Below are 72,089 nucleotides of genomic sequence, written 5' to 3' on the forward strand. Positions count from 1 at the left end.
TTCCCTCTTCTCACCTTTCTATCCATATTAAGAAATTGAGAAACAGCTGGGGGAGACATCAAAACATTTATGTTAAAAGCACTTATGAATTATTCTTTTAAAAACAACACTATGTGGCATTTATCTGTATGCCCCGATGTAACCCTTTTGACAAGCAGACCAATTAGATTCAAGTTGTCTTGATGGCAGATATGAATCTACTTCTCACATCCTTTTACTAAGACCAGCTCTAAATCCTATGGATCTGTACAAACAACCAGGGCCCAATTTCCCTGACTGCCAGAGGACATACTTAAAATAATGACAAACTTCAAAGCCAAGATGTGGCCTCAGAATATATTCTTAATGAAATTTATTTTACACCTCAAAACAAAAAAACAAACAAAACAAAAGATGGGGATTTGGGGACTTGGTACATTGGGAATGTATTCACAACTGTAGTTTACATTTTTGGTGTAAGCTCAGAGAAAAATGTTAATACAGTCATAATAATTGCACTTCATAAATCTAGACCGATGCCAGTATTTCCCGACAACAAAGCTCCGACTCCCTCTCTCCCTCTCCAGTTAATAAATTCAATTTACCATTGAAATTTGACTGACAAAAGAAATGCTAATTTAAGACCAGAGGACTGCAGCACTGATCCAATTTTTCTCTTTCACTCGAGTCCCACAAGGCATTAAACATCTCAGTAATTTAAGTGCAGTACATTCAAGGGAACCTCACAGTCATAATAAATATTTCACTGCTGTGAATCATCAAATTAATGACTGGCCTGGGCTAAATGCATCTCAACCATGGGCTGAAATGGACAAGGAAAGCAGTGAACCTCATCTCATCTCATCTGACATGAGAGGACAGGGCATGATTGTTTTCATTTTGTTATTGTTTGGGGGTTTGGGGGCATATAGGGTGCCAGAAACATTCCCATTTTGTTCCCACTTCTTGCTCTCATTGTGATAGCACAGTATAAGGAGATATGGGGCTGTAACCACACACGTAAAGAGACAAGAGAGAACTCATTCTCAATACAGGAGAATATCTACTGTATAGCCTCCAACAAACACAAAAACATTTAGTCAACTTTGTAGATTTGTTGAAAGGATTTCCTATATTTTTTGCCAGATATGCCGATTTCTTTGGGGGACTGGTGGGTACATTTGTCAGTCCTGGTGGTAGAAATTTTGTGATGACAGAAAAAAAAAAAAAAAGTCTGGGGATTTTGAAAAATACAAAGCAAACACACGCATGCGTGTGCACACATACGCATACAGATAAGGTTATGTGAATAACCTCCCAATCATGACATTCATCATTGTAACATTTTGTTTCCTCTTTTGTATCTTTATTTCTTTTTTTGCAACATTTTCTTTTAAATAAGTGTTTCAAGATTTACTGTAGATTCCAGTGTTGGTTAGGAAAGAGAGCTCTCTCACTAGGTTCTTACAGAACCAAAGCAGCGACTATGTCTTACAAGAGGACATAAGAACTGCACATCAGCTTGAGGAGAAAAAATTAAATTAAAACCACAAATGAAAAAAAATAAAGAAAAAGAAAAAGCATTTGAGAGACCTTTCCCCATAGCAGCCAATGCATATAATATACCTACAAATATATAAAACAACAAAAAAATAGGTTCAAGTTTTTCAAGTTTCTTAAATATATCGTATCCATCCAAACTACCCAATTCCAAACTTCAAAGTTAACAAGATTTCAAGCAGTGCAATTTATGTATCAATTATAACAGCAATAATAACTAATATTTTACTACCATTTTAATTCAACATTATGATTCTTGTACATAACGCCCATAATGTTCTTCTACTCTTGTGTCAGCGTGTGTGTGTGTGTGTGTGTGTGTGTGTGTGTGTGTGTGTGTGTGTGTGCGCGCGCGCGTGCATGCGTGTGTGTATGTGTGTGTGTGTGTGTGTGTGTGTGTGTGTGTGTGTGTGTGTGTGTGTGTGTGTGTGCGTGCGTGCGTGCGTATAAATCCATGTAGACAGGTATTTGTGACACACTGTTACCGAGTTTTGGAACAGCCCTAGACTTTGGCCCTTGAGACCTTCTCAGTGATGGCCAGAACAGTGGCATTATCCTCAGCATTTGGAATACAGGTGGCGTATGCACTTCATGTCAAGCTATGATTCTCATCACAAAGTTCAGGCAAGTAAAACAACAACAAAATAGAAAAAAAAAATAATAATAATCAATCCAAAATTCCTATTGGCAAACCACACAATGGAACATCTGGAGAATCTTGAAATCCCTTTTCTCCCCCACTGGTAATTCACTCCCACCTTCAAGCTCTGGGATTCCCTCCGCCTGCCTCAAAGGCCGCCAAACCCAGGACTCTCTCACACACACACACACACACACACACACACACACACACACACACACACACACACACACACACACACACACACACACACACACACACACACACACACACACACACACACACACACACACACACACACACACACACACACACACACACACACACAGAGCACAGTTGATGCTCTCCTCTCAACAACCACGCTAGTTAAAGCAGTGACAATCTCAACAGATCTGTACCCGAAAACAAAGAAAAAAAAACTAAAACAAAAATCCCCTCTTTCACTCTGTCCTTTTCACTCTGATTTCGCTCACAACTTGATGTCAATGTTTTATTTATTTATTCATTTTCCCTCTCCTCTCCGGATTTGTTCCCCTCTTATCTGTAAACGGGGAGGCGAATGTGTGCGTGCTGGTGGTCCAAAAGACGTGGCACAGACACAGTCTCATAGCCTTTCCCCAGCATCTGCTCCTTGATGCAAGGCGGGTGGATGTCGTTGATCAGGTACTCCAGAGACTGCAGGCTGCTGCTCAGCACAGCGGTGTTGCACATACTCTTGCTAGGCAGGCTGCAGCACAGGCCTCCTCCGCTGTCTATAGCCGGGTGGTGGTGATGGTGGTAATGGTGATGGTGATGGGGGTAACCCATCTCCCTGTGCCCCGTGGCTGGCCCTCCCGCGGAGGTCCCCAACAGCTCTTGGGGATTGTAGCAGTCACTGTCAGGGGTCACCAGGACACTGTTCCAAGGCGGGGCAAAGTACTGACCCACTGAGAAGTTGCCGTGCATTCCCACACAGTTCAAAGGGGAGGAGCTGACCTTGTCCAGGCCGCCTCCTCCTCCACTGGCACTCGCTGTTAAGTGATAAGGTCTGGAGGACGAGGAGGAGACTTGCCCTGCTATAATCCCCCCCGCTGGAACACAGGTTTCAGGCGACTTACTGATTGCCCCGCCCCCTCCGCTGCCTCCGCTGTACATACGGAGCACGGCCTGCTGCTGCTGCTGTTGATGATGATGGTGATGATGATTATGTTGTTGATGTTGTTGATGTTGTTGTTGTTGTTGTTGTTGATGCTGCTGCTGCTGCTTCTGCCAAAGGATGTAGTCCATGCTATCTGGGTAAACCCCAGCTTTCATCGCCTCTGCACTCGGAGCTGGCAGCCCTGCCCCTGTATACACCAGGTTCGCCTGGGGAACCATGCCTGTCACATAGGCCCCGCCTGAGGAGTTTGAGGAGACCCCCATGACAGCTGTGCCCTGCTTAGAGGGGCTAGAGTTGGGGGGCACAGTGGCAGCCCCCTGGCACACCTGCTGCAGAGCCTGGGCTTGGCAGTGCTGGTTGATCTGGTAGATGATGCTCTGGATGGAGGGGAGGTTGGATTGCGGCGGCAAGGCCAGACCTCGCCCCCCCGTGACAGGAATCACCGAGCCAGCTACAGTGACGTTAGGGGGGACTGAGAGCCCAGAGCCTTCTGGGGGCTTCGAGGGCCCAGTGTGGTATACAATTTGCCCGTGGCCATTGGCTAAAGTGCTACTACTAGGGGGCGGGTACGGGGCTACAGCTATGTGGGCTGGGGAGAGCTTAGTCCGTCTGCCTTCTGAGTTCTTGAGAACACCCTTTGAGGGGCCGAAGGTGGAAGTTGTTGACGACGCTGAGGATTTGAGAATGGCGAGCAAGCCCTGGTTGTAGCCCCCTGTGTGGATGTGTGGGTAGGGGCTATAACGCTGGCCTGTGGTGTCATATCCATTCACAGTCCGGTTAAGGTGCTTGTGCTGCGGGACCCTGATGTTAGTGGGGAAGATCTTGATGGACAAAGGGTTGTTGGCGGTCTTCTGGGCGTAGGCGTCAAGCTCTGCCACAGTAGGATAGCGGGGGGAATGCATGGGGGTCACCAAGTCACCTGCAATATAAGAAAGGGGGAAAAATCATGAGTCAGGCAAAGGATTCAATAACTCATAGATTGTTAGGTGTGAAGAGAAAGCTATAGCATACACTGTAGGTAATGCAGGGCTTTTATCAGCTAAAGAGTTAAATCAATCACTCATAATAACCACTCAAACTGCATGAGCACCTCTAAAGCAGAATGTAATATTTAAAGGGGCTCCAGAATTGAAAACACAGCATACGCTGCCATGTGAATAAAACAACATGTAAACAGCACATTGCAGAATGTCAAGCGCCAACCAGAGGGTCAGATTATAAATCAGGACTGACATTCACTCATGTTCCACCGCTCCCCTCCTCCATTTCAGAGCTCTCTTTTCACCTCATTTTCACACCCTCCCGTGGAAGTTCATCCCTAGACAAATGGATCTTTTTAAAAACTCATTCTGCAGAAGCCTGGCACCTAAGGCACTGTTAAATCAGTGCTTTGTGAAATTAATTCGGACTCTCTTTAGCATCGAATTGGGTTAGCCTTGGATACCAGGCAAGGAGAGAGGAAGGGGAGGGGGATAAAAGCTTGTTTAATTGCAGTGGCACATTTGAGACTTATAAGTAGTATCACTTACTGGGTCTTACCCTTGGCCACACAATTTCCACATTTATTCAACCCAGGAGTACATGCAGTAGAGACCCTCACAAAAACCCAATTAACCAACTATAGGGAATTACTAGCCTGGTTTAAAGCTGAACTACATAGAATAGAGCCTAGTCAAGTGTGTTAAGAGTATTATAAGTAGAATTGGTCAAATATGATTGAAAATTGAGAAGGGCTTGATTTATCCAGCATGACATTTAAAACATAATTTGTTTCAAGATATGGTAAATCAAGTCCTTCACCTCTCACTCTGTTTTCCCAAATGTTCAACTACCCAACTTTTGTCTTGGTCCTGCAGTAACAGAGAATATTTATAAGAGTATATGTCGGCTTAATTTATTTTTAACTACACAGAAGTGTTAACTCAACAGAAAAGACTCCTGTGTAGTCAATAAGAGCTTTTCAACACCCAACCAAAATATGACCTGATGGTGAACACTAAGGGCAAGTACCATCCTTATCTCAAGCTGGAAGAACCATATCCGAGACTGTGTTTCAATATAAATTATCATACTGCAGGGAGGGATATAAAACTATATCAGAGCCTAAAATTAATTTCAAAAGCATACAAGGAAGGTCAAACTAGCAATGGCTTTTACTCAAGCCACGGCACAGCTATGGTGAATAAAGGTGGCACACAAGAAAATGGCAATTTCTAAAAAGCCCACCATGTGTCAGTGTTTGGGGGGCAGGGCATGGAGGTGAGGGGCCGTGCCGAGATTGGATTTAAACGACATTATTCAGGCAATTTCATGGCTACTTAGTTCAGTGCAACAAAAAAGTGGGGGTTGGGGAAAGAACTCAATTTACAAGCAATATATCAACTGCCACAAATGACTTGCAACCCATTCAAAAATGACATTTTTATGCAAAAGCTAACAAAACATGCAAAAAATTAACTGCCATAGCAGTGCAGTCAGCAAATGTCCTGGCGACCTGAGGAGTCTGCAGGGTACAGGCTGAGAGTAGGACTCACTCCATTTCCTTCCCGATCACAAAGTCATTTTAAAGACACTCCACAGCCAAGCAGTCATTACAGATAGCATGGGGAGTTCCTTTCTACAATCCAATGAGCCTCCAACTGTGAAAATGATGAAATCTACAAGATCCATATCATAAAAGAAATAAATTGCAAGTTTAAAGCAGAACAGGGAACCATCATATTTGTGACTTTGAATTTCCCAAAGCAGAATTTAAAGGAAGACCATTTTATAGCAGTCTATTTGGTCCATCCTACATATTGTGTGAATAAAGGGAAAGCAGTTGGAGGTCCAAAACAGAAATACAATATTTCACTTCATTTTAAATGAAAACCGATCCCTTTCATGTAAAAATCAGACTTAGCTTTAATGACTTATTTTTAATGAGAGTGAATGGACCTGGTACCATCCAAAAGGGATAGACTGAAATGGCCAGGCTGGCCTATCTCAGATCTAACCAAGTGCACTGAGGCGAAGCACTGCTTATCAACAGCAGTGCCATTTGCTTTGATGTTGTGACTGGCAGTGGGGAAACTGACAGAAGACTTATTTCATTTGCTCTGAAGAGAAAAACATGCTCATTTCAAAGCACACTGCTGGTCCACATGCAAATGGAACGCCAGCATTTTTTCTGATCTCTTTTACATGAGGGCAAAAAAACATCTTTGATCATCACATGGTCTAAATGAGGAGATACTCGGCTTTGGCATATCAAGGGCCTACACCCTGCCACCCCTACCCCCCCAGCTGCAATATGCCCATCATTCCACCTAATTACTGCCACATGAGGGGAAAAAAACTATAAAAACAGCCAGGAAATTCATTAAAGGGTGGCTAATTCTATTCCTTCTCACTGACTGAGTCCATATTTTCCACGCCTGAGCCTGCATTTCTTCTGTATAGCGGCGAGAGCCCTCTTGCTACCGTCTTTCCCAGCTTGGCCCTTGTTTGTCAATAGGCAGAGCCTTTGGCACACCAACCTGGCATCAAAGGGTTTCACACTTCACAGGCCACAGGGATTAGAGGCCTTTCAGGCCCACAAAACCCATCTCAGCTCCACAAAGGCTTCCGGTTATTAGAACCCACAGGCATAAAGGAAGCAGAGGTGGAGGAGGAGGCAAATGAGCATCTGGATGCTTCTGATTCCAGCTTCCTCTTCTTTTTTTTAAGTTCCACGGTATACATTTTATGGCAAAGTTGATTACGGTAATATACTGGCAAGTATGACCACAAACTAGGGCAGTCCGTCGTTCACTCTCAAGCACATCTAGTGATCTAGTCGCACAAACACACACTCACTCACACACACAGTGGCGTCACAAGGGGCGGAAAGTGGGACTGAGTTACTAGGGCCCAAGGTGGAGGGGCCTGGAATTCTTTTATACTACAGATATACTGTACAAGCTCACAGCATGGCACCGAGTGCCGTGCCCGCAAGCTTGTAGATCTGCTATTTTTGAAAAGTCGTGAAAATGTGTGCAAATCTTTGAATATATGTATTTTTTTAAGTGAAAATTTATAACTCAAACTTTGCTTCTGGGGGGGTCCTTGGAACTAAATATTTTGAGATGGGGTCCGTGGCCAAATACATATCATTTTGGGGGTCCTTCACATGAACAAATTTGAGCACCACTGACATAGAAACACAGGGTTTTCAAAAAACCTTAGAGGGATTTGAAATATTCAAAGACTTGTACATTACACATTTTCGCGATTTAAAAAAATAGTTAAAAAGTACCCAGGGCCCAGAATTTGCTGCGACACGACACCCCTGCTCACACACTCACACAACTGTGCGCTTGACGTGCGTGGCCTTCTCACTGCGGGATCAGTGAGGACAGGGGAGGTTAAAGGAGAGGTGCTCTTCTTAGGCTGCTGGTGTTGTGTGACTGATTGGCGCAGGCTGCACTAGATCACAGTCATGAGAAGCAGTGTACAGATGGTGCTCGCTGATAAACATCCTGCGAGGCACTCGGCTCTGCCTCCTCCTCCTCCATGTGATCCCTCACCTCTTTACAGGGCTGTGGGCTTCCGGCACATATACAGTACACATCGCTGTTGTCAAGGTGGAAACCTTGTATGTCCAAAACCTTCCTTTTTTTTTGTTATTATTAAAAAAACTATTTAAAATAGAGAAAATAGTCGATCTACAAGCACACAACGCCTCTCACCGCGAGGCATTGTGTGCTTGTAGATCTGCTATTTTCACTAGTTTTGTGCGACATCTTGTATGATGAAGCAGGGCTTAACTTCACCAAAAACGTACACATTTGAAACTTGGAGATACGTGGTTTCTGCCCGACAGTGACGATATACACAGTACACACACATACGCTCCTATGTGGTTGCACGTGCAAACGTAGATAAACAACGACAACAAAAACACTAACGTGCATACTGCATACACAAGAATACACACATAATGCAAAGTAAGATCCTATGTCAATTTACCCATGTGTAACTCAGAGAGTGTACAAATGTAACCAAAAGGAAACTTACGGGTCTATTTGGATGTATTTGTACACGCACGCACGCATGCACGCACGCACACACACAGAGAGAGAGAGAGAAAGACCTCCAGCTGCAGACGTGTATTTCACATGTTGTTATCCTCCGTTCGGCGTTCTCTCATGAAATGTAGGGCAGGGACAACAACAGGTGCCAGTGCAGGCGACAGCCTGCAATGCCTCCTGGGCTAAATGCTTCACACTCGCTTCATTTCGACATGCGACAGCCTTGTAAGGATTAATTATTCCCCCTGGGGATAGAAGAATACGCTTTCTCCCTTCCTGAGAGCGGGAGGTGGCGCCGTGCTCTCACGTGCACACATGAAACAGATTAACTGAACAGGGGAACCTGGACCAACACGGTTTACATATACGTTGTGTGTGTGTGTGTCTGTGGGTGTATACAGTATCATCACTGTCGGGCAGAAACCTTGTGTCTCCAAGTTTCAAATTTGTAATTTCTTTCGCAAAGTAAAGCCCTGCTTCATCATGCAAGGCTGTCGCACAAAAGTAGTGAAAACAGACAACGTTGTGTATTTGTAGATCTGCTGTTTTCACTAGTTTAAATCCTTTTTAAAATGATAAATACAAAACAAACGGTTTTGGACATACAAGGTTTCCACCCGACAACGACTATATATATATATATATATATATATATATATATATATATATATAGGCCTATATATATATATATATATACACACACACACACACACATAAAGGAGGAAGAAGTGGGGGAAGAAACACCTTAACTTCCACGTGAGAGCAATGTAAACAAACCAATCGAGCGCACGATTGAATTGCCAAGAGGGAGGAGGATAAAAGCCGAGGCAATGCATGCATCAGTTCTGAGGGATCACACGCCAGGGAGCGGAGATGGCAGGGAGGCAATTAATGGGCTGACCTTCGTCCTTAATCACCTAGTGCCTGGCACACAATGCCCATGTGTCAGAGCGGCACATCTCTAAATGCCACCCCTCATTAGCACGATGCACCTAGCGAGAGAGAGGGTATCTGTGTGCGCTGTTTGCACTCTCCGGTGCTCAGAGCGAGATAGCGCTGGCGAGGGTCGGATAACATGGCAGCGTGGAGCTGGACGGAGCTGCAGAAGGCCATGATATGATCTAGAAATCCCATTTCACTGGGGGGACGGGGCCTCTCCTGTCTCTCCCATTTTTGATTGGCAGGAAGCTCCCAGAGCGAGTCGTCCTTGGTGTACCCTGTGCTGTCGCAGTGACAGTGTGTGTATGCGTGTGTGCGTGTGTGTGCGTGTGTGTGTGTGTTTGGAGGGGGGGGGGTACTCAATTCTGAACACTCAATTAACACTCCTTTAATTAGCCAGCAGTACATTTTGAATTCTGATGAACTAATTTCCTTGGTGTGAGGGCGTAATAGGTGGGGGTGGGGAGGGGGGGCTGGTAAAGATTAGGTCCACTGGGTAGAAAACAGCAATAAAGAGGGAAGTGGTTAGATTAGACTGTAAAAAAAAATCCATTAAATTCGGTGCACTTCTTCCAAGTGAGAGGTCAAATTGTGTTGATCACATGAAGCTGAAGCAGACAGCGCGAGCATGAGAGCAGGGAGTTAGGTGAGGGAGAGAGATAGTGGAGAGAGAAAGAGAGGAGATATGGAGTCAGAGGCTGTGTGAGAGTGCAGTATCAAATCCAGAGGAGCATGAGAATGCTTTGCATTTTAATTAGAGGTTTAAATGAATATGCAGAGGGAAAAGCCAGAGAGAACTGCCTGAAATGCCCTTGCTCCCATTTATTAGCGTGTGCAAGTGTTCTAAAATTATGAGCAGCTTGGAGAAATTTCTACTTATTATTAGTGAATCCAGTGCAACTCCCAACACATCAAAAAAGCCCTCAAGAGTTTTCTCACTACGGCAAGCCTATATCCATGCTTTGATCCTTTCCGATGGCCTACTACACACAGAGGAAACAGCAGAAGAAACAGAAATGCTCTTTTAAAGTACAGGGGAGACCATTTTGGTCGCACTGCAATTATGTTTTCACAGAACAATGAGCACATAACACACATTAACTTTGGCCAAACAAACAGAGCTGTCTGGGGTAACAACAGGAGCAGAGATTCCCAAAGAGATGAGAGAGAAAACAAGAGGTCAGCCACAGTGCAACTTCGGCCAGGATCACTGGTAGCATTTTCTCCAGAGACAAGCCCCTGTCAAATGTGCATGAGCAGTCAGCAGCCAACAAGCCCACAGAGGACGTTAGCCACTGTGTGTCCCTAGAAGCCTCTGAAGACCACTGAGAATCTATGCCAAGCCATGCTAATCTTTCCTTTCCTAATAATCTTTCTGCATATTCAATCTATTCTCCACTGACTGACACTTTGCCCTTTCCACCTCATTGTTATGAAGCCATTTAAATTAATTATTAATGGCTGCATGGAATGGTCTCCAAATCCGTCATGCCTGAATCGCTCACTTTGGAAAAAGTTTTGACTTGTTAAATGCACTGCAGTTCAGAATGGACAGATTTGAAGTTATTGTTCCATGGATGGAACCCTTGACCTGTGCCCATTGTTGAGTTCTCTGCAGATAGGATCGGGGTCTATGACATCCTCTCCCCACCTCCGTTAGCATGCCGGGACAAAAGGAGGGCTGTAAAAGGACGCGCAGGCGGGGGGAAGCCAGAGGCAGCTTTGCGTCCTGAACAATACCTGCCTTGTGCTAATGGAGGTGTCATCTGGCACAGGGCTGATTAGTCAGCGATTACAGCCAGGCCTCAATTGTCGTGACAACTGCTGCAAACACAATTGGCCCTGATAGAGCCAGCTGTTTGGTCCTGTGCAATTAACCCTGCATCCCACTCATCTCCGGCGGTGAGCTGCCTCTAATTGACTATTGGGCACACAAAGCAGGGGCTGTCGGCTAGACCCCCTGGACAGTGACCCCCCCCCCCTCCGCTGAGGTAGAAATGATAATAATAGAGGTGTCCTGCAGACTAGGCCGCCAGTCAATCAAAGCTTCAGTGCCCCACAGGAGCTTCCTGAGGAGAGAGAGAGAGAGCAGAGAGAGCAGAGAAAACACGTGTACGAGCCAGTGATCAACAGAATAGAGCAGCCTTGTAGGGGGCAGACATGTTGAATATGCCCTAAGCCAGAGCACTAATCAATTCAAGTGCACGTGGGGGGAAATGAGAACCCCGCTGCTAGCCTGACAACAGAAATCCCATCTTTAGGAACCCTCATTTCCCACAGTCCATCTCAAGGTTGATTTCCTGAATGACAACACGCTACACGCAAGAAAGATTGGAGGCAATTTGGGAGGCAGGATATGTTATCTATAATTGCAAAGATAAAAATCTAACTGCGATTGCCATATTTGGTTCACTGTTGCCTGTGTCATCATATTCATCAAACAAATGTCTGTAGATGATGGAAATCTACGGCTCACCTCACGTCTCTCAGTGTTCTCCAGAGAGGCATGGAGTTTAGATTGCTTCACATACATACATACTTATGATGAGAATGGTAAATGGAATGAATACAAATTATTTTTGTTTGCAAACCATACACATCTAAAAAACTATTGCCACAAAAGACATAGAATAGTCATGTTCTGGGGTTCTAAGTCCTTGTACAGAGATCTCAGTATCAATATTACATTTCTGAGTGAAAATGTCTTTAATCCAGTAAATCACTATGTCAATAAACTCAATGGTGGACAGCAAGTGTTCCTACAGGGGGCGACATACTGCAATCACAGATTGGATTTTTAAGCACCATCATGTTTCACAAATGGAGATGAAAATGAGTGTTAAAGGCTTTCTGCAATCTGCACACTGATCCATCACAGCCACACAGACATGGCACAATGTCAAAAATGGATTTAGCCATTACAATACGAGATAAAAAAAAATACCTTGCTTGGACATGACTCCCAAATCTAATCTTTTATTTCATTAAAGCAAATCTCATCTAAGATTTAATCAATCTATTTCCTGCCTAAGCAGAAAGAAGAAATACAAAATTGAGAGCCTAATTTGGTCTAGTTCATCGCCACAAAGTTGAAGCCTGAAGTACAAGGTCCTTTTAGCTACCCTCTGGTGGAATAGTATGTGTATGGTTAATACAGTGTGTGCTGGGAATGAGATAAGGGCAGCAGTTACAGATAATGGCTAAGATGTAGCAGGGTAAAAAGAAAAGAAAGAAAAGAAAACATAAACAGTGTCTGTTTCCACTATATGTCTGAACAATGTTTGATTAAAGCCAGTTTGATTTAGTTTCAAAGATATGTATCGTGAACATTTGTGTACCTCATGATAATGGACAAACGTGATTAAAAATCCTAATTGGGTTTCTACTATAAAAGGGTTTCTGCAAAGAAATATAAAAATGTTATATAGCTATGGTACTGTTGTGTTCACATTTTCTCGTTAGAATTTATCTCTAAAACCAGATGTTACTGAATCAACCATGAAAATTAATTAGGTGGTTTGATGTGGCAACCTCATGCTCCTTCCAGACAGACCTGCCTTTTATGGGCTGTAGGGGAAATTACTGAGAATTGATTGATCCTGAAGGACCCCTCTGTACACATGGCATGTCTCGTGCACACGCGCACACACACACACACGCACACAAACACGCACACGCGCACACACACACACACACACACACACACACACACACACACACACACACACACACACACGTGCACACAAGTTTGCGCGCACACACACACACACACACACACACACACACACACTCACACACACACGCGCACGCACGCGCACACACACACACACACACACACACACACACACACACACACACACACACACACACACACACACACACACACACACACACACACACACACACACACACACACACACACACCATGAATGTGACCTCTACTTCTTCCTTCCGTATTGTCAGCCATACATCGCCAAAATCCCTGATGATAAGTTAAGCTTTGTATGTGTAAAAGCTCAATGTCACCAACGAGTACGTCAAATCATGTAATTTATGACTGAAGAAATAGGCCTACTGTTGATTCATGTCCAATTCATGCGTTCTGGTGCAATAAGGAAGATAATATAAAGGGACATTAGGTTGAAAGTGGTTTTAATGGAACCATGAGTAGATACAAAAGCTAATAATAGACTAGGTGGGGTAAAAGAACATAACCTCCACTGAGGTTTTCTTTTAACTTCTCCATAAAACGACAATGCGCCACACAAACAGGCCATTCTCTTAATCAAAAGGCCATTGATATATAAATCTTTTGACTGACAATGTTTTTTCCTGAGCAGCTCTATAGATTTAGTTTCTGCTTTGTCTCTCTTTGCCCTCTCCTTCCTTCCCTACACTTTACCTCCCTGGCTCCCTTTTATATTTCTTTTTATATTCTCTGTACTATTCTCTTGCTTTACCCTCCTCCGTCTCCTCTGTCTCCCTCTCAGAGTAAGTGAGTTTCATTGGGGGTGCTTGCCGGGCAAAATCACCTCAGGGCGAACACTTTATTATCTGTAGTCAAAGCGTCACCACAAATACCATTCTACACACACAAGTGTCACTTTCCATTTGTCTGTGCTCTGGCTGCATTAGGCGAGCCTAGCCTGCCCAGAGCCTTGTCTCTGACGCGCCGAGCAGAGGAAAACCAACAGCGTGGGAAAGCACACGTCCTGCATTCCTGCCCCATTAACACCACTGACACCACCACAACAGACCAGTTGTCCCTACATAGCATCGCTAGCATCATCATCAGCGTTAGAGGTAGATGAGATGATAACACCAAACTCAAATAACAAAACAAAAGTGATACATTTTACCGATGTTAAAGCACATTATTTTGTCCTGTCTCGTTTCATTTCTCCGGGGGCCGTTCAGCTCAGTGTTCTGTTCTTGTAACAAAGTGTGGTATGTTTGGAGGAGAATCAAACGGAAGAGAGATGAAGTTAATGTACGTGTTAATTACAGACGATAGGGCTGACTGGCCCTGCTTGGCCAGCAAGAACAACACCAGTGGGTGGCTAAGCAGGGCCCGCTTTGAGCCACAGAGGAATGCAGGCCAGTCAGCAGCCATGTCAGGCCTATCGCAGGACAGTCACGCACCACACAAACAGGGAAAGTGGGGCAACATGTTTACCCCACAATACACGCAAACTCCCCACAAACAAAACTGTCACACAGAATAAGCCGGCAGTGTGTTTGTTCCCATGACAGCCAGAAATGGCATTTCAACAGAAATAAATAAAGAAATAAAAAATAACCCTGAAAATCACACACTGAACTGAATAGAGCCCACAGCCACGACCTCATTTCAAGCATGAGCTTCACGAGGCTCTTTCCATTTGTAATAATTTATGGCCCTGCATGGCCAACATAATAGATTAGAAATGGAAAAAAGATTGACCATATTCATCACACGGCTGTTCTCTGGTTAATAATCAAGTCTGGCCGAGGGGCCCCGGGGTGGTACAGTGCATGGTTCTTTATAGACAGGGGCACATGGGCCCTCTGTGGACCCACTATGACGAGCCTGCCTGCGGGCCTGCCTGGGCCACCCTCATTGTGCACACAGCATGGTCTAGAAAGCAGAGCTTTATCAGCAAATAACCGAGTCAGCACAAGCGGCGGCCCGGTTATGCGTTGCGACTGGCACACCAGCCGATATTGTCATGTGCGATTAGGCCTGTGCTCAGAAGCCTGTGAACTCATTCCTATGGCATCAGAGTCAGCCACACCCCCTTGCACTCTCCTCCATATATCCCTGCCTCTCTCCTGCCTCCTCTCCCCCTCGAGGCTTTTGGATTTTGTGTTAACACCCATCCCTACACCCACCCACACAACACACGCACGCACACACACACCACAATATGCCCTCACACAGGCCTTTCTAAGGGGCTGTGGTCCAGTGCAAAATAACTGAGAGCCCAAAACACAACACGGACCCAGGCTGGTTTCATTTCCAAAACAAAAGCCTTTGGAGCCTAATTAACCCTGGCCCCGTCCAGAGGGGCTGTCCGCAGGTCAGAGCGCACTGCTGCACCAACAAGCCCAACTCTGCCAGTTGTTTTGTCTCAACACACCTCTCCAGATGACAGTGCTGATAGAGAGGAACAAAGGGGAGAGGCTGTGGAGCAAGACTCACTCTGGGGGCAAGCAGCCCTGCAGAGACTCCAGGAAGAGGAAACAGAGAGTCAAATGGGAGAGGACGCGAGGGAGACGTGGGACACATGAAGCTGCGGAGGGAAAAAAAACACATGGCAACAAAAATAAAACAAGCAGAACTCCTGACCTGAGATATTTATGCTGGGACTCTCCCTGTCATGGCTGTCTTAAGAGACTGTGTCACACTGCTGGGCTACTTCCTCACAAGTCTACAAGCGGAGCCGAGAGCCGGCGGCAAACACATTCGTGCAGACGCATAAGGCACACACACAGACGCACACACACACACACACACACACAAAGGGGGTAGAGGACCTGAGAGGTAGAGATTGTAGGAGCATACAGAGATAAGAGAGGAACCAGAGCAGTGAGAACAGCAGAAGGAAAGAGAGAGGGAGGGAGGGGAGACCCGGGGCGCATGGGCAGGCCTGTCAGACTGGAGGAAGCGCTGGTGCGCAGACCTGCAGGTAAATGGAAGAGGAAAGATGCCTGCAGGCTGCCTGAGGCAAGCCTGGGCCCTTCTGTTCTATCATTTAGGAGACAAGTCCTCCACTGATTCCCAATTAATATTTAACACTGCACAGACAACAAGCTTCTCCGCTGCACTACACATGCCAACAAGAGGAGAGGAGAGTAAAAGAGAGGAGAGTAACCCCAAAAGACTGATTGTAATACATGAAACATAGGCCAATTTTCTAAAGATGTACAAAAGATTGACTGACTAAATGAAGACATTATCCACGTGAGCCCTACTTCATTGTGCATTAATAGCGAAAATAGCAGATACAAGCTTGTAGATCTGTAAGCTTTTAGATTGGCGAATGTTCGCCTATTATGCCAAGATTAAAGAATATGTACACTATGGTTCATGTGATAAAATGAATTAGGACTAAATGAGCGGTCTACAGACCACTAGTGGTCCATGGTATAATTACAGGCTGAGGCCATGGGAAAATGGTTTAAAACAAACTTTTACATCCCTTAACTCTGACAGTGTACAGATGGAACCATTGTCAGAGTTACAGACCTGTAAGGGTCAATTTAGACCCCCATAAAGGAACCTAGAGAATCCCTGAAATCCGCTTTGAGAACCACTGGTTTAAAATGTAAAAAAGAAAATACAGACACAGCCATGTATTGGAGCGGGTAACACCGCTCAATATTGTACCTTTGTTGAATGTATATTAAAAAAAAAATGAAAATGTTATTGTGTTATACCTTCTTATAGCCTACTGATATATTGTTGTGGGAGGTAGGGTGAGGATTATTCGAAATATGCTGGTGGTCCAGTGCTCAACAAAGGTTGAGAACAATTGCATTAAAAGATAGAATGACTCAATGAAATGTGAGACTGGGGAACAGAATGGACATGCATGCATATTCTACTGTCCATATTGGTTTACACTTGTAGGTCCTGGGCTGGATCACACCAACCTGTATTTTCTACTTCAAAAGTCTGTTTTTAAGGCTCAGAGGTGCAGTGTAATTTGCCTTGGGGTTCACTGAGCAAGAACTGACAGACAGGGTCAGCAAAAAACAAAAAAACAAAAAAACATTTCACACGTTTGACACAATTCTGAAACCTAAGATGGAAACAATGCACTCAAGCCACATACTGTACCTGCAATACAAACACCCCTTTTATGCAGTAAAGATGGTCCTTGTCAGATAAAATAACTACACTAATTGCAGTTAAAGGTCCCACCGGAACGATTGTGCCTTGGCCAATTTGCTCTCATCATACGCACATGCTTTTCCAGTCAGGATCGCCAATCTACCTGTATTAGAGGAGGCTGACTTTCATTGAATTATGTTTTGAAAAGCTTATGTGTGTTGCCCGAATGTCACGTTCGTGCTTGAAATAAACCTAATTGTACCACTTGTTTTTGTTTTAAACCGTTACATTTTGTTATAGTCTGCATATTGCATACTTTTCTTTTTTTTTAAAGTCTGTAATAAAGAGACCACTCTATGCAGTGCTGTTAACAATCCTGCCAGGAACGTGTGACACCTCCTGAATGCCCCTCACTGTGAGCCCGCTGTGGGCTCCGCTCTGAGATGGCACAAGCAGTGTGTCATTTCCTGAGGGACAGCGGGGGCCAGGGACACTCCCTGCCCCCCCACCCCCACCCCCCCCTGCTCTCTGGCAGGCAGCGAGAGCGGGCACTGTTGCCCTGCACCTGGGACGCCCAAATGCCAGCTTGGAGGCTTTGGAACCTGGAACCTGCATTTCAACCCAAGTCCCACTGAGACAAAAACTAAAGCAGGGCCCCTCTTCCTAGCGCTCCGCTCCCGAGGCAATAAGAATGCTCCACCCCCCACATTCAAAGCAGACGGCAGAGGGCAGAGGGAAGGCATAACACTGTGGGACACCACCAGCCGGATATGATCCTCTGTGTGCCAGCACTGTGACACTGGCATGACAAAATAGGCTGTGAATGTTGCAGGCTCGAGGTAAGGCTGACACAATGGGATTCTGTCTCTATAAAAAAAAACACCTTTTAACAGCAAACTCGGGCTAATCATTTTTTGCAGCATGTCAAAGTGCGAAGTGAGAAGGCTGACCTAAACCTGGGTAACTGTGACAAAGAGAATGCAGGAGCAGCGGTCCAGGTCATGAAGTGCTAGACCTGAACAGCTGTCAATCATCTTAAACCATTAAAAGAAGGAAAAAAAAACACTTTGTGACCTCTATTTCCCTATTACACACTGTGGAATAATGACAGCCTCCGTGGGCACTCTTTGGAATTCCAAATGGGAGCTTGAAATGAGGAAGTTCAATCAGTGGAAAAAGGTCAAGTGCATGCAGCTCCTCTGTGGGTCTGCCCAGGGGCGTCACTCACAAGGGGGGGAAAGTGGGACTGGGTTACTAGGGCCCAAGGTGGAGGGGGCCTCGATTATTTTATACTTTAGCTATTGAAAAATAGCAGATATACAAGCTCACAGCGCGGCACCGAGTGCCGCGCTGCGAGCTTGTAGATCTGCTATTTTTGAAAAGTCGTGAAAATGTGTGCAAATCTCTGAATTTATGTATTTTTTAAGCGAACATTTGTTACTCAAATTTTGCTTCTGGGGGGTCCCTGGAACGAAATATTTTTAGATGGGGGTCCGTGGCCAAATACATATCATTTTGGGGGTCCTTCACATGAAAAGGTTTGAGCACCACTGACATTGAAACATACTGTAGGTTTTTCAAAAAACCTTTAAAATTTGAGATATTCAAAGACTTGCACAAATGTTCTTGATTTTTCAAAAATAGCAGATCTACAAGCTCGCAGCGCGGCACTCGGTGCCACAATATGAGCTTGTATATCTGCTATTTTTCAATACGATTCACTCACAAAATGTGAGATTTTGTGAGTGAATCCTTGTACCCAGGGCCCAGAATTTGATGCGACACCCATGGGTCTTCCCCCCCCACACACTCGCTCTCTCTCTCTCTACATCTCTCTCTACCTCCACCCCCACAGTTCCACTTTATTCCTCTCTTCCACAATCAGGGTAAAGGCTGTTATTTCTGCTGCCACTTGTGACCACATTTAAATATTCTACAGGAGACGTCACCTCCCCCCTTTTCTCCATATCGGAGAAAAGCCGCACTGCAATTTGATATGGAAGGCTAATTCTATTGTCAAGTCTCACACCGGCTTTTAGGCAACGGTAGAGAAGCAGTAGCCTGGAGGTCATTACCTGAACCCCCCCCCCCCCCCCCCCCCACACACACACACACATCCTCCATGGCTTAGGAGGAGAGGCTCAGAGAGCAAACTAATGGCTCCAGCAACTCTGCCCGCAGAGTCACAGGGCTATTAGGAAAGCTACAATCCCCAGGTGAACCCCGTGTCATGTCCCGGGGCTGTGTGTGACATGGCCGGGTTGTCTCTGTCCATCAGGCTGGCAGAGGGCAGAACTTGGCCTGACGCGGCGTGAACCTGGGATATCGAGGCTCGCTCTCTCGGGCCTTTTCTCATCTACACCTGCCTGATTGGCACCCCAGGCCCGCTGCATATAGTGTCACAGAGTCTTAGGGGGAAAATCCTGAATGTGAATTTTACCTCTGGGGCGCACACCACATACTAGGCTCTGATGCCTGGTTCGAGTCCCGATCCCGACGGCCTTTGCTGCGTGTCACTCCCCCATCTCTCTCCCTGTCTCCTGTCTACCGACTGTACGATCAATAAAGGCAAAAAGACCAACATAATTGCTGTGTTGCATGCACTTGCTTGTATATCGTCGCTGTCGTGTGAAAACCTTGTATGTCCAAAACCGTTCGTTTGGCATTTTATCATTTAAAAAATGATTTAAACTAGTGAAAACAGCAGATCTACAAGCACACAACGCCTCGCGGTGCGAGGCGTTGTGTGCTTGTAGATCTGCTGTTTTCACTACTTTTGTGCGACGGCCTTGTATGATGAAGCAGGGCTTTACTTTGCGAAAGAACTTACACATTTCAAATGTGGTACGAGGTTTCCACCCGACAACGACGATATGTGCGTTTGTGTGTTTGTGCGTGTTGCCACCAGGTCTTGCTTGGGTTAGTCAGAGGAATGATGGGAAAACCCAGATTGGACCAGAAGTCTGATCCAATCAGAGAGAAGAAGATGCAGGAGTGGTAGTGACGTGCATAGCTAACGACTACATGACCTACGACAGGATAAGGAACATTAGGGCATTAGCCGTGCCATCCTTGTGCAGCATCCATCTATCTCGCCTGCAACCAATATACTGTAACTGTGGAGTGACAAATACAATTTACAAATTAAAGTCTAGTGTATAATTGGGGAATATACTGTAAATACTGCAGATTCCCTGTCAGCAGAGGGCTTCTGGACCTGTTATTCTCCAGTTGACATGTGGCACAATAATTGCTGTCTAGGCCTGGGAGGGAGTGATGTACACTCTACGGAGCAGTGGGGCCTGCTGCCCCTCTCTGTCCAGCCATGTCAGTGTTACTCTCCATTGCCACACCTCCCCGTCCTCGGGAGGAGCGGGGACATTATATTCACTCCTGCTCCCGGGAACTTGAGTCTAGGGATAGGACGATATGAAAATGTCATATCACGATTATTGTGCCAAAAGAAATCGCGATTTACGATATTATCATGGTAATCAAAATCCATTATCCTGAGGCGGAACATTTGCCCAAAAAATAGCAGATCTACAAGCTCTACAAGCTCTACAAATAGCTCTAAAAATAGCAGATCTACAAGCTCACAACGTGTCACGTTGTGACGCGTTGTGAGCTTGTAGATCGGCTATTTTTTGGCAAAGACATTTGATACAGTGAAAAAGACTATATCGACTATGTATATTATAAGTACCTTTTACCAATTAGAAATATGTTCCTACGAAACAGTGTGGGCTCGCTCGTGACTATATTCTGCAGCATGCTAACTGTCATGTGAAGCTCAACCGATACTCCAGCTAACACCACTTGTATTTGAGTCTTTTAGACTCAAATACAGTCATGCCACCTCATTGGCTAGTGGCTCTGCCTTTCAACTGTCTGCGGCACAAAAAGTTGGCAGAAATATGCCAACTGTCTGCGGCGGAAATATGCGGCGGAACTCACTCTATAAATAATGAGGATAACATAGTGTTCTCGCCTTCGGCGAGCCCACAATTATAGAGGGTTTAAGTGGTACCGGATATGCAGCTCGTCAAATAAAAGGTGAATTGGATCCCAGTGCATGACGGAGGACGATATCACGACAAATTAAATCTCCACGATACGATTATTGTGAGTGTTTTTTTACCACGATAAACGATAATATCGCGTATCGTCCCATCGCTACTTGAGTCCAATCCTGGCGGCGGCGACTGAGGGGGAGAGAGGGGTCGGGAGGACGGCTAGGAGTGGCTGACGGGCGGCCACGGTCAGTGGCATCCATCCCACCACTGCAGGGTTTGTCTCTCTCATGTGACTGGACGTTGTGCCCCTGCACAATGAGAGGCCTTGGCTCCACTGCCATCTCCGCCTTTCATGTCTCCATCTAGGGCAGCGTTAGGGAGATGTGGCGGGGAGTGCGAAGGAGGGGGGGCATGCTACAAATGTCACCCATAAGGGGGGATTTAATTAAAAATGACAGGGGCTGGCACTGGAGAGTGGAGCCACATACTGTATGTGGAGAATTTGGACACACTGAAAGCAAGTGGCTATGATTTATAATTCAAGTAATGCGCTGCACTCCTTTTTAATTCCATGGCCGGAGAAAAAAATATATGAAAAGGCCGCCCCTGTGAGGCTAATCCAATATGATATTTTTAAGGGCAGGCGGTCAATGGCTTTTTGAAAAGCCAGCTCCTCTCCCACCCTCCCTCCCTCCCTCTCTCTTCTCTACTTGTCTGTCTTTCCTCATCTCCCTGTGCCTCTCCACTCATTTCTCTTCCCTACTCCCCCCTTGCTCCCCCACCCCCACCTCCAGCCTAGCCAGACAGAGCGAGGGGCTGTGATAATGGAAACATCCCGCTCTCCGCCTCTCGTTTCTCCCGCTAAGCTCTGTGCGCTCGGGGGAAATTGATTGTCTGGCGAGCCGATCTGAACGCTTCCAGCTGATGGTAGAGCCAGTTAAGTCCTTTTTTATTGAGGGTATGAGGGATTTTTAATGGGAGTCGCATCAATGAACTGTGCAGCCTGTCGGCATCTGCATGCAGGGGCTTTTTCTAATACCCTCATGCCCCCCTCCTCACACTCTCATCCCAGATACCCTGCCCCAGCCCCCCCCCAACACACACACACACACACACACACACACACACACACACACACACACACACACACACACACACACACACACACACACACACACACACACACACACACACACACACACTCTTCTCCACTTTGTGCAAAGGACAGCAGATGCAAATGACACAGCTCACCTCTTCGGCACTACCTCGTAATCTCCACATGCTTTTCTCCCTCTCGTTTCTCCCTCTCCCTCTCTCTCTCTCCTTGTGAGGCGTATTCTGCTTTTCAGACTCCCTCTGAGAGCCCAGGTCACCTTACCCACAACCCCCTCCTGTCTTGTCTTGCAAACTGGGCCACGACTGATCAATCACGGGGACCTGCTCAGCATGGTGAGATGAGCATGCCCACTCTCTTCCACCGGGCCAAAGCCAACATCTGCCTTTCCGCACCCCGTCTGGGCCTGGCTGAACAATCGTCTCATTGAGGCCAAAGGCTGCACACAAAGATGAAATCCTACACTTTCACCTCCATGGGGACAGAAAGGAGGCCATTATGCTCCAACACACTCATTATGAACCTCAAGTTAGGCGCTGTGGTAATCTTTCAATCAAAGGGTTTAACAGGTGGTGAGAAAGACATGGGGAGAGAGTGTCAGTGAGATAGAGAGAGGGAGGTGGGGAGGGAGAGAGCGTCGGGGGGGTCACTGAAGGGGGAGGCCAAGGAGAGACTGTTCTTTTTCTCTATTGATTCAAGCCCTGACTCCCTCTGGCTGCGCCTCAATAAAAGTGCCCTGAGAGGAAGTGGGCTAATCCTGTAGAAATTGGAAGGAGGGAATCGATTAAGACGACCATTGAGGACTCCCTCTATTTCTCTCTCTGGCTCTCTCCATCTTTGCCATCTGTAATTCCATTTCACACAGTTCCTCACCGTGCTCCCTTTCACTTCCTCTCCCTGAAACCTCATTAGTGAACCTAGCTGAACCCCACTCCACTGTAGAGCTACCCCTTCCAAATGCACTCTGAGCTCTGTTTATCCATCTGCCTCTCTCTCCATACCGTACTTCCTTCCATCCTTCCCTCTCTCTCTCACACAAACAGTTGCTCACGTGCACACAAACTCACATATCGTCGGTGTCGGGTGGAAACCTTGTATGTCCAAAACCTTTCGATTTGTATTTATTGTTTTAAAAATGAACTAAACTAGTGAAAATAGCAGATCTACAAGCACACAACGCCTCGCACCACGCTTGTAGATCGGCTGTTTTCACTACTTTTGTGCAACAGCCTTGTAGATGAAGCAGGGCTTTACTTGGTGAAAAAAACATACAAACTTGAAACTGAGATACAAGGTTTCTGCCCGACAGTCCGATATACACCTCCACATATACACTAGTAAAAAAAAAAAAAAAAATGACACAATCTACTGTACTGTAAGTGCAGCCGGTAACATTACCCAGTAACCCTTTGCCTCCACCCCTGATAGTAGGAGCCTATGGGAATTGAGGAGTAGCTAATTGGCCAGTGAGTTGCTTAGAAGCAAGACCACAGCCAGAGCTTCAGTTCCTCCCCTTATAGCCCCACTGTGTCGGGTACAGAACTGATCCAGTGTCCCAGTGATGCAGAGGAACACAGCCTGCTATTCCTGCTAAGCCTCTCTAAGCTGAGGTAGAAACTGCTAGGTTAGTGCTCTCCTGCTCTCCATCACCATCCCCTTTTAATCGGCTTGAGGTAGCTAGCAGGCCTGCCATGTAAACAAAGGACTCCTGGAGCATTCTATAAGGGGAACAGACCTCTCTCTCTCTCTCAATCTCTCTCTCTCTCGTGTCTGAAAACAGACCCTCTCTGTTAACGGCTAATCCCACGGCCTCAAGGAAATTAGGGAAAAACTCAACGTACAGATTCCTGACTGCCTACTGACTGCTTTATTTTAATCCCAAGGCTGTTGGTCAGAGGAGACGGTTTTCACCGGTTCCAAAGCATAGTTTCTGTCAACTTCGTCCCTTGAACCGTTCTGTGCGTGGACCGAGGGGAGGTGCTCTGGGAGGCAAACAGAGCAGCTGTCATGCTTTACAGGCGGCCAGCACGGCCGGGGCCAGACACTGTAAATGTTTACAGACCCTCAGGGTCACCCAGGGCCAGCGAGGCACGTTAAACAGTGTCTGTTCAGCCCTGTTGCCACGACTGCACAATCAGCACAGCTAAACAGCCCCCCTTTCCCAATCGTACACCCGCTCCACAATGAGTAGCCAAACAAGATGGCAATCCGAGGTCTAAGTGCAGAGCGAATTAAACTGTTTAGAATTCCTCTGAGTTGCAAGGAGTGAATGCACATTCAAATCCAGAGTGCTCATTTAATTCAGAGTGCGTTAAAAAAAGGATTTGTAAGGGCTAAATGTACACTCCAGATTTTACGGTGTATAACGGCGAACAACAGTAAGTTGAAAGTCCATTTTCCATCGACATAATTCACAGTCCAGGTTGGTTGTCCGTTGCCATTGTTCAGTATAATCGTCAAGCTTGAATGCAACAGAAATAAACAGTGGCCTCTCTGATTCCTCCACTACTTTTAGACAACTTCACCCATCACCCGTCTTCCACTCAGGGGGGAACTCACATTTTCTTCCAAGGGCTTGCGGCGGCTCCAGGGTCTTGCTGACGCACACTGGATGCTGGGGTGGAGGGTTTTGCCTCCTCTGCAGACAGGCCAACATGGCGAGGTGGGCACAGTACTACAGCCAAAGGGAGCGCTGCGGCCAACCTACAGGAGAAAGAGAGAGAGCGAGAGAGATAGAGTGTGAGTGCATTAAGGGAGATTACAAGAAGGCACGGGCACGTCTGTCCCGTAAGCAGTCAGGGGCTGTGCTCTGGGCTGGGAAGAGCCGCAATCCTCACCCACAACTTAATTGGGGAAGTAGGCCCACAGCTGCCAGCCTCACACAGCTCTGCGTGCTCGCCGTGCTGAATGATAAACACACACCTGCACAGTTCACACTTGTCCAGGGGCTCAGGCCAACCAGCTAACTCTGCAGTGTCAAACAGCATATCCACACATCCGTTCAGCCTCATCTGCGATCCATGAGACCGCCCTCGAGACACCACGCACGTGGTCATGAGTGCATACACACACACACACACACACACACACACACACACACACACACACACACACACACACACACACACACACACACACACACACACACACACACAGAAACTACAAACACCAAGGCACATTCCTTTCGGGGTAGCGTGTATGTGTGGTGATTGATGGCGTTATCTATGGACAGCAAAAAAAATGGTAATGTTGAGAAAACAGCAGTCTGTCTGCTGCAACTTAACATGCGACAGCTCTGGGGGACTGTCACCAAGGGCCTGAGGGACCGTGAGGTATCTGGATATATGTGTAGCTGTGTGCGACGTACCGGGTGCCACTGTGTGTGTGTGTGTGTGTGTGTGTGTGTGTGTGTGTGTGTGTGTGTGTGTGAGTGTGTGTGTGTGTGTGTGTGTGTATGAGCAAATGCTGATGGGTTGGGAGGGAGAGAGTGCCAACCGTACATCAGGGCTAGTGACGGCACTAATCAATCTCCCCCTAGGCCATAAATCTCTGGCTCTACACCCTCTCCCCCCTTCCCACCCCACAGCCCCCTTCACTCTGGGAGAACAGCGATGGTGGTGCCGCCTGCGTCCTCTCCACAAAAAAAATGAAAAGAAAAGAAAGGCCCCATCAGACAGAGCCATAGCAAAGGGACAGGACCCATAGTTAAACAGTAAATTAAAACCAAATTTGGTGACACCCATGCATGCTGACTGTCTAAAGTGTGTCCGACAGTTTCAAGTCCCAGCTCAATTACTCTGGGTATGATGGGACATATCATTCATCAGGAACATAACAGTGTCACATAGCACAGTGATGACTGATTATGAGTTCCTTGTCAAAATTAGAGCAGCTATAACAAGTCTTTAAGACAAAGAATATGTTCCTTCTGTGATAATGATAAGCACTTCTATTGCCAATTTAGTTAACTTAGCAGACACACACACACACTGCATAAAAGAGCACCACATGTCCATGTTTAGTTTGCTGTCTCTGTATGAAACATTGTTGCTTTTAACCTCTGTCTGTGTGTGTTTGTGTCTCATGTCCAGAATGCATTGATATGAAACACTATCATTTTCATCTGAGCCAGTCTCCTCCCATATAAAAACAAAGAGCACAGGCGAATATTTCATCTCGGCTGTCAGCGCCGGTGTCTCCTGCCGTGATGCGTGGCAGATTATTGAAAAATGATTTCTCATGTGCCTGTCTGAGGCATGTCCCCTGTTATTTATTTTCTCGGTGAATCACTAAATGAACATTTAGCCACCTGCCATCAGTCCATTACTTAGTTTTATAGATTATAATTTTAATAAGAATGAAAGCAATTACAATGATTAGAAGTTAAATGACTGGCAGTCCATAAAGTCCCAGCACCATCTCTCGCTCATCTAGAATGGAATACAAAAATCTTTTACAAACATAAATCCTATATTAAAAATCGCACCCAGTGTGAAGTGAGCGGTGCTTTATGATTTAATTTCATTAAGCGTCCTGCGAAGCTAGGCCAATGAGCCAAGTGTGGGACATACAAGCACAAACAGACAAAGCCAGATGTAGGAACGGTTCACGGGCCAGCAAGGATGGCAGACCTCTGAAGTCACTCTGACTCAGCCATAACCATATAAGGAGTTCCCAATGCAACTACGCCCAAATATGGAATGTGTTGTCTCCAATGTGTCATCATGACATCAGCCACAAAAAATGGGCTTACCCATATATGGGCATATACTGGTGACATCAGTATGCCCACCGTTCTCTGTGAATGAAACAAGTGTCGTGATTGGTTGAAAAAGATAGTTTCCAGGGGAAATACATACGACGGAAGTCCCGCCCCTGTAGACACTCTCTGCATTAGGTAGTGACCAGGCTTTTCTCTTCACAGTCTCAGATGAGTAAGGCTAGGAACGAGGCTATGTGGGCACAAAAGGGACACAGACAGGCGGGTACCACAGGTACTCTGACTAAGCCCCCATGACTCAGCCATATTGGTTGGATCAGCACAGCAGTGCGACATAGGTGTGAGGGCCCAAACCTCTAGTTTAAAAAGAAAGATACCCCAACCGCCAAGAAAAGAATCACAATTGAAACACCTCTATCATACCAACCATTACAAATGGCACAGAGTTCTGATGGGACCATAAAGGGCTGGGGTGGAGAATAATAACAAAATGGGGAAAAAAATAATTACACTATTTTGTAGTGCCTTTGAATTTCAAAGGACATTGGAAGCCATTTTTACAAAGTCAAAGCATTATTAACCTCAAACGCTAATTATTTTGGACGCCTCTCATAATAAATAAATAAATGTCACGATAAGCTCTACATTGGACCAAAGTTTTATATATTTTCTCATCATAGCAAATTATGTGACTGTGACATACAGTAAACCTAATCTGCCACAAAACCCCTATGATTTGTATTACTCTGCATTTGTTTGAGAAGAACGGTTATCTAGTCTGGTTATATGGTAATCTGGACAGAGTACATGTACAGCTTGTTGGCGCTGTACTACACAGTTGGCGTTAGCCAGACTACGGCTAACTTAAAAGTTAAATGAAAACGTCCTCTTAGAATGTGTAGGCCTAGTTAATGTCATAATATATAGTGCAGTGAGGCCAAACATGCACAGACACACACATATACGCACACTCGCGCGCACGCACACACCACAGATGGAAAGAGAGGGCCACTCTTTTTCTTGCCAGGTGCATGAGAAAAAGCCCACTCTCCGTGCCATTTCCTCTCTCACACACAGGCATGCCTGGCCCAAACACACTAGCACTTTGAGCTCATTACTGGCTATTCACAGGCTCAAATCCTTTCTCTATGCCCTCTCTGTGAGGATACTAATTTCACAACAAGCCCTCCCTCACAACCCATTTGTTAAAGGATAGTGGTTTAGGGGAGAGGAAGGGGGCACACAGCGCTGATAGAGACCAAAGTCTAGTCTTATAGGGGGATGCCTCCACAGTGTCTCCCCCTCTTTGTAAAATGAAAGACAATCGTGTAACTACCCTCCATTATTCTCCATTTGCTCCACACCAAATGTATTCTGAGGCATTATCCTGCACTGAAAAGAGACCACTTTTTTCAATTCAATTTCAAGAACCAATTTTCTCCTATTACTGCCTTTAAGAGCGAGAGACGGAGGAAGTCTTTGGCTTGTTTGTCACGTCCCCCCCTTCCTCTCGTCTCCTCCCATAGGCTCATAGTAGTCTTCAGCAGATGTCTACCAGAGGCAGGAAATGATCTCCCCTATAACCCTACCACACCCTCACTGACCCAAACAACCTGTCTTCTGAGATCATGCATGCCTGGGTCAATCCCTGCAAAGGTCCTGGTGAATGTGCAAGACTCCGCAAAGCAAGAAAATAAAAGAAAAAAATTACCTGCACACCACTCATCAAATCCACTCATGGATGGGTCTCCTATTACACCAATGTGGGGATATTATCGCAAAAAGCCAGCCTGCCTTTCGGCTCTTTCCCCATTCTGCCAACTCTGCTACAGGGTTTGGAATGGGGGTGGAACATCGATCCTGGGAGATGAGGGAATACGCTGGAATCGAGAGGCGGTGGGCTTGTGGCGGTGGGGTATTTCTCAGTTAAAAGGTCTTAAACTGCAGCAGAGATCACAGGCGATGGCTCCCCGCACCCGGAGCTGTCGGCCCAGATAAGCATCCTGCCAAGCGGGGGAGTAAGGAGGTGGTCATGGATGAATAAATGGTGTGTGTGTGTGTGTGTGTGTGTGCGCGAGTCAGGACGCAGGCATGTGTTTTATCTGTATATGAAAGAGTGAGGTTGTCCAGAAGGTCCCTCTGAGGTTTACATAGTTGACCCATCACCAAGACACTTTTAAGGCTTCTCTATCTCGGGTTAAAATGCTGTGAGTGAAAACTCCACTCCAGCCCCCCCCCCCACCCCCCACCCCACCCACCCACCAGGAGCAGCCATGGTCCGGGAGCCTGGCAGCCAGCCTCCACAATGAACCGGGGTGGGGCTTCAACCTAATTGAATGGTGACCCTGCCGTCTCACTGTGGGATGCCCCATGCAGCGCTTTTAACAAGCTGCTGTGTCTCCCCTCTTAATAAGCCCAAACAAGTTAATCCAATCGACACACTCAAACCCTTTCTTTTTCTTTAACAAGGCACTGCCTCTACCCCCTTAATCCCCAGCTCCCCCCTTCCGTCACTATGCCGTCACATGAATGGAGGCAGAGTGAAAGGCCCCATTAGGAAGGCCTGGCTGGCAGTATAACCCCCCCTTAGCTCGCCACTTTCCACACACCCATACAAAATCATTTGCACACATATCGTGTACGCACACACATACATGGTGGTCACACATGCACGTACCTGCATGCACCTGTGTACGTGCACACACATGCATGTGTGTGTGTGAGCATGCATGTGCATGTGTACACACATACACATTACACGCACACAAGATAGAAAACTGGTCCATGGACAGACTGGACAGAGCACACAATGACAGGGTTATGTACACAGACCTTAATCTACAGGCCTGCAAGCACGCACGCACGCACGCACGCACAAGCACGCACGCACGCACGTGCACACACACACACACACACACACACACACACACACACACACACACACGCACACACACACACACAAACACAGAGAGAGAGAGGTTTCCACTAACAAACACACAAACGAAAATTCGGAGGACATTTGCCGACCGGCACGCACTCTGGGACATAAAAAAGGCATTGTTAACAAACCCTCCCAGCTCCACAAACAAGAGTCACCGATTCCCTAACAATACAAGCCCCTGGATGTGCACACCCAACAGCACTGCACAGCCCAACGCCAGAGCACAATAAATAACAGCACAACAAAAGGCCTTTGTGTGTTAAAGCCCACAGTTTAACTATTATTGCCGTGATATACAGTGTTGAAATAACATATCGGTAGCACAGCCTTATATCTTCTCTACAGCGCGACACCGTTATTGAGGCTTACATAGCATAGCGTGTTCTCTATAGCCGTGTTCATGGGAGGTTTCCCTGCAGATGGGGGGCATCTTGGCAAAAACACTGAGCTATTAGGTTCCATATTCCAGTCAGTTTCAATTGCTTCACCCATGGGATGCAGGGTGAGGAATGTCTGGCAGTCCAATGGCACTGAGTACCCTGTCATCTCTAATCAAAACACGCCTGCCTAGACTAATGTCAACCCTGTAATAGCAACGAGGACTAATTGACTTCACGGCCAACTGCTGCATCTTCGTGCAGGGCCAGTTTTCATTAATGGCAAATAAAGGGCATGGAAAGCAGTGAACCAGACTATTATAGCCAAGTAGCACCCTTTGCATTTGATATCTAGACAGTGCTTCCAAAGGAACAAGTCCAGCGAATATACAGTTTAGCTTGATATAATGTCCAGGATGTTCTGAATATGATTCTGCCATAACAAACCTCTTGTGTGTGTGTGTGTGTGTGTGTGTGTGTGTGTGTGTGTGTGTGTGTGTGTGTGTGTGTGTGTGTGTGTGTGTGTGTGTGTGTGTGTGTGTGTGTGTGTGTGCGTGCGTGCGTGTGTGTGTGCGTGTGCGCGTGCGTGGTTGTGTAGAAGACCTAGTTCCCCCCAATCTAAACAAAGAAAAATACTGTAATGATTTTTCAAAATCCTACCTAATAACATAGAACCAAAGAGAGTTTATAAGACACGTCTAATTTATTTGTATACGGAAAACACTGGAACAGGAGCGCACACCAGTAGTAAGGAGGTGCTGAACACGGGAAATATACAACTGTTTTCAACAAGTCTTCTTCAGGGTTTGAATTTGTATGGCACATTTCAATAACAAGGCAATTCAAAGTGCTTTAAATAAAACACAAACGGTTTAGTGATGGACTGTGAGAGCAACGCTAGAGCGAATAAAATGGTTGTTTAGAGCTACTTTCTAGAGTAGACCACCAAAAAAAACGTTTAAGAAGTATTGAAAATATCAGATCCACAAGCTTGTGGCACGAAGCGATGCATTGTGAGCTTGTAGTTTATATTTTCACTTTAGTTTGGGTCCCAGGCAAATGTTTAATTTCTCTTTTGGGTCTTGAGCTAAAACAACTGTTCTAGACAATGGTTCACAATGCTGTACCCCCTCCAACTGTATATATTTATGTTCCCCATTTTCAACTGTTTTTATTATGTTTTGAAACTTACTTTGTCAATGTAAACGTATGTTTTCTCAATAAAGCTCCTTTGAATACAGTTTCACAGTACAGTATGTGACATGACACTTCCCGCTGGTAAAAATGTGTTAATTTCATGATTAGGTTGAATCACTTTAGATGTTTCTTATGTTTCTGCTTTATTTCATAAATGTAATTATTTTAATGATACAAGAACAATCTTGAAGACACATTCCACTGACATCAACTCCACACACCAACCAGCACACCACTATACTGCTGTAAAGTGAAGAACATTTACTTTGTTTTCAGAGTAAAACTCCAACATTCCATGTAGCCTATTACTTCTTTTGTAAAGCATAGTTCAAATTACTTATAGCTTGATAAGACAAATTCTCAGTTTATCCCAGTGCATGGCACAATGATTGATGTCAAAGAAAGGTCTATTCATGGTTCAACACAACAAGAACAACATAATAGGGGTCTATTCTGTTTCCCCCTACCCCTCCTAGAGTCACTTGAATATTCAAACAACATTCATTGTCTTTAACGGTTTGATTCGTTGTTTGTTGTCTTGTCATTCTTCAGCTTGGCTCCTGAACTTCAAAGAGAGGCTCTTGTCAATTTATGAAGAAATAGAAGTCAAACAGTGAGAGAGACTGAGAGTGGGGAGACAGGCTGTCTGCACCGGGGGGATCTCAATACATACTACAGAAATACTATACAAACAGAGCAAATACCTATAAACAGTAAACACATTTGAACAACTGCTGCTATAGACCAGTGGTTCTCAATCTGTGGGTCGGGACCCCCAAACTATTTTGGGGGGTCTCCAGATGATTAATGTGCAACATTATTTTCTCACTCAACAGTAAACAAACCAACATAAAGTTTAAGTTTAAGTGTATATCTGCACATTTCTAAAGTGACAATTCAAGGACTTTTTAATACCTCTAAAATTACAAATTAAACATCAAATTGTCCAAGATTAGAGGCAGAAATTGTGAAATAGCCGATATGCTTACAATGCCTCGCAATGTGAGGCGTTGTGAGCATGTGGATCTGCTATTTTCACAATAGAACCGTTACAAAATGTAATTCCTCAACTCTTAGTGCTTGTCAGGGTGGGGGGTCCCCAGTTAAAATATGATTATTTTGTGGGTCACGGCCTGAAAAGGTTGAGAACCACTGCTATAGACCACCGAAGTGTGACGTCACTGTCGCTAGATGGTGCTATTACCCGGGTTCACATTGTTATTTTTTGCATTGATATTCCCATAGAGGAATCTTAGATCGCCTCATATAAGAACTGTGTTCTAAAAATAAACACACCGTGTCTGCGATTTTACTCTGGATATGAAGCATTGACTAAAGGTGGAAATGTACAAATTTACCTAAAGAGTAACCAAATAAAAGCTAGAAATTAGTCAAACAAAAACCTAATGACTACATTTCCCATGATTTTGTTTTGACTGTTCTGTTCCACTTTTTCTTTAGCAATGTAAACTTAATGTTTTCTCATGCCAATAAAGTCACTTTTGAAAATTGAAATTGAAATTGAGTGTGTGTGTGTGTGTGTGTGTGTGTGTGTGTGTGTGTGTGTGTGTGTGTGTGTGTGTGTGTGTGTGTGTGTTAGAGAGAGAGAGATGGAGAAATGCCTTCACACAAAAATGCCCTAACCTTCAAATGCATACTTGTTAATGTGTGGTCAATAAATCAATGGAATATAATTAAATTCAAACAATGTGATTTCTCCTCCTGACTTGCTGATGCCTGCCTCTAAACAGTACTTTCTATTGGTCCTAGGTGACCCTCAATTCCCATGGTCTAAAGGACAACTCAAGGGTCTTTCAGTGGACAGTGTCACAGATCCAATATTCAGTCATGCATAACATTAGTGTGCTGGGATGCCCAGAGGGCAATCAAATGCACCAGAGTAAAGAAACACTGATCTCATAGGATATATTAAATGTTTGACAAAGATGCTTTTGGTTCCCTGCATAATAACAAATACATGCAGACCAGCCAAATGCTCCAGTATATTTTATTTGGGTAGTCTCTCCTGCCCAGCTATTCTCTCTGATTCAAGTTATCCCTGTTAAGCACCAACAAGCCCTTCTACCTTCGAACTGGCTGAAGCGCGTTCTGCTTTTGGTTTCTATTGGATTTTTAAGGAGTTGAATAAAATATCTAGAACTGACACAGCAAAACAGCATAGACCAGAGGTCTTCAACAGGGGGTCCGGGACCCCTAGGGGGTCCTCAGAGTTACTACAGGGGGGGCCTCCAAATCATTGTGTGATAGAAACATTTTTATATTAACCATCTGAACCCTAGCGTCCATATTCTGAGAACTGTAGCCAAAAGCGCAGCACAAGGCTTGTGACCTTGTAGATCTGCTATTTTCGGCAAAGAGGTTTGGTGTAGAGGGGAAAATGAGCAGACTAAGTAAAAAGAGAAGACTACTAAGTAGTAAGTACAGAGTGAAAGGTCAAGTTTATTGAGTGTTGACGGTTAAAGTGGTTAAATATCTGAAAACACAAATTGACATGAATCCAAAATACACTGATGATCGTGGTGTCAAACGCTGAAACTATATGGAATCCATAAAATGTTATGGGGACTGGGGGTCACTGCTTCATCTCTCTCTCAACTAAGGGGTCCTTGGCCTGAAGTTGAGAACCAAGCATGGCTGTTTTCCTCTCTCCGCATGGCATTGACTGTAGATGCCATCACTGAGACTCAGCAGTCCTCCCTTTAGCTCATAATGCCTACTCTCCAGCTGTTGTCTTCACCTCAAAGCTGGCCTTGACCATGCAGGCAGGGGGAAATCCAACTGGACTGTGGGAAGTGAGACTCCTGTAGGTAATCGCCTAGTGGCTATGGACACAGATGGCATAAAACCACCAACAAGCTGTTCCCACAGCGGATATCTAAGGTATTTTACTGGAATGCTGACTAACAAACCCAAAAATACATACAAGAAAACCACTACAACCCAAGTAGGCTGGAAATACAGACATCAAGTAGAAACCAGTCATGAATAGACCGTTGAACTTGTGGTAGGGTCAGGTGTAAATTATTCATATCTGCATACCTTCTGCCTCAACTTGCAAGGTCTTGGTGTCACTGTGAACTGATTAGGCAAAGAAGCTTGTAATGATTTAAAATGGCAACACATTTTCCACGACAAAAGTGAGCTGATAAGAGGTTGTTTTTATCAGTGAGTTTGACCAGCCAGACGAGGGAAATGAGTGGAGAGAGGTCATCACCAAGATAAAAGCCAAGGTGCAGACTGATTATCTTTTCCCTCTCAAGGATTTTGATACGTTTTGGCCCCATATTGATTTATTTGGTGGGTCATTAGGGAGACAAACACTGACCCAATTTCTGAGTGGTAGCTCTCAACTTTCAGCTACGTCTCAGGGGTAATGACACTATGCATCTGTTGCAATTTATTATCACCATTAAACAAAATCTCATGAAAGAGGCAGGGGCTGAGGTGAGTTAAGGTTCAATGATTAACAGCAGGCCAGGTAAGAAATGAAGAATTTGCCAACCTCGGACGAAGTGTGCCATGATGTAAAGACTTTAAAACTGGTCACACTTTAGATTTTAATATGCCCGTAAATCACACACTGCAACTCTTTTAGAGTCCCAGTTTGAGTCAACATACCATGCAAAGCCTGTTAGCTTTTCTCAGCGCGAGAGGAGAAGGAAGTCGGATGAAGTCGTTTAGTTTATTGATGTTGCTAGCAGAGTTCAAGGTAGTCAGCGTTCCCAACACATCAAAAAATATCACAGTAAAAATGCCCTGGAGACATCGCTCTTCTTGTAGTCTCTCTAGCAGATGAGCTCCTGCTGCTCTGTGACTTACTGCTCTGTGACTTACTGCTCAGTGACTGGGTTTGTCCTTCACAAGAGACAGGTATAACACTTGCCAAGACCCTGTAATTAGTGCAGATGGAAACTGCAATATTCTCTTCCCTTCCCTACAGAAATGCCATGGGATAGAATCTATAAATTCTTGCATATTAATTCAATTTAAACCCACTCCTGACACCTTGCTGGAGGCAGGTGATAAAAAGGTGAGTGGTAGACTCGCTGGCACATACTGTAGCTTCTGATCTGTAAGTGACATTGTGGTGCTCTGCTCTTTCAACATCTGCCTCAGACACCGACCCACCCTCTGGCACGCACACACGCAGGGGTGTCGCACCAAATTCTGGTCCCTAGGTACAAGGATTCACTCACATTTTGTGCTTTAACTATTGAAAAATAGCAGATATACAAGATCACACTGAGTGCCGCGCTGCAAGCTTGTAGATCTGCTATTTTTGAAAAATCATGAAAAGTCTTTAAATATTTCAAAACCTTGTTTCTATGTCAGTGGTGCTCAAACTTTTTCACGTGAAGGACCCCCAAATTGATATGTATTTGGCCATGGACCCCCATCTCAAAATATTTAGTTCCAGGGACCCCCCAGAAGCAAAATTTGAGTTACAAATGTTCTCTTAAAAATCACACCTTGTGAACTGAGTGGTGGTCAAATAAAAATAGTCAAATAAAAAGAGTCAAATACATGGATTGCAACGTTGCTCATGCTCAACAGTGGCGGGAGACAGGCGGACGGACGGACCCATTGTGAGCTTAAATCTGCTTTTTTCCAACTATTATTTGTTTATTATTATTTTGACCTGCTTTAAGAAACTCGGCTAATGATGGACGGGTGGACGCATTGTGAGCTTGTAGATCCGCTATTATCAATTATTTGTTTATTTTTATTTTGATATGAAAACTTCTACTTGTTGTAACAGATTATTAGGCCTACATCACCTATAGTGTGTGTGTGTGTGTGTGTGTGTGTGTGTGTGTGTGTGTGTGTGTGTGTGTGTGTGTGTGTGTGTGTGTGTGAGAGAGAGAGAGAGAGAGAGAGAGAGTGTTGAGTCTGCCTGCTCAATAGCGCCCCTCCTTTAACGTGTGTGTGTGTTTGTGGTCTGTGTGTGTGGTCAGGAGAGGTATGGCAGGCGACAGACATACACGGCCAGCCAGCCAGTAACATTGTGAAAGCGAATTACAGGAGTGGCGGAGACCACCACTCAAAAATGTTCTCTTAAAAAATACATATATTCAAAGATGTGCACACATTTTCACGACTTTTCAAAAAATAGCAGATCTACAAGCTTGCGTGCGCACACACACACACACACGCGCGCGCGCACGCACGCACACACGCACACACACACACACACACACACACACACACACACACACACACACACACACACACACACACACACATAAACACACACTTATATACTCCAGAAGAGCGTGATCTATTCTCTCTGAAAATACTCTCTAAATCCTGACCTTAGGCATTACAACTGGGACTCTATCAATAATTAAATGGTAATCTAAAAACCCATTTTAGCTGGGTCATCTTTCTACAACATTGTCTCTCCTCTCCACCCTCCATTTATTTTCCCCCTCTTTTTGCAAGATCTAGTTAGTGATTCCATTAACATGAGAAAGCAGGCTAGTAATTGTCTTCACCCTACCGAGTGATCCCTGGATAGGGGATTAGGCAGAGAGAGAGAGAGAGAGAGAGCCCCATTTCAACTCTGAGCACAGATGCAGCCCATAACCACCCACTCCAGATTAGATTAGAAGGCAGAGGGATGAAGCCTACCAAAGACTTCAAACAATATTAAATATAAAGCATGAGCAGGAAGTTTAAACTTATATAAACTTTTATTCACCTCTGCTGCCCATGTCCTTGTGTGAGAATGTTTTTTTATTTTAATCTACTAATATGCTTTTCTATTGAAAATAGGGATTGGGGTAGGCGGCTTAAACTTTTTCGCCTCTCCCCCATCGCTCTCTCGATATGTGATGCATTTAGAGCTGAATCTCCCTAAATCATCCCCCTGGGCCACCCTGTCCGTCACTAATCTGCCCGCCACCACCCACTCTTATGGAGGTGTCACATTTCTGGCACTCCTCCATGGGATAAGCACTTCAAACACCAGCGCCTCTCCTCTTGACCTTTCCACGGAGATGATCGATTTAGCCTATTGGATTTATTCCACAAACAGGCAACCATTACATCAAAAAGGCAAGGAATTTACCTCAGAGGCAGAACTTAAAATCCATATAAGCTTCATGAGGGTTTCAGATTTTATTGGCTTTTTCAATCCAATTTCTGTTGCACGTTAATAGATATGGAGCCTTTTCAGAAGCTGTTTTCGTATGTGAATTACGACACTGTCCTGATCTGTATCTGTAATCGTTCATGCAAATCACAATAGTGAAAAAGATTCAGTTGCGATGTGAAGTCCCTAAAACTTACAGTGCAGAAAAATCGTTTACCTCACTCCACTGCCAAAGTCGCTGGAAAATGAAAATACAAATGGTTGGAAAGTTTAAATGTGACATTTTTGTAAAAATGAAGCTGAAAGAGAAAATATGTAACTTCTTCTCTCTGCTTTTCACCTGTCCAGGAAGCTACGTGGGGTAAATCAAGGAGCACTGAGGCCAGTAAAAGGTCTACCACTCCCTCACCGCATGAACCATTAAGTTACAGCAGTGCAGGCTTCCTGTTTTCACGCTTGAACACTTTCTACACGCTTTCAGCAAGGACAAGACTAAACAATCTGCAGTGAAACACCAGGGAGGAGAAACAAAAGGAAGCTAAAAGACAAAGGAAGTCAGTCGACAAAGTGTATCCAGTGATAGCATGACTAAATCCTAAACCATACATCACTTTCAAGTGATGTATGGCCCAATTCGTCAGAGTTAAGCCCCATTTCGAAAATAGATAAAATCGGTAAGCTCACAATGTGTCGCATACCGACAGGTTGTTGTGAACGTGTTGATCTATTTTTACAATTTAAAAAACAAATGTTTGAAACATTTTTGAACAATTTGGAAAACATTCCAAAAATAGGGATGCCAGATTAAGACTAGGAAAAAAACACATTTCATTTCACAACATCATAGCAGACGATCATCACCCCAACTAGAATTCTTTTCTTCCTGATTAGAGTGGCCACTGAGGCCTGGCCCAGGGATTCTGCTCTGTGGTAATCATATCCTATTTGAATAATGAGGCGATACCACCCCTCCTGCTGCCCGTTCTCCATGCATCCTTGACTGGAGTCTTTGATAGACACTAATTCTAGTTCCATCTATAAAGCTCCCCTCATGCATTTTTAATAGAATCTATTACTTTAGGATTAAATTATAAAAGACTGTCCTCCTTAAATTTTTTATAGTTTGTATAATTGGTATCAGGGCTTGAATGCGAACCATAAAAACCCAGTTTGTACAGGAGCGATCTGCGGAACAAACCAGACAAAACCACACAGTGCTGAGGGTATAAAATAGAAAACGATGCACGTGCAGCAGTGATAGCACCACACCAGACACACAACAGTGTACATGCTCACACACACCCACACAAAGCCATTATAGGGTCTAGGTTCATTGCCATAGAGAATGAGGTGAAGTTGTAAGCTCACACAGTCAAACCCTCAGCGTTAATGGCGTTAATGTATCCATTTGTGCCCTTCTCTCACAAGATAAACGAACACTCGGGATTTCACAGTGGAGTCCTGTGCTGCAGAAGAGGAAGGGGACGATAAGGTCAGGTACCATGTGAGCTGCTTTGGCTTCTTAGCTCTGCTCAAGGAGCCCCAGGGGCACAGGGAGTCACCTGATGGAAACAGGAGACCAAACCAGGTGTCCTGTGAGACACCTGCCACCACCAGTGTCAACAACACTCGGCAAACTGGAAAACGGCTAAAACTGTACTTCAGTGGTTCTCAAACACTCCTTCCTCAAGAACCCCCAAATTGATACATATTAGGCAGCGGAGAAAAAGTTAATCTACAAGCTCACAGTGTGTATAGAATAGAATATGAATTTTGATGCTATATGAACAAATGTTGCTGGGGACCTCCTGGAACCCCCTCAAGACTCCCCGCAATAACAGAACACAAAATGTCTCTCAGGCATCTCCTACCTTTAGAAATCTGTGCACGTCACCATCCCCCCCAAATTAGCACCACAGGGACACCCCCCCTCATCCAACCTCACCGCCCCCCGCCTGCTGCTGGCGGCAGCTCTTCGGCATATCTGAACCGGGGAAAATATTTCACACCGTATGAATTATTAAGTGTGGGGCCGGTGCTAAGCAGTGTGGAGATAGACCAGTTATTCACAGCTCTATTGGGACGAATGCGTCGGAAAACCCGGCCCCGCTTGCCTATCAGATCGTTTGTCACAAGCGATAGACAATTTACAACGGGAGAATTTTTCAATTTATTCATTCTGCTGTCACTGCAGTTTTCTACCTCCACTCCTTCCACTCAGCCACCCCCCCACCCTTAACTCTATCTCAGTCCTCTTGTCTGAAGAGGGGGGGCTTCTTCCCCGAACCCACCGCCTGCTTGTCTGTCTGCTCAACATTCCTCACTTTGTCTTCCTCGAGCCTGAGGAGGAGGGCGGGGGTGCAGCTCAGCAAACACCTGCAGAGCACAGGCCGTTAAAGTCTGAGCACATGAGAGGAACAGGCCCTGCTACTTAAATCATCTTAATTGAAGTAAAGGTGTGTTCAGAGGGCATTCTGTGCACGCTGGCGGCTGAGACGTTTCCTGCGCTTTGGCCTCGGCAGTGGAGCTGTAGCCAACTGTGCCTCTGTGATAAAATAAAAAAGAGGGAAGAGGGAGTGAGGGGGCTGAGTGTTTCTGCCTGAGCCTCATCAAGACTGAGCTTCCTGGTAAGAGGAGATAGGCCAAGAGGACCCCCATTAGATACAAACAAAAGAGCGAGAGAGGCAAGGGAGAGAGCTGAATTAGGCTGCAGTTGACTTCCTAATGCTGTCAAGTGCTGTTAGAGAACAGGGAGAGAGGGAGAGAAGCTTATTATAGCCTAGACATGAATGATAATATGTATAACCAGAAGAATTACTTTGGCCCGCAGGAAGGAAATAAGAATTTCTCCCCAAAAAAGAAAAAAACATAATAGCTATTCCAGGGGAAAAAAGAAAAGCTTTTTCTTTTATTCTGAGAGGGCAATGCTAAATAACAAGACAGAGGACCTCATCCCATAAGTCTGAATCACAGTCATTTCAACATTGATTGCTCAAGGTGAACCAGCTGTCAAAACAGTGAAAGATTTCAATTTAGTGCACAAACATCCCCTATAATGCCTGAGTTATACTTGGTTGCACGCGGGTGTCGCACATCGAAAATAGCCGATTCACAAGCGCACAACTGTGACACGTGAGCTTGGAGATCGGCAGTACGTGACACCTGCACACAATCCAGTGTAGAGCAAAACACCACAGAAACGACAACAATGTTGCCGTTTCTGTGGTGTTTTGCTCTACAACATTTCTCTAGCTTCAATCACACAGCAGCACTATGGCGAAACCTCAACCCGAAGGGAGTAATGGAAGATTCGCAAAAGAGTGAAAACAAGGATAGATATTTCATAAAGGTTTTCTTTTTACACAAGATACAAGGGAAATGGAGAATAACATCAGCAGCTTTGTTAGTCTCTAAATGCTGACCTGTAAAGCTGCCTAGAGTGTTTTTTTCCACCCCCTTTGAAAGGCTGATCCAGACGGGTAGCACTGAATAGGGTTTGATGTGAAAGGCAGAGATGTTAGATAAATGTCCTCACAGCCAAGGCCTCTGTCCCCTTCCTGATGGTGCATTCTTATACTCAAATACTCAACCCCCTTTTTGCGTGTGTATGTGTGCGCGACACACACACACACACACACACACACACACACACACACACACACACACACACACACACACACACACACACACACACACACACACACACACACACACACACACACACACACACACACACACACACACACACACACACACACACACACACACACACACACACACACATGCAGTGCCAACAACCCCACTGAGGGCAGCATTTGTTTAGGGACAAGGTGACCCTGTCGCCCAGGGGCCTGTGAACAGACATAATGAAGGCCTCTCATCCTCCACGTCCCAGTCGACTATGTTGGGTCTATGACAGGGATAGAGAAGGGGGGTGCATGACCGCAACCCGCTACTGCAGCTTTAAAACCCCATTCAGGAAGCCCACCCCCCCAGAGATGGGTCCTTTCACACCCCGCACAGACGGAGCAAAATCCCCCCTTGTAACCCAGAGTCATGCAGCCGACAGATGGAGCGGCTATTGAGTGAAGGATCGCAGAGGCAGAGGCAGCTCCCCATCCATCCATCCCTGGTGGAAAACAATGGGGCAGCAGGTCAAGAGTGCTGTCTCTGAGAGGAGGGGGGTCAGGGAGGAGGGGCGTGCTTCGACACAGTCGAGCTATGCGAGTCCTTTGAAATCCAAAGGACCGAGTTTTAGAGACCGTTTTTTGGGGGCGGATGAAGGGAAAAGACTCGAGCCGCTTGCTTGTGGATCAGACACAGGTGAAAGGCGGTGAAGGTCTGAAGGCTGAATCTGGGACAGTGGTGTTTGTGTTTAACCTGCTCCACAACGGCAAACAGTAATGAAATCCCCCCCCTTACACGCATTTGCAAGGTCAGGAGCAAGGCAGACACACAGTTACATGTAGATAACATGGGCCAACTGTTACAGAAGACACATACTTCACTGGGCCTGGCTTGTCTCTTTAAAACCACTTGTTTTAGACCTCATCACATGGTGTTGCGCAGCAAAAATAGCCTGTGGCACATGTGAGCTTGTAGATCTGCTATTTTCCCTATTGCTTACCAAAACAACAAGGCAAGCCCAAAATATAGACACCATGGTTGAAAGTGGTTAAAGGAATTGTAGGAATTACTCTGCTTCCATTTTGACTGACATTTAAACAAAAACAAAGCAAACCACCATTGCGATAAAACAGCGGCAGCACCCTTAGAACCCTTCTCAAAAAATAAAATACTGATGAGCATTTCAGCAGAGTGTGTCACTCACATATTATGGAACAAACAGGCAGGCAGACGTTCTTTCCAGACATTAAAGTACATAATTAAAAAGTAAAATCCAACACTTCGCCAATCATGTATTATTCAAAATCTCAATATTCTCTCAGCAGTATCATGTGAGACGGCAATAATAGAACAGTGCCAAGCTAAAGCCTATATAAATAGTGGGGTGATATTGTTCTGAACTCTCTGTGTGTTTCATTATTAATGGATTGATTTCCAGTGTTTTTGGAGAGGAGGGGCCAACTGTGGGTCATAGAGGATGAATAGCTATGAATAGCCACACGCACATATGCAGTTAGGCACGACAGCGTGCGCACACACTCACATACATGCATGTGTGTGTACACAGAAACACACACACATACACACACAGAGATCACAAAGCAAGGCTGACCGGAGGGGGAAAGTCAATCCAGTTCCATTGACCGGCGGTCTGGCTATCATGTGGCTCTGTTCTGTCCTGGGTGTGAGTGAGAGCAGGCTGGCCGTCTGGGGCCGGCCCTGCCTCATTGGGTTTCCATGGCCTGGGGTTGCTTCACCTCAGCTAGCGTGGAGGGGACAAGGATGTTTGGATGGCATACCGTGACTCGACAGACAGCATTGAATATAATTTCATGGTATTATTGGCGCCATAAATACTGACATCTCAAAACACAGCTACGGAGTCCACGCTGAGTTGTCCTCAACCAGATGTTCATCATCTTTGCATGGTTTGGTTTATGGACCCTTTTTTGCACAAGAACGCGCCCATTACATAGATGAAGGTGTCAGGAACACAGTGCTTGTTCTGTATTAACAACCACTTTGACAAGGACGAACAAGCTCTCTCTCTCTCTCTAAAAAGAAAAAAATAAAATCCTACTGCTGAGGAAAATAATGTACAAATTACCCTTAATTAAACACAAAAACATAACCCGTGTAATCAGAGTGCAGAAAGCTTCTCTTTTTGAAAGGGTAAACAAAGCAGATGTGCAATGACTTTTACAATTAAGTTATTCTTGGTTACAAGAAACACATTGTAGTGCAGGGACAGTGTACACACAGTATTCACAAGAAGAGATATTTATGTTTTCCCTCTAATGGCCAGCTAGTACAGAGTGAAAGTGTCACTGTCCATAAGTCTCATCACAATGCCTCTGATGATCTGCTGTTATACTGTTTCAGCCCAGAGTTGAACAAATACATTTCATCCCCAAAGGGGATCAATAAGTGCATATACAAAGACATTGGCCATAAAACACAAAGACATTCATTCAGGCCGCCACAACGCAGATCAAAGCACAGAATACACCTGGAGAGCCAGGCGGTGAGCAAGAGAGGACAGGAAACACTGCAGAGTATCAGGTAGGGCCAGACAGCCCTGGCTACATTCAGACCTCTGTTCAATCCATCTCCACAGTAGCTATTAGATTTCTAATATTGTTGGGGTTTTAAGGAGGCTCGGCTTTCCTGCCACAATGAGACTTAGCCAGCCCTGGTTGCCCCTTTTCCTTTTCAGTGTGGTCTCACAAGGTCCTCTCGGTTTTCTGCAAACAATACTGCTGGGCTCTGGCCCTTATTTAAAAGATTAATAGGATGCTGTCTTGGCAGAAAAGCAATCAGTGAGGTTTCTGTGACATAAAAAAAAGTGAAAACAAGGCAAAGAGGAGAGACCATTGTCTCGGTTACCAACTGGCTGCCACGGCTCGATTGAGATAGCTCTAGGCTTTCAGGACTGGCTGCCAATCACAGCACCAGGCATCAATGGGGTAAATTTGAATGATAAAACGATAAGTCATAAGCAGGCGATTTCCCTGTCATCTGGCTAGGGGGGCTGTTTGAATGTAAACTCAAAATGGGTGGATAGGATTGTCTTTTTTCATTCCACAGCCATATGGAATTTGGTTTTGCCTGGAGTTGCTGGCTTCAGCCCTCAATCACGACAGAATGTGTAATCACCAAATGTCTTCCTCTCAACCTGCGTTACAATTGGCAGCGCCATCCTGTCACTAGAGATGAGGAGCAAAATAGAGGAACTGACTAAAAGACAAGCCTTAAGTGACACTTAATTGGAGACATCCAGGCATTCTCTCAGCTCCAGTAAACAGGATCCATCAAACTTTACCCAGAGCCTGTTTGAGTCTGCAGCTGTCTGCAGGGAGCGGCACAGTATGCCTGAGAGGCCCTCAGTTATCAACAAGACTGATGAAGAAATCAAGTCCTTAAAAAAAAGAAGAAAAAGAAAGAACAGCAGCTCCTAAAAGAACATCCAAGACCAGCCGAAGGGATGATTGCATTATGCACAGTAAAATGCACAGCAAAACTCCTGTGTGTTGGCTTAACCACTTAACGGAAAACGAAAATAGACCATTCCACAAGCATTGTGAGGTTGTACATTCGGGGGGTTATTTTATTTTATTTTAGTAATTTGTGTAAATTTTCAGCTATAATGTCAAACGTTGTGAAAAGGTGGTTATCTCCTTTCCCCCCAAAGCACAGACATTCACAGAGCTCTGTCATCTCTTTCCTATACCAAGACTGGATTTTACTGTATTTATCCATTCACTATTCCACCAGTGCACATGACAGAGGCTAATGACAGAATGAGAGAAGGAGAAGAGAGGAGAAATGATGAGTGAGACAGTGATAGAGGAGACTGAAGAAACACCACCCCCGGCATCTCTTTGCTCCTCAAGTCCCAGGCGATCGCCACAATCCTGGTTTGTGGCTGACAGAGGGGACTGGAGCGGTGTTAGTCTCCCTGCTGTCATGGCTCCATGACTGACCCCCCCCCCCCCCCATGTCTCTGTGGTGGTAGGTGCATGAAAATATGGGATGAGGGCTACATGAAGGAGAGACTCTCCCAGTGGATTCTCGTCAGTTCCAGGCCATTACACCTTGCTCGCTGGGACTTTGTTTACACACACACACACACACACACACACACACACACACACACACACACGCGCGCGCGCATGATTGTTAGAAAAAGAGGGCGATTGTAATGTGGACTTTCAGCTGCATACGAATGTGCTCTGTTGCAGAGAACTCTGTAAATCCCTTCAATCACATAACATTATTTTGCGACAAAAAAAACAAAAACCTCCTCTCTGTGAAGTTTACTTCAGTGCAGGGCAGATAACATTTAATCAAGCCTGACGACACGGTTGACATGGTCAGTGTTAATGTGCAGTGAAAAAGCCTGACATACTTCCATGGTCTTTGGGGACATGTAGGGAATGGCAGGCTGCCCTCACGCTTACAGTCTCTCTCTACAGATGTTGCCTAGGAGAGTGGCTCACTGGCTGGCTGCGGTGACAGCTGGACAGCTGTTCCCATAGATGCAGCCACAGAAGCATACCACAAAGACGGGGATGGGGGGTGCTGTATGTTCAGTTTGTCTGTATGAAGTCCCCAGTTATGAGCAAAGCTGTCAGATTTTAGCAATGGTGCATGAGTGTGGATAAAGCAAGGCAGCGATAAACAGAAGAAATGGAGGATGATGAGCACACATGAGCAAATACCAGACATGTCTGACATTGTTTAAAGGAAGCTGCACTACAAAACAAATAAGCAAATAAATGGGAGTTCTATGATGCAACAACAAGTGGCTACACTGTCTGCACAAGTCAAAACCTTTAATTTGATCCCAGCATATTCAGTCTGAGCGAGCATGACTTTCATCACCATAAACATGTAAAAGTTTAATTTGAACTTCAGAGGGAGCTTCAAATGATTTTTTTTACCTTTTCATACAAGGGGGAAGAATCCATTTTCAAAAGCAGGAGAGATAATTGGCTGGGCATTAAAACGATGCTGGACTTCGGGCTAACATCAATGAGCTGCTAGCGATGAAAGTCAGCTTTAATTGGGGTCATGTTCTGATAAAATACCTTCATCCCGCAATTTTAAAATACAGTTGTCTAACGTTATAGGGACATGCTTAGAAGTAGGACCAACCACAGAAAACCTGCAGGTGAGAGTGCCTCGACCATACATAAAGAAGCTGTTTAACATCTGAATGATAGAAAATGGTGAGCAGCTTGTTTCACCTGCTGAATAAACATACCACAAATCTTTAGTTAAACAGCTTGGATTGTTGCCAGTCATTTCTGCCAAATTTCTCATTTCCCCTAAGCAGACCAGGCAATTCATTATGCCACAAAAGGTCAGCAATTCGTTCAACTCAATAAAAATGTTAATAAAACTAAGAGCTCACAGAAAGGAGCACTCATTGCCTCTGGTCAGTCATCAAAGTGTGTGTGTGTGTGTGTGTGTGTGTGTGTGTGTGTGTGTGTGTGTGTGTGTGTGTGTGTGTGTGTGTGTGTGTGTGTGTGTGTGTGTGTGTGTGTGCTCGCTTGCATCCAATTGCATGTAACCTTGCCACCAGTACTAGGTCAAAGGTTAGTCATCATGGGCTATCTAGCAGGGTATGTGGCTCTTGTCCAACAATAATCCTGGTCAAACTCTACCAACTGCTCACCACAAAGTAGACCATGCCACAGTAAATAGTAAATGTGATAGTTAACCATTTGGTCCAATACAGAACAGAAAATAAGTAACATAGAACCCCCCCCCCCCCCCCCCCACACACACACACACACGGTTATTATTCTATAATCAAGGAAAACTAATAGTTCACAAGCCCCCACACCAAAATCTCTAATTACATATCCACCCCCACCATCACCCCACTCTCCTAAATAAATGAAAAGACCCATTAGGCAGATTTCAACGGATGGCAGTGGGCTTATAATTATACATGACATCTTTTAGAGGGGAAAAAAAGTGATTACTCTGGATGCCAGTCTGGGGGGGATAAAAAAATTGCTAAGCAACCAGTCATTATCCTCCAGAGTGGAGCGAGGTGACCGGCCATCCGTCTAACTCCGGTGGCTCGCCTGGCTCCTTCCTCCTCTACTCTCTCTCCCTCTCTCTCTGCCGTCTCCCCGTCCGAATACAAACAGAGATAAAGAACGCCGCAATCGCTCTTGACACACAAATAGGTTAACACAATAAAGCCGGCTTTGCCTGGCTCACTCGAGGGAGGAAAGCAATTCCAGCAGCAGGCAGGAGGTAATAAAACAGGCTAGGAGTGTGTGTGTGTGTGTGTGTGTGTGTGTGTGTGTGTGTGTGTGTGTGTGTGTGTGTGTGTCTACAGTATATGTGTTCTCCTGTCAATGTTCCTATGTTTCTGTATGTGAGTGGAAGCAGGCATACAGAAGCTCTTTGGCCTGAGGGCCTAATATTGTACGGATTTTCAACCCTTTCTTGACACAAGTAATAACAGAGAAGAAAATGACGAAAATTCCAGGCTACTCCTCTGCTCAGATTAAGGAAACCGTGGCTTTATACTACTAGCAATATTGTCGGCCAGGACCATGGTCAAACACATAAACTGGTCCCTATTTGTTATATTATGGCTGGCCATTCTTGTGCAAATGGTCTCCGCTTGGTTAAAATTCAACAGGTAAATTGAATGAGTTTTATCTGTGCAAGCCTCTGCTTCGTACGCATGTGTCTTCTGCCAGGCATGGCAATACAGGATACAAATCTCCAGAGTTTTTATTAAATCATGTTGCATTCACGCTGAACTTAGGAAAATGGCGAGGTGGCTTCTGCAATTACAATCCAGACCAGACAACATTGTTTTCTCCAGTCAGTGGAAATTTCATTACCTTACAGCAACACCCTTAGAATTGGATAACAGCCTATTTTCGTCACAAGCACTAACTGTCTGTAGATGGCGTTTCACCCCATAAGTACAATGCACACCCAACAATATGCATCCAGCTATTGTCACAATCCGGAGGCTGGTACGCACAATGTACACCATTTGAGTGATATGGAAGAATTGAATGAAGAAAATCAAGTCAATACCACATTCCTGAATTGACTGTGGTGCAATCAAACAAATTACAGTGGAAACCTATCTCTCCTCAGGCTATTATAGACTGATGACGCAGGTCACACGCAGCGCAATCTCTTGTGAAAAACTGTCAATACAACGAGGGCTAGCACTTTTCCCATAGAAGGGACGAATCGTTAAGAAAACCCAATTAAAGCTTGGGGGAAAGTTTCATATATTTACATCGTACAGTACAGCCATTTGTAACTGTCAATCAATTCCCATGTTTTCACATGCTGCTCCTCCAACCAGGTAATAAAATAGCAGAGATGTAAAGTGGTGGCTATTGTCATCTGGGAATAAATTACCAAAGCATGAAGAGAAAACATCTTATCTGTCTGATGTATTTCCTGCTATTGCAGAACGTTACAAAGCCCGAGGGAGAGCAGTCAACCAAAATGCAGGGAGATGGAGATTAGGATGATGTGCAGTTCCTTGTTCCATTAAAGTTTGATCTTCCTCAATAGCCGAGGAGAATCAGATATCTTCCATTCAAGATTAAAGTACACCAGCATAGAGGGAGAGATTAATCAGAGGGCTGCAAGAGATTAAAAAAACAGCCTTGCTTCTGGCATGGAAAACAGTGGCAATAAAGAGCACGGCAGATAATGTGAAACATGGTGAGGCACAATAGCAAATCAAACAACATTTACAAGCCTCCAAAACAAATCAAAGCGCTGGGTAGACTATGATACAACAGCTGAGGAACTGCAACAAGAGCTGGTCTGATAGTGTCCAAGGCCTTCGTTTTATGAGGGCATTGTGAGGTTTTCCCATGTTGCTCTCTGTCGCCATACTCTCTCCCTCTCGCTTTCTCTCCTCCTACTCTCCTTGAGATCAATGGCGCTGGGGTGATTTCACAGCAGCCTGCACTGTCACCCAGAACAAATCAATGTGACCATGAGGAAGGCAAGAGCGGCATTGTTTTTAAGGAGAGCAAATTCACTGTTGGAGAGCTTGTCAGATTTGCTTTATTCCCCTTTCTTCCCCCTAGAATACTTTGGAACATGCCTTTCCTCACACTTTTCCTAAGTGGATTATACAGCTAACTACTGTACGACATTCACAGCAGTCTTCCCCCCTTACCAGTATATTCATTAACCACTACATAGGAAAACGACATAGTTCCCACTGACTACATTTGACTGTGTAAGTACTTTTAAAACTAAAGGAATGGCTTGACTCCCTTAACCATTCCACATTAATGGCTGTACATTAACCCGTGGGCCTGTTTAAACTTTAGCCTCCATTCAATCTGACAGCGAATTAAGAAGGGATGGAGCCATAACTGATCTCAGCGTCATAGAAAAACCTACCAGTGTCTACCATCAAAGTAAATCAGATCAGATGAACAGAACACCTGTCAGGTAAACCTTTAGTACAGACTTCACATACTGTAGGTAATGAGGGGAGCTTGGATAGTGTGGATTGGAACATACTTCTCTAGACTATGAAAGCATCTACCTTAACCACTTAAGCCCTATATAATTTGTTATACGACAAATAGCAAAAATTGCCAATCTACAAATTCACAACATGTCACAATGCGCTGCCTTGTGAATTTTCGTAATATTTCTTAAAAGAAAGTTTTCCCAAAATACACCAAAGTTAGTGTGGTTAAAACCAGCAGCTACCATCAACATAGCAGGAGTACATGTATGCAACAACAACAGTATCATAATCTGTGTTTTATGGACTATCAATCGACCTAAAATATTTTTTAGGCATTTCAATGTTCAATGTGTATGTGTCTTTGAATAAAATAACGTTTATGCACCATATATTAAGAGAGGCCACTGTTTCTCAAGATAAATTGTATACTATAAGTGTATAGCTGGATACGAACAAGTGAGGAAAGAAGTTTTTATCAAGCTATCAATTAAACAGACTATCAACAAGTTGAAAAAAACACATGGCCTGCAAACTGTCCCGTTCTTTGGTCAAGTTCTTTTTATTTTACTCATGTGTCATATCATGATCAGACTGAAAGTAGCATTAACCAAGCTTCTTCAACATTTGCTTATTTGAGTCAACCATTGAACATAAACAAACCATATAGATGAAGCCTAGCTGAAAGTAAGTTATATACTAGAACTGTTACAGTTAATGATTGACTTCTAAAATATGAGTGTGAAGTTTAGTGCACTGGATTTGGTAGTGTAACTATACTGTAACGAGGGGTCAGGATCAGGTATGTATAGTTATTTTGGCTCCGCAGCGCAGACTTGACTTTGGCAGTACGCAAACACTATAAGAAAATGTGCTTGCACAGAAACTGCACTAGTTAACGTACCTCTATAATCACATAATGCAATATGCAATTGTGCACAAAAAAAAAAAAGTATGAAACGTATTTCTTGTTTTGCATATAGGAGCTTTGTAAAGACACTGGGGGATGTTTCATCAATACACAGTATACAACTTCCCTGCTATGAAACACAATATCCAATGAGACACTGTTGGCATTCTCTGAAATTAAAAACATCACAAGCCTTGTTCCTAAAATGCCATGTGTCATATTATTATATTGTATTTCTAAGTATTGTTTCGTAATTCATGAATCACTGGGCTTTGCTGTACAAGCTTTACAGTTTACACCATTGTATTCCTCCTGACTGTCCGTGTCTCTTTTATGATATATGTTGTATATCTTGATAGAAAATCTTATATGCAATTCAATTTCTGGTCCGGACAGACAATGCAATGCATTTTCACAGATATAGTCTAAACAAGGTAGCATATTATGCTACTGTAAACCTACAATGCATTTCAAGGTTTTCAGAAAACACATTCGCACATGAAAACACATACCACACACACACACACACACACACACACACACACACACACACACACACACACACACACACACACCATTTTCTATCTGCTATTTTAGTGATCTAAAGTGCCAAAATGAGTTTCGCCGCCTCTGGGTATATGCATTGAGACAATCAAACCATGGAGGGATTCAAAAAGATTAATACAGTGCAGGAAATTAAACTTCAGCTACTATAACGATATTCATGAGAAAAGCTCACTTATTCACTTATAGGCAGGCACTTTAATAAGAAAGAATACACTGCATTCACCCTGATGCTATCAATCAATCAAACTGATATACAATTTTATTGGAGCAAATTGTTCAAATGTCTGGGCTTGCTTAGTATGTTACTTTTGTTAATAATTCCCTTGCTGAATATGCTCTATAAACTTCTGCCAATTCCATTATGATGGTTAAAATTACTTAAATTGCAGGTGACAACAGCCGAATATATGACACATCAATCCAAATGTAACACTTTACACAGGAAGAAAAAGAGCCAGCACTGTCAGAAAAAAAATATATATATAAAGAAATATACAACACGAGAACTATGAACTCCAAAAGGTAATTCAGTGACCCACATATTAGAGGTTTTCTTCCATCCCATTCTCCCAGCCTTGTCCAACCATCATGTTGAGTTAAGGCAAGCATTATGCTGGGAAGACTATTTGTTTAGGTGAGGAGCAGCCACAGAGCTAATATGAGCACAATTTGCTCAGCGGGTCATAGGCGCAGAGTGGAGGAAGTAAATGAGGCAGCTCTGCCCCCTCGGGTGCAGCCCCTGCCTCATACATCACTGGATGTTTTATTCAATACAGCCAGGAAGGCTCTATGGCAGGTGCCCTGACTATGGGGGCGCCTGGCCCTGCTGTAGGGGCCCATATTACATTCAATGAGTTAGATGTATGAGCAGCTGTTGGAATGGGAATAACTGAAATGAGAGGTAGATAAATATTGAGAAAATACGCGTAGTGTTATGGTAAAACATATAGCATATAGGTTTTTAACACCCATATAGCAAATAATCTATGCACAAGGCAATAGGGCGGATTTGGTCAATTAAAATCCCAGGAGGCTCAAAGTTCACTGGAATCAAAACAACCTATCTTCTACTGGCCAGGACACACTCAAATACAACATACACTTCCATGACATATCAGCTTTTGCTGAATAATACTGTGGCCAAAGCTAAGGCGAGCTGAGAAAGCATTTAAGTGACCCAACGCCTAAGTGCAGTCCGAGTATAGGTCTACGGAACTACTGTACATCTGATAGGCTATATAGGTCTACCTATTAAGCACAGATCTCGATTAATTGTAAGAGTTCCTTGATAACAGCTTCATGCAAAAACGCATGTCTAATATTAAAATAACGCTTGGGGAAATCACTGCATCAGAAACTATTTACACAAGTTGCAAAACATAATGTGACGCATGGTGGCGTACAGATGAGAATGTCACACCTTGCTCTGAGCTGCAACTCTTCAGTCACATCCTCCTGACTGTGGTGCCTGCGGTGCAATGCCCTCGACAATAGATTTAATTGCTACCCATACTTGAAAAGACCAATATTACACATCAAAGCAGTTCCTAAAGCCATTCAGGATCGAGTAGGCTAGCTCTCTAACACTCCGATTTTACAGCACTTCCTTTATTGCGGGGTCAGGCTTGGAAACAAACGGTTTGAATTTTTAGAGAAGGCATTGTGAAGAGCATCCCTGTCCTGCAATGCGAGCATTTCTAAACAATCGTTTCCTATAGTTCGTTGCGTTTCCATACAAAAGGTATGCACTATGCAGCGAAACGATGCAGCCCACGCCATGGGAAACCGAACGGTTGCAAATAATGACCATGTAATTACTAAGTAGTAGCATGTAAAGACGTTTTTGAAGAATAGGATTGTCTGTATTTACCATAAATTGCTTCGTGGTCCAGACTAGAACTCCATGCAGATTGTAGCGATCAATGAGCAGTCTGTCTCAGACTTTGTGGTCCAAATCAAAAAGGTCGCATTCTGCTGCTCTCCTCCAAAATCCAGAAACGGCTTTATCGATGTCAGCTGTCCATTCAGTGTGTTCTCCTCGTTTCGATCGTGTGCGAATATACAGGAGCAGATCAAGAAAACAGATCCACACTATATAGCCTATAGTCTGAAAAGTTGACAAGCTTCGCTTCGCCCTTTTCACCAATCGGTGTCAATTTTGCTACGGGCAAAGGGAGCCAGAACAGCTCGGCAATTTCAGGAGCGTTCTGTCAGATGAAATGCGCACCAGACGCGCTTAGGGTTTGCGCTGTTTAGCCTCGGAAAGTATACGGTCCCGTTTGTTCTTCTTTTCACTTGTAGATATAGATAAATAGATTTCCACGCACCCCACCTTTCTCACATTTAGCTATCAATAGATAGACTGAGTGGGTGAATGGCTATGTGATATTATTCCAAATCCACCGAGTATTACGCATGTGTTTAAAGTGTTCGCCTATATGCTGAATCTTGTGAAATATATCATGCAATTGTTGTTGTTATTACGTATGCAATCTTGCGCCACGATACCCTGCAAAAACATCAAGGTTGAAACAAAGGAAATGTCAGAAATATCCCAAATTGATCGGCGATGCGATGTTAAATCCCAGTGTCGTGCTCCGTCCGTCCGTCTAGGTACACTTTCTCCCCGGCAGTTGCTTCTTGCTTCCCGAATCACACTCAGATTTCCGATTAAATTAAGGAAAAATATGCGTCAGGCAACAATTGTCCACGTTCTGCTATTTGATGTATCAATAAAAAGTCAAATAGTTCTAAATAGAATAAATATCTAGTTGCTGTAGGCAGCTCTGTGCTCCGGGATGCTGTCTTACCCCTGCGCCGAGCTGCCAAAACTGACAATAACCCGGAACGCTGCAGACTCTCACGGCTCCACAGACCGCCCACCGACCAATCATTGTACTGGGGGAATAGAAACATTCCCACGGGTTGGCCAATCATTGGTAATTGAGTATTGTTACCATAGAGATGCTCGGCGTCCAAGCGTCTGAAACCACGCTGTTTATTCGAGGAATACACTAAAAAACTAAAGGGCTGATATAAATTGTCGTATAGTTCAACGCTGATTTTTAATCACTCTTTCTCTTACACCCCTGAGAAAGATTGAAATTAAATGCCAATAGGACAGACCGAGTAGCCTATATAGGCCTATATATTAATTGCATCTAGTGTATGAATTGTCTTTTAAGCTTGTTAAAGATGATTGCAAGGAGACTCTTAGGATCTAATTTTCCAATAGCCTATATGCTAAATAAGTTTTTGAGTTTCAATGAATCCTTGATATCAAAGCTACCAATATATATATATATTATATATATATATATATATATATATATATATATATATTATATATTATATATATATATATATATTTGGGGAGATGGGGAGTGACACAGCAAAGGTTGTTGGGATTGGGACTCAAACCTGCGACACGTTGTCAGGCTTCAGAGCCTATGTGGTATTAGCCTGGTATAACCAGCCTAGATAATGCATCTAGCTAACTAACTGCAGTATCTATCCCTACCTTGTTTTAACATGGCTGGGATGTCTAGCTCAGCTAGGCTAATGTGGTATGCGCCTGGGCGCCCCTCATTATAACAGCATTAATGAAAAAAAAAAACGTTGTGGACCTTTTCATTTAGATTCTTGTACTTGTATGGATATAGCCTAGTGACCAATAGGCCTACTCATTTGATTCTTAACTCTGACTTTACATCTAATGACTTGGCCTAAATATTTGCAACAACACAAAACAATGTAATATGTCTTCGTGAGTTCCAGAACTTCAGAACTCTACCCTTGACCCATACAGCTTATAGGTCACAGCCAGGAAATCTTATGAAACAGCCATTTTGCAAAATGACATTACAGCAGCGGGGGGAATGGAGAGTTTAAGGTGACAGAGGACCATGTCCCTCTTCACAACGCTTGCCAACTGTCCAGTCAGTGTACACAGATCCTGGAGCAGCACACAAAGGCAGTACAAGTAATCACACATCATGGACTCTCATAATAAGCTGACGCTGGGAAGTGGGTGATGCAGCACTCAGCTTATGCCAGTGCTGATAAGAGCCTGAAAGTATTACCTCGGTCTGGCAGCCTGCTCCAAGAAATCCATCCTGAGCCAGGTCATCAATTCTGCCCTATCTGATTGCTCACCAATCCCTGGCAGCTCCATGTCGCTGTCCTGCTTTCTGCTTTTAGGATTCTCTGTATGACTTGCACTTTCATGCTAGTCTTTCAAACACAGTAATGCCTCTCGGCATTATATACACTATTTTATATTTTATATGGTCTGAAAACAACACTGGACCAGTGGTGCCTCAGAATTTTAACAGGCCTGTCCACCAGTGAAGCCTGATTTATACTTCATCGCAGGACTGTAAGTCAATGAAATCAGTTATTTTTGTTGTGTGATGAAGTATAAATGAGCCTTGAGTCACTGTCCTACTCTCTTCCATAAATGCACTCAGTTTCCTTCTCATCTCCCTTACTTGTGACACAGACCTAGATATACATACAGCCTGTGAAGGTTCAATAATATCACCTTACATGGTGTAGGCAATAGACAATCAATCAAAAAAAAAGACTCAACCAGAGCTCTGTTATGCCCCGGTAAAGGCGGGTAGGCAGGCAGGCAGGCAAACAAGCCATTTGATTAGCTGATAAGCAGATGACTCAACAAACATTCAAGGCATGTTTACTGTGGTTTGATTAGAGTACGCCCAATACGCAGAAGATTGGACACAAATACATTGTGAAAACACTCAGCTGTTCCAAAGCCCAAGGCAGCATGAGGGCACATAAAAATAATGAATTATTTATGCAGGAGACTGGCGGAATATCACAGTGGATAATTTGCTGTGGGCTATATTAAATGCCGTTTTCAAAATCATATTTCTGGGTTTGCATCTCAAAAGATCAACTCCAACAACAGAATATCGGCGTCTACAATCTAACTAGTGGATAGAAAAACATTAGATATTGTATAATGTACATCCCTGCCAAAGTACCTCAGAGAACTGCTCCTGGACCAGAGCAAGGTATTTTTCACATGAAAACTATTTCAATATTTTTCTTAGTCAACATTATGAAAGAATGTTTGCCTTGTCTGTTTCTAATATAATTCACACCTAATGAAAGGCAGCATTGACATGGCAAGTTGTCTTTGAACTTTGGCATGCTTCTTCTAGAAGGTCTAACAGTTAGTTATACCAATCTACACGGTTTCACCTTTATTCTGAAGTGGGGCCATTTGCCTTTTTTTCATGGGGCATCTCATAAAGAGTGCTCTTGTGTGTCTCAAGCTAACATGGCTGTCTGACTCAGGGCTGAAAGCCTTGCCCTGCTGTTACAATTTGTTCCTAAGGCAAAGTGAACTCCGTTTAATTGAGCGAAGTTCAAGTCTCCGCAAACAGCAAAGTAACAGGGGGAAAAAAAATCAATGGCAGCAGAGGCATGGAAAAAAGAGATAGCATTGATTTATCTGCCATTGATTCCTGAGGATCGCTGCATCGTGCCCTCTGGGTGAAATGCACGCTGCCTGCCAACTGATGGGGATGAATCTGAAGAGGTGTCAGGTAGTTAGAGGACACAGGGGTGGACGGGCGGGGCAGGGAAGAGTAGACAATAAAATGTGGAATGTTAATTTAACTTGAAAAGTGTAAAAAAAGGACCCTTACTCTTTTTACACTTTCAAAGTTAAATTAACACTCCAGATTGTTCTGCGTAGTAGACAGGCATCTAAAGAGGCATGGGCATCAAGTATCACACAGAAAGAGGATGGTAGGCTTAAGACTCTATAAGAAGATGATACATGGGGTCCAGTCTGTGTGGAATGTCATTTGATCTTTCTTTGATGGGGCCGGGGGCATATCAAGCTGATGACAGGCTTGGAACAATCTGAAAGAGCAACAGGTGTAAATCTAAGAAAATGCTATGAGTGCAGATTGAAACCAAACTGTTTTGTCCTATTTATAATTTGTACATGAATGCAGCTAATACGACAGATTACTGTGATTCCTATGAACGCATTAAGATCCCTCAATCCTTTGTAAACTATAGTTTTCCAACAGTATGTAATTAATCTCTTTCCATACAAAATAGTCGACATGGAAGCATAATGTGCTGTGCTATCATATGGATATCCGCAGTATCTCCAGTCTAAAGTGTAACACACCATTGTAAATTATAAATTGCACACCAAAGAGAGGATTGTGTGCGTGTGCGCGCATGCATGCATGCGCGGGGGGGACTCAGGCCAAGTGTGAATCCTCTCACCTCGGGTGTGAAAGGTCATAGCAGCTCTCCATACTCATAAAAACAGGAGCTGGCCTTTCATCTCTACTGTATATGCTGACGCAAACAGGCAAACAGGCAATATGCGTTAAAACACTTGGCTGTACTTGATGCAATGGGAGCAGGATGTGTGCCTCTAAATACAATGTGTTAAAAAAGCACTTTCTTAGCTGTCAATTCAATTCAAAGGGTCTTCATTGGCATGAGAAACATACGTTTACACAGCCAAAGCAAGTGTGAAATAAAACTAAGTATATGCACAATTAAAAGGAATATAGAAATGTGTAAACAGAGCTATATATGTCAAATATGTAAAAATTGTATACCACCATTGTCACCACCAACTGTTACCATCCTATTATATAGGGGAATAAAGAACTCATCAAGCAATGAAGATCTGAGTTGTTTATTATCATGGAGATTTTCTTGTGTTTATCAAGGCCTCTAGAGCAGCAGCTACAGGTTGTACATTACAATGGCTAGAGTTCCTACAGTTTCATCGATAAAGGAACTGATTAATGCAATTCTGATTACTTGCAATGAAATATGTAGAGGTAAAACATCAAGGACTGGTGAAACAGGAAGTGCACGGCATTAACAACTTGGATGATCCTGCCTTCTGTCAAGGCAAGGCTTGACAACGGCATGTCAATGTTCACACTGTTCTCTTTCTCACCAGCAGCTGGTCTGGACAGGACTGTCAAGAACACAGCCATTCTTCCTGTTGTTTGAGAGGTTAAAGCCTAATTTACACTTTGTTGTATGACTGCGTCACCTGCTTGGGGGGGCATGTCACATTTTGCAGTTGAAAATCAGTTAACTTCGTCAAGCGACATGGTCGGACAAAGTGTAAATTAGGCTTAAAAGGTGTCTCCCCTCTTGCTTTACAGTGCAGGGTCAGCAACCGGACTGGTGTATGTGACAGGTGGGAAGTCTCAGTTTAGTTTAGTTCAGTCGTATTTCATGGGATACAACTAGATCACCTAGATCAACCAGATAAATGGACTGAAATGTATATAGTGCTTTTTCAAGTCTTCCTGACCACTCCAATGTACTTTACAATGTAGTTAACATTTGCTCTTTGCTGATTCACACGGTTGAACACCATTACACATTAATGTGGCATACTGTACATTTACACACAAATGGAGGAGACAACCAGGCATGCAAGGCACCAAGCTCTGTTCTGGAACAGGGTTCAGTTCAGTGTCTTGCTCAAGGACAGGAGGAGCCAAGGATCAACCATCTGGCTCCAAGAGTTAAACCTCTTTAGCCACTGCGGGTAACGTAAAAAAAAAAAGGAAAGAAGAGAAAAGAAAAGTAAGGGGAAAAAGACATCAGATCTGATGTGGCTTTAAAACAAAAAATAAATTAAAAGTTAATTGACGTGTTTTTGAAAAGCGACTGTAAACCAATAGATGTATTATTACTCTGTGGCTAGAGGCGATATCATTTTGTCTTGGCTGTAGTGTCATTAAGTTGCCTTATTAGATAAAACACACAAGAGATTTAGAGGGTTTTGTTGTGCCTGTAGCCAATTACAGCATTCTGAATCCCTCATATTGTATTCTGAATTGCTTGAGCTTGTTCATTTCGAGTTGTGGGCAGCTGGTTGAACACTCTGTGTGTCTCTCCATCTCAGTCAGTCAGGCTCCAGTGGACAGAGGGACCATCATCCTCTGCTTTGCGCAATGCTCAGCTCTGCCCAATTTTGCACCTCCGTTCACAAGTGATAGAGCACTATCAGTTCTGACAGCACCCCAGAGCCACTGGGATTTGAGCACTCCCTCCTTTCACCCACCCCGCACCCCCAAACACACTGCCAGACACACACACACACACACACACACACACACACACACACACACACACACACACACACACACACACACACACACACACACACACACACACACACACACACACACACACACACACACACACACACACACACACACACACACACACACACACACACAACCTCCTCTGTTCTGTCTGTCTCTTAAAAGGACGAGGGCTGGAAATGATAGGCGGAACAAAAGCCGTCAAAGTAAAGAAAGACACAGAGGAGTGAGGATATCTGTAGGGATGTGAGGGACAATGGGATATGCTGTCCCCGGTTTCATTATTGGCTTGTGTTTCATTTGAAACAGACAGGCTAATCACATTAGAGACAAGCTCTCTCCACAACACTCCAGCGCTCCACACCGTCTCCTGGAAGCAATCGCCGTGCTCAAAGTGTCATTGGATTCTTGGTGCAATTACTTAACTGCTTACAAATTGTCCTAGATTCAAGGGAATCAATGGATTTGTAAGGGTCAGCTCTCTCACTAATGTGTCTTGATAAGTTTATTTTTGTGTGTGTCATAAAGCCAAGAGTTTTAGTTCAATTGAGCGCTGATGATGCCTCCATAGTCATCCCTGCATCCCGGCCAAAGGAATTGTGTTTTCGGGTTGTTTGCACATCCATCTGAACATCATGAAGAACATCATGTTGGTGTAAGGCACAGTTAGATACAGTAAATCATCACAGAGAGTATATCTGTTGTCAGTAGGTAGGTAATTCCTGCAGTAAGTACGAAAATCTCAGACAGACTCATTTAATGAGAGAATTTAAAACATGATCTTGGATGAACAACTCTTTCAAATATCTAACGTTAGCTTGGCTGCGGGCCAACAATCCCAACAGGGCATCTTAGCATCAAGCATTAAGCATGAATGAGGTCATAGGAGGCTACAATCATGGTCCCAAGGGTAGGGAGCAAGAGTCAGACCATGAAAGAAACATGCAATCACCTCTCCAGAGAAAACTCATGCAGTTGAAATAAGCAGCATGCAATTAGCTACAGATACAGGATGGAGCTATTTACAATTAAATTGTCTATTCTCAACTTTAACGGGATAACAGCTGACTTTCTGAGTGATTTTGTTTTGTTTGTAATTTATCTAAAATTGCCTAGTAGGTTGGAAACTGGATGCAAAGAAGCATTTTGAGCGGAGAAAAGTTCCAGGTGTTCATTTACATGTCTGTTTGTAACACGATCCCTATTTGGCAGCTGTTTGTTAGAAAGAGCTGGATGTTCCATGCCAAGGACACAACGTGGATCTGTTATCTATCTATAAATGCGAGAAGTCTCTGCGTGTCTGTCTGTCTGTCTGTCTGCGTGTATGTAATCCGCGTATCTCGAGAACCGTTCGTCCCACCCGCGCGTTTTTTCCGAAACGGCGCGAAACGTTCGGAATCTCCTTATGCGGAGCTGATTGTTGATTGTTGACATCAGGCTGTTCCGGAGGAAATCGGCGCAAGCGCTGACTCATTGTGACATCATTTCATAAAAGGCTCTGACATCGCGTACGCAACATGAGTCAACACAAAATGCCATGGTTATGTATCTCCATATATGGGCATATGGGCAGATCTCCATATGGGCTACATATATGGGCATATGGGCACTGCTGACTCATATGGGCATAAAGGGGACACAGATATATGGGCATAAATGGACGTATCGGCACAAGGGCTGACTCATACAGAGATCTCCATATATGGGCATATGGGCAGATCTCCATATGGGCTACATATATGGGCATATGGGCAGGGCATATGGGCAATCTGACATCACTTCTGCTGACTCACGGCGCAAAACGTTCGGAGGCTGTTCCGGAGGAAATCGACCCGACGCGCGTTTTTTCCATATGGGCATATGGGCACTGCTGACTCATATGGGCATAAAGGGGACACAGATATATGGGCATAAATGGACGTATCGGCACAAGGGCTGACTCATACAGAGATCTCCATATATGGGCATATGGGCAGATCTCCATATGGGCTACATATATGGGCATATGGGCAGGGCATATGGGCAATCTGACATCACTTCTGCTGACTCACGGCGCAAAACGTTCGGAGGCTGTTCCGGAGGAAATCGACCCGACGCGCGTTTTTTCCGAAACGGCGCAAAACGTTCGGAATCTCCTTATGCGGAGCTGATTGTTGACATCAGGCTGTTCCGGAGGAAATCGGCGCAAGCGCTGACTCATTGTGACATCATTTCATAAAAGGCTCTGACATCGCGTACGCAACATGAGTCAACACAAAATGCCATGGTTATGTATCTCCATATATGGGCATATGGGCAGATCTCCATATGGGCTACACAGATATATGGGCATAAATGGACGTATCGGCACAAGGGCTGACTCATACAGAGATCTCCATATATGGGCATATGATATATGGGCATAAAATGAATGCCCCCATATATGGGCATAAAATGGATTGCAGACAGACAGATACAGATATCTCCATATATGGACATAAATGGACAGAGGCAAACAGATGGTCAAAGATCTCCATATATGGGCATAAAATGGACGCAGACAGACAGATACAGATATCTCCATATATGGGCATAAATGGACACAGGCAAACAGATGTTCAAAACGGGTCCTATGACCACAGGTATAATGAGGTTTGCATTAAAGGGGGAACCGGCACTGTGTCTGCAACACAGTTGGAGGCACAGACAGATACTCCATATATGGGCATAAAATGGACGCTGATAGACAGATATCTCCTTATATGGGCATAAAATGGACCCAGAACTATAACTGCAGTGATCTCCATATATGGACATAAAATGGACGCCGACAGACAGACAGACAGATACAGATATCTCCATATATGGGCATAAATGGACACAGGCAGACAGATGGTCAAAACGGGTCCTATGAAAACAGGTATAATGGGGTTTGCATTAAAGGGCGGGGCATTCATTCCCTATTTACATTGTTCCGAGTTGGCCAGGTCGCCGACTAGACGCTGGGCCGCCCGAAGGGCGGCCCAGCTTCTAGTTTTTGGATAATTTTGACTTAAATAAGGATGTCATTTTTAAATTGTATTTGATGATTCTTATCTCCCTTTTTTATTTTCCTCTCCTTTCCAATTGCAGTTGGCCCCTTTCGTTCCCCGTGGCAGTCCCCACTTTGAAAACATGCTAGCTAGATGGTGGACAGCGCATGTAATGGTGCCTTGACCTCTGTCTTCATTTCCATACTCTTTCTCCACATGGTGATCAAGCTGTTCTCTCTCTCCACTATGAGCTTAAGTTCCTTTCCTGATTTATCATCCACACCTACCTGCCTCCATAACTGCTGTTACCTTTGACTCATTCTACCACTGTAATCTTTTTTTCCCCCTGGGAAAGGATTTTGAATGCATTATTCAATATTCATCCTTCCATTTTCATCATTCCTCCTCCACCCTCAACTCTGACCTAAAAAAAGCAGCTTTTCTTTTTTTTTGTGTGAATTATTATCCCTTCTTCTGTGAAACCTTGCCAATCTATTAATCTAACTTGCCATTTTACTGTCTTTTCTCTCTGGCTCTGTTAAAGGTTGGCTGCCTCTTCTCTCCCTCTATCTGTCAGTCAGTCTTTGTGTGCAAATCCCACTTCTTTCTCCTGCAGACTGAATTATTCAATTTAGATGCCATTTGTTTCACAGTCGGCAAGAGGGACGGTGTGTTCCCTCTCCTCTATATAAACTAGGGTTCCAATCGCCCACCACGCACGCGCACACACACACACACACACACACACACACACACACACACACACACACACACACACACACACACACACACACACACACACACACACACACACACACACACACACACACACACACACACACACACACACACACCACTTTTACTCTGTTAATATTCCTTCACCATGCAACCTTTCCATTTTACTTCAAATTCATTTTCTGTCCCTTACTCTGAATTAGCAGCGTATACAGTACATTACATGTGAAGAGGCTTTTAGGTGTTGCCGTCTCCAGGGACAGCTCTCTGTTTCACACCTGGAAATCAATTTGTCGAGACGAACGTTTCACTGAAAGGTGCTATTGTGATTTGCTAATATCCCTGGTGAAAGGGTCATCGGGGCTGCGCCCACTACCATGCTCCTTTTAAATGGGTTTCTCAGAAGAAGGCAGATTTACACGAAAAAAGTATTTTTTATTGTAATGGTTAGATTCGTAATGGTGGAGTGCTCTGTCTGTACTGCTTTTGACATGACTTTCAGCATTTCAGTTGAATATTACAGTTTAGAATAATTCAAACACACTGAAATAAACATGACCGCATAATCCCGAAATAGATTTTCAGCACACAATCATTCAAAGTGACACCTTTTAAATCGAAGTGGGGTAGCCTAGGAATTCATGTCAACAGGATTTGATTTCTTTGAAGGCCAGCGATTGATTGACTGATTACTTTATTACAATGTTTGTTAACAGTACGGCAGTGCAGTCAAAAAAGCTCTGCTAAAAGGATAACACAAAGCTGCAGGGAGCTTGTCTCCATTGTGATCCATTGTACACAATTCATCAATAAGACATACAATACATGCAATCCAATAGATATCGGTAAAAACACCAATAGCAGCAAAAGATATATTTACAGAATAAAATATGTGTAGAGGCAGGGGGCAGAGGATGGCACTCCCATGAGGCTCCTTCCGTGGAGCGCACTGAGGGAGTGCGTTTGACACTCTAGGCCAGTCTAGGGCAAGCTGGTAGGGGATAGAATTCTAAGTTGTACTTTACAAGCCATGTTTTGGTTTTAAGTGTGAATAGCGAATCGAATCTTGCATGGCTGTTGGTAGGACATTCCACATTTTGGTGGCAGCATAGTAGAATTCTTCCCCATGTTTGAGCCGAATCTAGGGGGAACAAAGTCAGATGAGCTCCCTCTGGTGTTATGCCCATGGGCATCTCTCACTAGAGAAGTAGTCAGACAGGTACTGTACATGCCACTGTTCCTTTGAGTATCTTAAAGACCAGGCCTATAATGCAAGTTGCTGAGCCATATCCCAGCCTAGCAAAGTGAATTGGGGTAATCCCGCAGATGTCTGTCTTAAATACCAAAGTTTTCAGCAGTTGACCTGAACATCTGATAGTTTAACCCTGGCATCCCATGATGATTATGATGATAATGACAATAGCCATATATATATTTTATAGGGCATACATGGCTCATTTTCTAAGTTATAGCTGATATTTATTCTGGTAGAATCACCCGCTTGTGGTTCCAATACAGACACCTTCTTCCCCCTTACTTCTGACAAAAATAGGTAGACCTTTGTCCTGTTTCATTTCCGAAGCCATTGTTTCTAACTCGTCTAGAAACACCTCTGCTCCAACTGCAAATGGAGACAATCCGTTGCCTGGGCAACAAACTTCTTTCCTGGTTTCTGTCCATGCAAATCCTTCTTAGAAAGGGCATAAAGTTAAGGAAGCCAATGCAGCCACTTTGCAGAGTCCATGATAGACAGGATTTAGCATTTGGAGAGAGACTCTTTATAAATAACACTGCTGGACTGCGTTGTTCTTTATCTCAGTCTGACTCTTATCTCTTTCAGAAATGTAGTCAGTGTTGGAGGGAGATCATCCTCCAATCACAGTCCAGTTTCTGTCTCTCTCATCCAGATTCATGAAAACTAGCTGCTTCTTCAAACCAAAGCACATTGTTCTTTCATCTTGAAAATTACAAAGGATGGATTGAGGTAACAACATTAAAAGCTCTAAATAATAATACCAGAGAAAAAAGAGAATTACTAGTTTGGTAAATTAAATTTACGAGAGGCTGTATGTACCCAGAGACCCTCGCGAGGGCATTTTCTCTTCGGCGGCCTTAGAGCACCCTTCTTCCTAATGGAAGGGAAGCAGAACAGATGGGACACAAATTGCACTTTCATACATCGAGGTTCAAGGCAATTTCCCCTCTGTGCCTGTGAAGTTCTCGGATTGCCTTTCCATCCTTTGAGCTTTTCACTCTTCAAAGGGCTTGGTTTGTTCAATGCTCACACTCATACACACTAACACCAGCTTGTCAAACATGGGCATACTGTATGTGTGCACAGACATACACTCAGATGGATGCATACTGTATACACTTCTCTAAAAGAGTGTCTTATGCATTTTCATCATCACTTACAGTAGTTGTTTAGATGAATTGTTGTTTGGTCTATATGAGCACAGTGACCTGGCAAACAGCTAATTAAATGATATCTTGAGCCAAATGACCTGTTAATGATCAACAGGGATTTTAGTGCACCTAGAGCTTAATTGCGCCGCTATGCAGCCCTCACACCTATAGGGGGTGAGGACTGGGCGGGGCCTTGCAAAAATCGGCCACTTCCGCCCGCCATCTTAGTTGCTATCTTTCTTGTAAGACTCTTGGATAAAAGGAAGCGATGACCGGAGAACAGCATTGACAGTTCGCTGGTTGTAGATAAGACTGATTGGTCAATGCAAGTGTACTCTATTACAAGTCGAAGTCCAGTAGGCCTATTCAAAATGTACATGAGTAAAAGTATAAAAGTATTGGTAATGGTATCAAAATGTACTTAAAGTACCAACAGTAAAAGTAGGCCTACTCATTGTGCAGAATGTCCCTTTCAAGTTATCAAAACATCTTTTGAAAATAGCATGGATCTAACATTGTAAGCTTGTAGATCGGCTATTTTCAAATGGTCAAGATATATGTATATGCTGAAGTGGTTAATGATGTTTTGTAATAGTAATCAAAAGTATAGTAGGCCTAGCATTACTAACTAAAGTTTTGAAATAAATGCAGTGGAGTAAAAGCAGGCCTACAATATTTGGATCAGAGATGTAGTGGAGAAGAAGTAAAAATATTGGCAAAGTATATATAACTCAAAAGTGTAGGCCTACTTAAGTACAGTACTTAAGTAAATATACTTAATTACTTTACACCACATAGCGTGCCTACAGCCAGTTATTGGGCCACTGCCAAGACCACTTGCAATTTGACTCGGCCATTACTCGGTCAATTTTCATCAAAAAATAAAAATTTAAACGTGTCCATATTCACTGGAATGTCTGCTTTCATTTGCTGGTGCTCATTATTGTCTCCCAATAAAAAGATATCACGCTAAAATCTGTCCATGCATGAGCGCAGAAAGAGCACAAGCAGATCAGAACAGCCATCACATTCATCCATTGCTTTGGAAATAAAGATCGGATAATAATATAACATTCCCTATAAACAGTCGCCTAAAATGTTACAATATTTGGATCAGAGATGTAGTGGAGAAGAAGTAAAAATATTGGCAAAGTACATATAACTCAAAAGTGTACTTAAGTACAGTACTTAAGTAAATATACTTAATTACTTTACACCACATAGCGTGCCTAGCCAGTTATTGGGCCACTGCCAAGACCACTTGCAATTTGACCCGGCCATTACTCGGTCAATTTTCATCAAAAAATTAAAATTTAAACGTGTCCATATTCACTGGAATGTCTGCTTTCATTTGCTGGTGCTCATTATTGTCTCCCAATAAAAAGATATCATGCTAAAATCACGACTTCGGCTGTCCATGCATGAGCGCAGAAAGAGCACAAGCAGATCAGAACAGCCATCACATTCATCCATTGCTTTGGAAATAAAGATCGGTTTATAATAATATAACATTCCCTATAAACAGTAAAATGTGTGTGATCGTTATGTTGATCAAATATGGTTTTATTGAAATGCAATCAAAGCCTAGAGCAATTGAAGTAAAAGTATCGTTGCTTGCTCAACAAGTAGAACTAGTACAGACTGATCTTGATGCATCCAAGACCTAGCAATGGCAATGGCCGCCAAAGTGGGCGGAGTTAAGCCCCGAATCTTGCGGTGATGTCATAACCGACAGTCCCTACACCTATACACCGCTGATCCAATCGATATGTCTCAGTTATAGTGTCAGGGTCTTTGTCAGTACCCGTTGTACCTGTATGTCTGTGTCCCTTTTGTGCCCATATATGGAGATCTCTGCATCTGGCAGTCCTTCTCCCTTTTATGCCCATATATGGAGATCCCTGAGGTCATCAGCATATGCCCATTGGAGATCCATATATATGCCAATATATGAACATATCGGTCGGATCGGTTTTGGACAACCATATCGGGTTTGTTTATGGTTATATCAGAGTGACGTGGGCGTGGCCTGCCTGCCTGCCGGCCAGCCTTCCTATTTTATTTTAATGGGCTAGGATGGGCTCTAAGAAATGAATGCGCATTGCCCTGTAGGGGGGCCTACTGGTCCAGGCGCATACCACATAGGCATTGCCACATAAGCATGCCGGTTCGATTCCCGATCCAGATGACCTTTGCCGCGTGTCACTCCCCATTACTCTCCCCATTTCCTGTCAGTCTAGATACTGTCCTATCAATAAAGGCATAAAACCCCAAAAACAAATCTGGTGTCCATTTGTAGACCGGTGCCTTTTCCATTTGTTCTAAAGTACAGTAAAATTCTCAGAGTTCATTTAGCTATTTGTAACTTTGAGTGAACAAATGTAACCAAATCTCTCACTCTCAGAGTTGAATTAATAATGAGGATTTTATTGTGTACCGTATATCTGTATAATCCTTACAGCCAAAGGCGCTGCAAGATGTAAGCATGCAGCGCTCTTGTCTTTGATATCATATTAGTTTTATGATGTGCCGCTGCATGGCCCAGGTGTTAGCAGAGCTGCTGAGGAAGTCATAAAAGATCTCCAGCATTGTTTACTGCTCCATTAACAAACAAACATCAGGGCCCATTTGACTAAATACTGCTGACAGAGAATATGGTGATCAATCACCATGGCAACCATCCCCATTAATTAATATAGCGCTGGAGGCTTTAGGGATGCACGGAAGATGAGGTCACAGTGCACAGATTTAGCTTTTAGGAGCGGATTGTGTGTGTGTGTGTGTGTGTGTGTGTGTGTGTGTGTGTGTGTGTGTGTGTGCGTGTGCGTGTGCGCGTGTGTGTGTGTGTGGGTGTGTGTGCGTGTGCCATCGATGGACTACCAGAAGTGTGTACACATGCACATGTCTCTTACAATCTTCAATTTCTGGCCTTTGTCCATTGTAGAGAGACGTAGCCTTGCTCTGTATAACAACCAAAGGGTTAACTGTGTCCCCAAAGCAATTACGACCAATTGTGGAGCTAGTTAGCAATTAGTGGATTAAATGTAATGAGTCTGCCGTTGTCATGGTGACAGAATTTTCGATGATGCTTGTCAAAATTAAGAGCCCTTTAAAAAGGCAGTAGTTTCAGCAGATGCAGGCAGAGATTATGCCAGTCCATTTAGCATGATCATCACTTTTGTTTGTTATTGAATGTAATTAGCTGTTTTCGTGTTAACTATTAAAAAGAGAGCGAAAAACAACATAATCAACCTGTGACCAGCAGGCTGATTAGGCTACACTAGCACAAGGTGAACCTTCAACTGCAGATGAAAGTACCTGGTGAGGCTGATAAAGCCTAAGCAAAATTGTTTTACGCTCCTAAACGGCTTTTTTAGATATTTGAAGATATATTAGATATTAGAGTTTCACTTGACATTTTAACAATTATGTGTCCATCAGTATATGGTAATATAAATATAGTATTAAACAAGATGGTCACTAAATGGATTGAGTTTCTGACATATGGCTTGACATAGTCCAGTTAGCAGCAGCCTACCTTTGAATTTTCCACAAGCTTCTGTGCAAAGCATGCAGCTTCTGTTGGATCTGTCCTTCACTCAGTTGTCTTCCATAGTTATTAGAATGCTCAGTCATATGCATATTGCACATATACTGTGCTGTACCATCTGTGCTTTCATCCCTCCAGGGCCAGGGCTGATATTACAATGCGAAAGCACTTATCGAGTGGTAGAAGGGATTCAAAAGTACAGCTTTTCATATCCCATGACTGCTATTTAGCCAGGATATCTGACGTTGTTGCATGCCCATTCCTCTCCCTTTATGAAACCGTCTGCGCAAACGGGGCCAGAGTCCAAAATATGATTTATGGCAGATTCATGAAGAGAGGCCGAGGGGAGAGAAACAGATTAGGTAGAAATCTGGAGAGATAAAGATGAGACGTCTGTGCTGCCGCTGAGGGCAGTGAGACAAGCCCTGTTCGTATCAGGCTCAGAGAAATGTGCTCAGGGCCCTGACAGACAGCATCGGACCATCTCTGAGCAGAACAACTTTTTAGGGCTGACACAGACATCATCTTTCTTCTCATTTCCCAGGGCATGGGGAGGAACGTCACATCTCCAATATAGAGTCCTTATGTGCCCATTTTGTACTTCATGTACTAACATAATGCTAAAGTAGGCTTTACTACGCCTTTGTTTCTAGGCACAGTTTCTAGGTACAGTACTGTTTCAAGGTACAGCAGGAGGGGATGTTTTCTGAAGGCCATTGTATCACCTAACAGCTAGTAACACGAGAGAAAGGTATATCATTTCGAGACATATGATGCGTTTGATGATGCATCAGCAGCTGAAGCGTCTGATAGCAGCTGGAGAGGAGAGGTCTGATCCACTCAGCTGTGCTCATAAAGAGTGGACAGCATGATTTATCCAGCGCGCTCCTGCGCTCTACTCAGCGTCTGTGCCCTGGCAGCCACAGGAATCAACAGCAACTGAGAGGAAAGAGATAGCATAAAGATATCCCTGCCAGGAATCTATATTAAAACAGTCAAAAGCCACTGTCTGGCATTCTCGGAAATGGCCAATAAAATTCCCGTCATTCATGGAACGTCTGTTTCAAGTCACCTCAATATTACATCATGCTAAAGTGCAGGGCTACGGCCATCCGATCACGCAGACATTTAGGATGTTTGTTACTGTGAAGAAAACAGCACTTGTGCTGACGAATCAACAGTAATGCCGGGCTGATTCAGCCCTTTCTTTTTCTCCTTTCAGGTTCCATCTCCATTTCATTTCTCCCCCTCTCTCAGGTATGATGACTGTCAGCCATAATGCCGGTCAGCATGAGCCCGGCTGCAGTTGAGCAGAGTGCTGGAAGGCCTGTGCGATTACCCCTGCCCCCCTGCTGTGAGTGCTGCAACCGTGGAGGGACAGAGAGCCAGAGTGGTGAGCTTTTAATACCATGCACAATAGGCCACCCCAACCCCGGACAGGCACCATATTTACACTGAGCTAAGGCTCTCTCTGAGCCTTATGACAGAACAGGCGGAGTGATCGCCCCTCGACTCACAGCCAACAATCCATAATTCATGAGAAGAGGTAGATGGGGTGCAAACAGGGCATGCTTACTGGGGGTGGGTGGGGGGGGGGGGGGGGCACTGCCTGAGGAGTGTGTCCTGAGCCCTGTGTGTATAAGTAATTAAATGGGATTAGGTATGCGCTGAACCCATTTTCAGAGAGATTGGCTGGCAATGCCATTATTATTGGAAAGGATCAGAGTGGCTTATAGGCATTGGAAAAGAAAGGTAACTGAAGAGAGAGGTTTGAGGAGAATTATTAAAAGAGAAAAGAAAAAAAGCAGATTTTCTCAAATGTGGGTGGGTGGGAGACTAGAGGCAATCACTTCTTACGTATTCTTTCCCTCCTCAGGGGAGAGAGGTGAGAAAGACGTGGTCCAGTGGATGGATTTCTTGTGGAGGTGTGGAGGCAGACACTGCATCAAAGGCATCCAGGGGAGAATACGTTCTTACTCCACAGTCCACACCTCTGCTCTGCCCAAAACGGCCGTTTCTAATTTGTGTGACAATGCCACTGTGGATGGCACCTGATTTGCAAGAGGATGCCCTGAGCTGATCTCATTTGAATAAGCACACATCCGAGTTATCTGGGATCAGAGGTACGAGTTCACAGACAGACTGAGCACTACCTTTCTCCTCACTAGCCTAACACCATAAGCCTAATTTATCGTTGTACACGACTGCATCACTCGCCCCCCCCCAAAAAGAACTGATTTTCAATGAAAAACGCAATGCAATTAGGCTTGCACACTCTGCTAACAAGGAATCTCAGTGCGTACCTGAACTGTAATCCCAACAATGCTAACAAAACGGTCCAAACAGGATCATGTCATGTAGTCAGCACATCTTTATTCTCTATCTGAATGGATGGTAAATCCCAGCCAGCCTGCCCAACTGAAGGATGATTTCCTCCTCTTGTCAAAACAGCTGAACCTAGTTCTTGTTTGTGCCTCTTTCAGGATTTCTTTTCCCCTTACAGAGAGAACCTTTTGGCGACAGCAACCCTGGGAGAGATGCAGAAAGCACGTCCCCTGGGGAGAAAAGCTGCCTCAGGCTTCAGAAAGCCTATTTACAACAAGCTGTGCTTGTTACTTTCATCAAAATAGAGCACTGAGCTTTTCTTCTGCCTTGTTTTTTGTGCTTTTGGCAGGAGGTTGTTATTGTAAAGCACTGACTCCATTGTGCTCAGTGGTGCGGTGAAAGTCTGGCTGTCCACGGCCTAGGAGAAGACAGGAAGAAAGGAGAGATGCCTGGACTGAGAGGGAAGACAGCACCCTTTTTCTCCCTGGGATCCTGATCTGTCTCATGGACCTTGGTGGAGTGCCTTTCAGAGGAGTAAAGAAACCTGCTATGTCACCGAATTTTCCCAACCTTTGATCCTCAGCTGTACTCCATCAAGTTCAATTAGAGGATCGGTGGTCTCTGGCGGGCACGTTTGTCATAATCTATTGGGTACGGCGCATTCCAGATATTGAAGGAGAGGACAGAAAATCAATAGGCTGGATTGGGCTGCCAGGCCCAGAG

The 72,089-nt window shown here is 44.2% G+C and overlaps 1 protein-coding gene across 1 annotated transcript; it reads right to left on the reverse strand.

Annotated features, from left to right (window-relative positions):
• Positions 1-2,716: 2,716 nt before the first annotated feature.
• Positions 2,717-53,176, reverse strand: fam222aa (family with sequence similarity 222 member Aa; the record flags this gene model as incomplete). Its single annotated transcript, XM_080739542.1, has 3 exons — positions 53,072-53,176; positions 24,813-24,956; positions 2,717-4,236 (listed from the first exon to the last, which is right to left on the reverse strand). The coding sequence occupies exons 2-3, from the start codon at positions 24,907-24,909 to the stop codon at positions 2,717-2,719; spliced, it is 1,617 nt and encodes a 538-aa protein (XP_080595668.1). The 5' UTR covers positions 24,910-24,956; positions 53,072-53,176.
• Positions 53,177-72,089: the final 18,913 nt, after the last annotated feature.

The sequence above is a fragment of the Nannobrachium achirus genome, assembly GCF_963921795.1.
Source record: "Nannobrachium achirus genome assembly, chromosome: 12".
NCBI classification, from domain to species: Eukaryota; Metazoa; Chordata; class Actinopteri; order Myctophiformes; family Myctophidae; genus Nannobrachium; species Nannobrachium achirus.